Source organism: Triticum urartu, chromosome 7 (assembly GCF_003073215.2).
Source record: "Triticum urartu cultivar G1812 chromosome 7, Tu2.1, whole genome shotgun sequence".
In the NCBI taxonomy this organism is placed as follows: domain Eukaryota; kingdom Viridiplantae; phylum Streptophyta; class Magnoliopsida; order Poales; family Poaceae; genus Triticum; species Triticum urartu.
In genome coordinates this window covers 670,810,924-670,882,487 of record NC_053028.1, presented here as the reverse complement: position 1 = coordinate 670,882,487, position 71,564 = coordinate 670,810,924, and the positions used below count along the sequence as shown (strand labels likewise).

The following is a 71,564-nucleotide window of genomic DNA, read 5'->3' as shown; positions in this document are numbered from 1 at the left end:
TTGCGTCCTTCGACGCCTTTGATTTCACTTTTTGTAAACGTTCCTGTAATAGGGTTGCCCATAGCTTGGCTGCTTTCGGATTCAGGGTGGGCGTGTCTAACTCCTGGTGGATGGAGCAGGTCCCGGACTGTGTTGTTGACTTGGTTGCCAGCGACAACGCTGCGCGTGGTTAAGTAATTTGGAACGTGTGTTCCCAGCTCAAAAAAAACTATGTGGGCGATATGGTGGGCCCGAAGGAAGGCCATCCACGATAATGAATTCCAGAGCCCGCTGTCAACGATGTGTTTTATCAAGAGGTATTTGGAGGAGCTGGAGATTGCTGCTGTTCGTTCGCCACAGCAACAACCAGGGCCAGTTCAGCGACCAAAGGTCAGGGCATGGCTACCACCGTCAGGAAATGCAGCCAAGATGAACTGCGATGGAGGTATATCTACTTTGGGAGAGAAAGGAGTTGCTGTGGTTGTATGCAGAGATGAGTCTGGCAACTATTTGGGAGCCTCGGCAGTTGTATATAAAGGTTTGATCAATCCAGCAAGTCTGGAGGCTTTAGCATGTAGTGAAGCGCTATCCCTCGTGCGGGACCTGAATTTGAATGACCTGGAGATAGCTTCTGATTGCCAAGAAGTGATCGCAAACATCAATAACGGAGGTTCGCCGGCTTTTGCACCAATTCTGAGGGAGATTCTTTTCAGTAGGAACCTTTTTGCTTCTGTTTCTTTCCGTTTCAAGTTTAGAGAAAATAATTTTGAGGCCCACTCGCTAGCTAAAGGAGCTGCGTCTCTTACGGTGGGTCGCCATGTGTGGCTAGGGGTTTTGCCCGAAATTGCTTGTATTCCCCAACTCATAAACTTTGAATAAAGCCCCTAGTTACCTTCAAAAAAAAAGGTTGTGTGATATACCGATTAAAAAAATGTAACTGGTATACTAGTTTGTTTTTATCTCCAGAATATATTTATTTCACTAATTAAATATAATCAGTTTAATAATAATGATGTTCGTGTATATAAAAAATCAACGTATATCAAAATAAAATTTCATTCCACACGCGAAAAATGTTCATGAATTTTTTAAATAATCTAGTATCTGGAGAGAAATATTCATGTGTTTCAAGGAAAAATGTCCGCGTACAACAAAACAATGTTCATAATTATTTAGAAATGCTTTATGTAAATAAAATTTAATTATATCTCGAATGGGCATTCGTTTTATGAAAATATGAATGTATTTTACCCAAACACAAGAAAAATTTGTGAGCTTACAAAAACTCTTAAGCCACTACCTACTTGAATGGATCCAGTCTTCGCATCTGAATCAATGAAGTCATCGTGGTCGTTGTCCTTCGTTCATGGAATAAAATTCCATTCTCAAATACACCCATTTTATCTCTGGTCCGTGGGTATGTAGATCGTTTCAATTCCAAAAGAAAAAAAATGTTTTCAAGCCTTCGTTTGCACCATTTTGTCACCATTCGCTAGGCCCTTGGTTACTAGGCTTGGAGGTACAACTTAACAATAAAATACCTTGACCATCTCTAAACAATCTCCTAGCAAAGATGACGATTGACGAGGCATGGCATGTAATGTTATCCTTTAGAAAATGATAATGTGTGTATTGCCGGTACATGTTATAGAGGAAATATGATTGCAAACATTGTGCAAACGCAACAACTCAACCATACATTCCGACTCAAAAGAAAAAAAAGGGGGAGCTCATGTACGTGCAACATACATTTTTTTAGGCGGATGTGCAACATACATGATACATGTACACGCCCACATCTGATAATGCTGCTGGCTGATCGTCAAAGTTACTTTTTTAGTCTTGATCGTCAAAGATTTAACAACGTGAATGGCGACTAATTTACTCTTTTAGAAGGTTTTTTTAGGGGTGGTGACTAATTTACTCAAAAGAAAAATGAATTCTGTGATGTAGGGATTTGAGCCAGCTTAGCTCTGAAGGCCCAATACCCAAACATCGAAGGCCCAATACGCACCCTAGGAAGAAACAAGACCCAAATCGTTGCGCATCAGTGTGGCTTAGACTAGCCACAGTGGAGAGTAACATATACTAGTAACATACACATATCCCTAGACTATATTACTACCTTTCTAGTGGGTAGTAACATAAGTATGTTGTCATGCAAAGCTTCATTTATTAGGTTATAGACTCATATTGCATTGGGACCTGTGATGTTACAGTAACTAACTAAGATACTCAAACTACCTCTCTCCTCATTGACTCATTGCCACATAAGCAAATTTGTTGAGTTGGACTCGATGTTACTGCTGAAGTTACTCCGACTGTGGCTAGTCTTATGGTTTCTTCGACCAAATTCGCTCGACCCCGGCCGAAACCCTAGCCGCCGGAGCGCCCGTGCATCATGGCGGTGGCAAGCAGCGGAGGCAGAGGCCACACACACATCACCATACAGACAACGAAGCGTCCGCTCTTCCTGCACCGGTGGCGTGTGGGGAGCATGAGATGGGAGGCACCGGCAGGTGACGGGCACTCGGATAAGGGCAACTGAACTACAACTGAAGTTCGTTTACCCCCGTAGTGCCCAGCAACGGAGAATTCGAGTTCGTAATACTGTTAGAGAATGTAAAGTTGATATATAATTATAATAATGTCTCTCTCCTTCTCCTGTGATACTTTTTTATTTATTTACTTGCTCACAATATTTCAAGTAAAAAAATCCACAGTTTATATGTTTGTGGAGAAATTGCCATATCGGTTTAGCAAGCATCTGATCTCTTCGTGACGACGATCAAAATTCTTGAACACAACAATCTCTTGACCTGTTTATGGCTCAATTTTGTATTGCCAGAATAGTTGTCGCATCTTTAGACATATCTAGCCAGTCAAATCATAGTTCACGAAACTATCTCTAAACGTTAGACGGTACTCATGGAATAGCTTTCTACCATTTTTTTACCAATTTTTGAACACCCGTTTCTTTCATGGAACACTTTTCTATAATCATTAGCATATTGCACATCCTCTTTTGATTTATAGACCATCTAGCTGCACACTTTTGTATTTAAAATGATTTGTATGGTCATGGGGGGAGGATGACCAAATTCCAATTTTCTTGGTCTGTTTATGGTTCAATTTTGTATGCTGCAGCTTTGCACATATCTATCTAGTCAAAACATAGTTCAAAACATTATCGCTGTAATGTATAGATGCTACTTATAGCTTCCTGCCTTTTTTAACAGCCGTTACTTTCAGAGGACGCTTTCATATCCTCCTAAGTTACACAGTGTGGGTTTATTTAATACTCGCTCCGTCCCAAATTACTTGTTGGCGAAATGGATAGAAATAGATGTATCTAGAACTAAAAATACGTCTAGATACATCCATTTCTGCGACAAGTAATTTGGGACGGACTGATATGATTTATACCTGCTGATAGTTTTGTTGTCTCACGTATGCAGACTAGAAACTACAATGCTTTATGTGAGTATGCTGATGGAAAAGACTTGACAAAGTATGATTCTGAGGCTGATGGAAAAGAAGCTTGCCTATATAGGCATCATGCTATTGAAGACAAGCATGCAAAGGTGTCAGAGTAATTACTTTATCTTACTCTGTTTCATTTAACTTTTGAGATTAAGCAAGTCTGTCGAATTTAAGGGTGAACCTTCTAAATATGGTGATATCCAGTGCCCATATTACTCTTGTAAAAACTAATACTAATATTTCATTTTGTTTTATGGGAACTGACTGAGCAGCCCATGATACTTGATATAGCGATTCCTAGAGTACCAGCCTCTGTTTTTTGTAGCTACTACTTCTGTTGTGGTCTTTGGTCAATAATGTTAGACCTAATCCTTGTGATGTTTGTGCTTGGCCATCTTTTTATGATTTCTAGCAAGTGATAGTGGTACATTAGCCAACTCAGCATGCAAAGGTTAGTTTATGACTTCGACATGCATATGCTGATGTTATAACAGAGGAAGTCATGATTATTTTCATATGAACTTACACACTGCGGAGTAGTCCAACATACCTGCCGACTGCCGTTAAGTATGGAAATAGTCTTTTGAGTTCTAACCATATAATTAGATTGCATCAGGGCAACCAGACCGTGCAAATTTATGTTTGATCAGAATTTAACATTTCCACGCAGGTACATCGAGCACTGACCATATTTAAATAGTCACCATATGGCAAAAATATTTTTATTTATTTGTCTTCGTCTGAGGGAGGGTGATCTTGTATCAAGGTGCTGGAAAAATTGTCAAGAAAGTATTCCTGATCTGTAAATTAGGTGGCAATTGAATGGCAGTAGGTAGTGTATTTTAGGTGGACCCCAGAACAATAGTACTCCCTCTATGAAGAAATATAAAGCCTTTAGATTACTAAAGCAGTGATCTAGTGATCTAAATGCTCTTATATTCCTTTACAGAGGGAGTAAGATACACCTGCGGTGATTCAGCAGCAGTTTTTGTTTCATTGCACGTTTTTTTGTAGAGATTTAGATCTTAACCGAAAACTTGGTTATAACAAATGGTAAGTAAATATGAGGTCTCGAAAGTTCTGCGATATGTATTTTCAGAGCACTGGAATTAGATAAACACTACCCAGCCACCATTTCTTTGGAAAGCTCTCCAGTTTCTTTTTTATTGCTACTCTTTGGACTTATTATTCCTGCAGTCATTAATTTTTGAGAACAGTATACCTTTTGTCCCTCAACTCTTGGTGAAGTCTAAATTTGGTCCCTCAACTTCAAAATCGGACAACTTGCACCCTCAACTACCGAAAACGGACAAGGTTCGTCCCCGGACTCGGTTTTGACCGGTTTTGGTGTTGACTCACCCCGGTTTCGACCCATGCTCACTCATATTCCTGTAATTTTTTATATCCGTGAACTTTTTGAAATCCACATACACTTTTCAACTCCGCATAGTTTTTTCAAGGTTGCGTATTTTTTTCAAAAATAAACATACTTTTTTCAAATCAGCGAACTATTCTGAAATTCGCGTACTTTTTTCAAATCCGTGATTTTTTAACATTATGTACCTTTTCCAAATCCCCGTATTTTCCCCAAGTTTGTGCAATTTTATCAAATCCAAGTATTTTTCAAAGCCATGAACTGTTTTTGAAATTCGCATACTTATTTCAAATCCACATACTTTTCAAAGTCCGCATTTTTTTTCAAATCCATGCTCCATTTATAATCCATGAACTTTGTTTGAAATTCACATACTTGTTTCAAGATGAAATAATTTTTGAAATCCACATATTTTTGCGTAAAAGAAGTCCATATCCGCGTACTTTTTCCAAGTTCGCATAAAATTTCAAATTCATGAACTCTTTCAATAAAATCTACTCGAATTTGAAAGGGTACATCAATTTTTAAAAACCAAATGAACTTTAAAAAATACCTATATTTGAAAAAGTACATGAACTTGTAAAAAGTACGCAGATTTAAAAAAATTACACAATTTTTAAAAAGGTTCACGTATTTGAAAAAAATAACCGAATTTGAAAACATCATGTGGACTTGGAAAAGGTAGGCAAATTTGAGTCGGAACGGTCAAAACCGGGGTGGGACAGCACCAAAACCGGTCAAAACCGTGACCAGGGATGAATCTTGTCCGGTTTCAGAAGTTAAGGGTGCGAGTTGTCCGGTTTAGGAGTTGAGGGACCAAATTTAGACTCCGCCAAGAATTGAGGGACGAAAAGTATATTTTTCTCTTAATTTTTACATTAAATGTTTCTGTTAATGTCGTGTTTCACCCACTTTGGTGTTTTTTCAGGGTTTGGAAAAAATTCTGGACCACCGCATGGTCAAAGTTTGGAGTGATATGTATAGTTTGACAGATGAATACACTGACGTTGGCCTTCTTCAGATTTCAGGTACTGATTCTTTTACGATTGAGAAAATGTCAATATTGAAACATTGATACTTTTGATATTTTTGTTTGTGATTGATGGAAAAAAGGTTGTGCCATCCGTTGGAGTTATAAGTAGAGCATTACAACTTTGTGCAATGCAAAAAATTATGTAGTCCACAATAATACTAATATCAAACCAAGATGCTGCTGAAATTTCTACTTTCAGTCAATGGAAAAAAGGAGGGTGCTTTCAGTTTCTTGGTGAATGAGATGTGTGCCATGATCAAAGCTATACTTGTTTACAACCAAGAGGATACACATAACTAATAATATGTCATCAATGAAAGCTAGATTTCTTTTTCTATACATACCCTTGCTTTAAGATGTGGGATAATAAGTTCAAGTTATTTTATCCTCTGATAGCATACTTGTTAACCTTAATGATTTTTTTCTTTACTAAAAATTGTTAGTCTACTCTAAACACTGAATCACATCCTCAATCTAAGCTTACTATATATTGATCTGGTTCCGAAGGTTGCTGAATTATGTAGACTTATTGTATGCTTGAATCTACCTGCAAAAACAAATAGAGCATGCCACGGGGACAGAAGTATTAAATTTAGATCTTCAAGTCAACATCTACCATTGGTTTGTTATGCTTTTTTTGTCAAAGGTTTTGTATGCTTGAGCACTCAATACCATTGCCCTGTTATGCAGCTCATAAGTTGTTGGAAGAAGCACTGGGTAAATCAACAGCTGAGACCTGCTGGCAAACCTTCAAGCATCAGTTACTGCAGGATCCCTGGTTCCAAGTATTGACATATGTTTGCTCTTTCGCCTGGACGACGTGGTCTCATCTGATGATGGTGCGTACAGTCTTTAATGCCACAGTAGTGGTTTGATTGCTTCATTTGTGTTGCATATTGCAAGCAGTGAAGTGAAGCTGTTATAAAAACGAGTCCTGCTTCGGTACATCCCCAAACGTATAAAAGGTAATACGAACCTTTGCCAAATCACTGTATACGTATACGCAGCTCCCCGCTACGGCCTGGGCGTGGCCCCTGTGGAAACCGCGCACACCTCTCCTCCTCGGCCTGGGATTGGCCCATTCACATATTTCATTTGTTTGCCTCATAAAAAATTTCATTTGTTTCTGCAAACTTCAAGAAATGGATGTGTGCAGGATTCGATACTTCAACCTCACGTTATACGTCCTATCACAACAACCAACTAGGCCACCACACCTTACATGCCTAAAAACTGTTTTTTCCTCCTTTTTTGTGTGCGTCAACTATGTAACACTAAAACGAAGGCTCTGATTTTTTTTTGAGGAGTAAAGCATTTATTCAAAAAAAAGCAAACAAGGTCCACAGCCGAAATCTCATCTGTCTTAAACTGCAGGCAGAAGCTTAAAAAAACGAAATAAAAACGAAGAACGCCGAATCTGCACTACATGCAGACTTTAGACCACACCCGGAATCTCTTTCGCAACAACCTGTAGGATGCAATCTGGTGGCCCGTGAAGCCACACTTTATTCAGTTCCATGCTAACCCCCTCTTTAGCTAATATATGTGCTGCACCATTTGTTGTTCTTCTCACACAGCTGACCTTGAACTCCTGTCGCGTACGCAACATAGCTTTCACTTCATCAACAAGTGGCCCAACTGCAGATAGATTCTTGCTGTTGTCGTTGAGCATGGCCACCACCTCTCTGCTATCAAGCTCCAAGTGAACCTTCGGAAATCCCTGCTGAATCACGAGTTGCATTGCCTGTCGACTCGCCTTTAACTCCAGCAGCTGAGGGTCGGAGGTGCTTGGGAGGAACGCACACGCCCCTCCTCTGAACGCACCAACATGATCCCGTATGATCACTCCTCCTCCTCCTTTTGTCCGCAGCTTCGTCGAAGCACCATCAGCATTCGCTTTTACCCAGCCCATTTCAGGTGGCTTCCACGCCTCCACTAGCTTTGTACTTGGCACAGTGGGTCCTTTGGGATGCACCTCTCTCTACTCTTTAATATGGGCACACACCCTCCCAGCCACCGCTCGCGCATCAGCTATCCGTTTGCCATCTCTCGCCTCATTCCTTGCTAACCACATGCCGTAAAGAGCTTGGATCATCGTCTCACGTTCTGCATCAGTCGCGTCGGCTAACCACTCCTGCAGCCATGACGAGATAGAGCTAAAGGATCCATCCAACTCCGGCGGTGTAACAACAGGAACCTCCATCTCCTCTCTCAGAGCTCGCCAGAATAGTTGGGAGTGCGGGTAGGCCCAAAAACGATGGTAGATAGACTCCTCCCTGCCACACGCTACACAGAATACTCCGCCCTTGATCCTTCGTCGGTGCAACTCTGCCCCTACAGCCAATCCATTCCGCATGAGCCTCCAGGTATGTATCTTAGCTTTGTTCGGTGCATCTGTACTCCATAGCGCCAGCCACGTTTTGTGCTTTTTGAGCGAAGACGAGGAGCTCGGCTGTCCGGTCCCCGCTCCCTTGATTCTCATTTTCAAATGATATGCAGATTTTACAGTGAACTGGCCATTCTTTGTAAAATTCCATGCTAGGTAATCCCTTACACCCGGTCCACCAACTACAATCTGTTTAATATCACATGCATCATCAGGTGTGAACATTTCATCAATCTTTTCAACATCCCATGTATCTCCCTGTATGTTGAGCAAGTCAGCCACCTTGGTAACTCCATGCATATAGATCTGGCCCAATGGTTTGAGACTTCCCTGTCTTGGGATCCAATTATCATGATGCACATTGACAGAGCTGCCATCACCAATCCTCCATACTAATCCTTCCTGTAAAAGGTCCCGTCCATGCAAAATGCTCCGGAACGTGAATGAGGCTCCACTCGGGCACGTGGCCGTCATAATTGATCCCTCCTTGAAGTACCGTGCCTTGAGCACCCTAGCACAAAGGGAGGAGGGGTTTTGTAAAATCCTCCAAGCTTGCTTCGCTAGCAACGCTTGGTTAAAAGCCTCCGGGTCCCTGAAACCCATACCGCCCTCTCTCTTCGAGTGGCACATCTTATCCCAAGATATCCAGTGTACTTTCCTTTCACCATTCGCTGCACCCCACCAGAATTTCGAGGAGATCGATTTCAGGTTCCGGCACATCTTCTTTGTGAGTTGAAAACAACTCATGGTGTAAGTAGGCGTAGACTGAAGTCCTGTTTTAATGAGAATCTCTCTCGCTGCCTTAGATAGCCCTTGTCTCTTCCAACCAGAGACTTTGCTTGTCGAACTTTCCCTCACATACTTGAACGTGCCCTCTTTCGATCTACCAACCAGTGTTGGTAAACCAAGGTACCGTTCACACAATGCCTCAGAGTTGATACCTATAGCTTGCTTGAGCATCACCTTGTCTTCGGACTTGCATCCTTTCCCAAAGAAAATGGATGATTTTTGGAGGTTTACCTTTTGACCCAAGGCCACTTCATAGTCAGCCAGGATATTCTTCAACGTTTGCATTGTTTCCTTGGTGCCCTCCAAAAACACTATACTGTTGTCAGCAAAAAGCAGGTGTGTGATATGGGGGCCAGTGCTCCCAAACGACACCCCTTTGATTGTATTTTCACTTTGGGCATGCTTTATCAATGCTGAAAAGCCTTCCACACAAAACAGGAAAAGATATGGGGAGAGCGGATCTCCTTGTCGAAGGCCCCTAGATGGCACAAATCTGCGAGAGAGCCCCCCATTTAGTTTGACAGAAAAACGTGCAGAAGTGACACACCTCATAACCATCGCAATCCAGCTCTCCGCAAAACCAAGCTTTCTCAACATTTGTTCAAGAAAAATCCATTCCACCCTGTCATACGCCTTCATCATATCAAGCTTAACCGCACAGAGGATTCTTCCGTTTTCTTGTCCTGATCGCGTGCACACACTCATAGGCAACTAGAACATTATCCGTGATTAACCATCCGGGAACAAATGCACTCTGCTCTTCCGATATTAGCAGTGGCAAAATCACCTTTAGTCTATTGGCAAGGACTTTAGTGGCGATCTTATACAGAACATTACATAGGCTGATGGGTCGAAATTGTGATAATAGCTCCGGTGATTTAACCTTCGGTATCATGACTTTAACAGTGTCATTGAACGAATTTGGTGCAGCGACACCTGCAAGAAAATCCCAAACCGCAGTACACACATCGCCACGTACCATCGGCCAATGCCTTTGATAAAACAACGCCGGGAAGCCGTCCGGCCCGGGCGCTTTCGTCGGTCCCATTTGGAATAGAGCAGTCTCTATTTCCAAGTCTAATATTGCAGCCGTGAGTTTTCCATTCATGTTTTCAGAGATCACACTTTCAAAGTGTTGTAGCAGGCGGTCAGCCTGAGCAGACCCTTCTGAAGTAAATAGATTGTGATAGAAAGAGGCAGCCATCTCCCTCATCTCATCATCAGCCGTGCATCTCGTGCCATCCTCTCGCTTCAATGCTCTAATTGTATTTTTCCTTTTCCGGTGTGACGCTCGATTCTGAAAATATTGGGTGTTCTGAAAATATTGGGCTCTGATTATATATTTTGTTTCTTCTCGAATATCCAATTCTGAGCCCGGGCTCATCTGCACCCGGTCGAGAAACAATTCATAAAAAATTCAAACAAATTAAAAAAATCCAAATTTTTATGAAAGATAGATAATTTGGTGCGTGAGGTGCGCTTCAAATTTCAGAGCATTTGAACTTTTGAGTAGCTCTCAGCAAAAAAGACAATTTGGGTCTGTGATCCAAATTGTCTTTTTTGCCGAGAGCTACTCAGATGTCCAAATAATTTGAAATTTGGGGTGGACATCACACACCAGATTATCTACCATGCCAAAAAATTGGATTATTTTTGAATTTTTCTAGTATTTGTTTTGATTTTTTTTAGTCAGCGCAGGTGCAGATGATCTTGGGAGCAAAACGCCTCACTCGTTTCTTCTTTACTTTTTACTTTTTGCTTTATTTTTTATTTTACCATTTTCTATTTTTTTGTTAAAAGCGTGAACTTTTTTCAACTTGCACGAATTTTTTTCAAATCCATGAACTTTTATTCAGTTTTTTTGCTAACCATCTAGTGAATTTTTTCAAATACGTATTTTTTTCAGTTTTTTGGAACTTTTTTAGTGAACCTTTTTTTAATTCGTAAGTTTTTTAGGAATCTATGAACTTTTCTCAAACCCGTGATTTTTTTCTTCGAAATTGATGAACTTTTTCCAAATCCATTTTTTTGTTCAAAATCTGCAATCTTTTTCAAATCCATGAATATTTTTCCAAGATTGATGAAATTTTTTCAAATCCATCAACTTATTGGTGAAAATCAATGAACATATTTCAAACCCGAGAACCTTTTTACAAAATCCGTGAAGTTTTTTTTTTCAAATCGGATGATTTTTTTATAACCCGTTTGGTGCCAAATTTCAATGAATTTTGACACTGTATGCATTTTCTTGCTTTTTCCAGGAGAAAAAAAAATCCAAAATAGTGGTCGGACATGACGCAACATGCGCTTGGTCTCCAAATTCATTCAAATTTTGCGTCGAGTGATCCAATAGGCATGCCCACTAGCTGGCAGAAGTTGGGTAAATTTTATGAATATACACCGATACTTGCTGTAGAACGAAGGGATTTTGGTTAGGACGGAAGGGTTCGTTTGGTACAACTTCTTTTCTCACATCCACCGAACAGACTCAAATTTTTTCCACACGCTACAATCACCTTGGCAAGCATCGGTGCCAAGTTTCAATGATTTTTTACACTGTATGCATTTTCTATGGTTTTCTCGGCAAAAAGCCGCTAAAATAGTGGCCGGACGTGATGCAACATGTGTTCAGTCTCCAAATTCGTTCAATTTTTGCATGGAGTGATCCAATGGGTATGCCCACTAGCTGGCAAAAGTTGGGTAAATTTTATGAATGTACACCGGTACTTGCTGTAGAATGGAGGGTTTCAGTTACGACAGAAGGGTTCGTCTGGTACAACTTTTTTTCTCACATGAATCGAATGGGCTCAAATTTTTTTCACACGCTATAATCACCGTGGTAGGCATTGGTGCCAAGTTCAATGTTTTTTTACATTGTATGCATTTTTAGGGTTTTCTCGGCGAAAAACACCTAAAATAATGGCCGAACATGACGCAACGTGTGTTCGGTCTTCAAATTCGTTCCATTTTTGCATGAAGTGTTCCAATGGGCATGCCCACTAGCTGGCAAAATTTGGGTAAATTTTATGAATGTACACCAGTACTTGCTGTAGAACGGAGGGTTTCAGTTAGACAGAAGTGTTTGTCTGGTACAACTTTTTTTCGCACATCCGCTGAATGGGCTCAAATTTTTTCCACACGCTACAATCAGCATGGCAAGGATCGGTGCCAAGCTTCAATGATTTTTGACACTGTATGCATTTTTTAGGGTTTTTTCAGTGAAAAAATCCTAAAATAGTGGCCGGACGTGACGCAACTTGCGTCCCGTCTCCAAATTTGTTCAATTTTTGCATGGAGTGGTCCAATGGGCATGCCCATTAGCTGGCAAAAGTTGTGAACCTTATTTTTAAATTTTTATAATTCACGTCCGCTAAGCCAGCCCTTTGGCGTCGTTGGACTTTTTTTAAAAAAAAACCCCTTGTTTGTGAAATATATATAACTTTTTTAATAAATAAATTGTAAAGTGAAAACCTAATCTAAATATTTTGCAATTATTTTTGCATCTAAATTGCATTCAAACATAACAAAAATTAATGAAACATTACGGAATTTCATTCAAACATATTTTTACAAAATTTCGATGATCTTGCCCGCACCGCTGTCGCCGTCGTCGCTGCTCTGGGTGGCGGCGGCCCAGTTGATGTTGTCGTCCTCCTCCTCCTTCTCCGTCGCTGCCGCCTCTGCCTCTACTGCGCCTGCCGCCTCCAACGTCGCCGCTATCTGCGGCGCCTCCCTCGCAGCCGCCGCCGCCTCTGCCTGCGACGCTCGTAAGGCAACGAGGTAGCCGGGGGTGTCGTCGAGGTCGCCGTCTTCCCGGAGCATGACTTGCTCCGGCGGGGGAGGGGTTGCTAGAGCGCGGCGTTCGGCGCACCTCGCCGATCGACGCGAGGCCGACCCCGTAGCCACCCGCCGGAGCTCGCCCACGATGGCCCCGTGGTTCTTGCCGTCCCAAAAATGATGGCGGCCGACATTGTTCCACTGGCCGCCTATGTGGCGGCGACGCTCCTCCGGTGTTGCACCAGGGCCCCTCGTTGGCTATCCTTCAGCAGTGATTTTGAACTCCTTCCGGAGACGGCAAACCGGCGGCACCGTGAGGCCGAAATGGATGAGCTCCTCCGTCTCAGGCGTGCCCAGGATCGACGCCCAGGCGCTGCCCACCGGAGGACCACTGCTGCCGGAGCTGCTACCCGTGCCATTGGAGGATATCGTCGCCGAAAGGGAGAGAGAAGAGAGCGGCGACAGGGTGAAGGAGAAGCAGTCGGTGGCGGGGGAAAGAAGAAGTAGGCGTCGGGTGCGTGGACAGCTCGCGGGGAGGCGGCATTTATAACTGGAATGGCCCCATTTTCGAACAACTTTTTCATAATTCGAACATCATTGGAATGGCCCCATTTTTTTCATAACCTTGTATTCAAGAATATCTAAAAAAAAATACCATATTGCACATAGGATGTGTCATGTCTTGGTGCTTCAGCCTCCTGATTGTATTCTCAGTATTGTAGCTTCAGAGAACCCTGAACCTTTTGAATAATAAATTGCATGGACGTGGTTGACGTGAAAAAGAGCAACGATGACCTTGGGATCTACAGAGAATAAGTAATAGAATATTTCGTGCTTTATATATCACCAGTAGCGGTGCAGCCTGTTGGGCTGGCCCAGTCATACCGCTGGTTCGGCCGAGGTCCCATCCCAGGTGATGTATTTTCAGAAATGACCATCGTACCTTTTATTACCAAAGGGGTGTAGGCTAATCTTAGCCATTGATGTCTTTAGGGGGATGTGTTGAAGCAAAAGTGTGTAAAAATATACTGATCACTTGCTTCCGTCCCGCAGTTTATAGCTCGTGGGGAGTGACGAATGAAGCTGCAATGGACCAAGGCGTGGTAGTATGACGTGCCAAATGTCGGTGATGCTATTTTTGCTCTCGAGTCATCTGGTTTTAATCATGTCTGGGTATGACCTACGCAGGCAGCAATGGCCATTTGGTTTGGGTCACAATAAAACTACCAAAGAAACATTAAACCATGATGACCGGGGCAGACAAACAGTACCAACGGCACAGAACAAGACTGAAATCAGTTAAGCACACTGCAAAAGAAGAAAACATGAACTACACAGCAGGAGGCTAAGACCCAGTTGCCCTTTTGCTGCATCCAAATTTTAGAGCAGAATTCTGTTACCCTCAGTTCCTGGATGATAAGAAGCAACTGGCGTCACAAAACCCCTATCAACTTGAGGCATTGAGGAGTTTTTTTTTTTGCGGGGAGAGGCATTGAGGAGTTGAGACATCCAATAGGTGCCTGACCACCTTTTGGAGCTGTGAATGAAAATACGCCACCAACAACTACAATGACGAGACCTTGCTAACAGGCAACCCGGAAGATTTTGCCAAAAATGCCCGGTAGAATTTTTTGATTCTCGGATACGAAGATATCAAATGGGATACATCAAACTCGCTTGTCCCGGTAGTTTTTAGCTAGGAAAATTCTAGATGACCATTCTCGCAAAAAAAAAATCTAGATGACGGAGCAAATGAGGCGAAGATGCAATTCAGACTTTCAGATACAGTAAATCAAGTATACCAACAGAAATGCAGTATATACAACCGCACACCATGCATCGCTCTCAAAACAGAAAACTAACAACACGCCAACGTAATTAAGCAGAGAGCAAAGCAGAGTACGTATTTTATTTGTATGTAAGTATGGTACCATGGTCTGGTCTACCTTTACTGGTGTTGCTTGAGAGAGAGGAGCGTCTTGAAGATGCCGGCTAGAACACCAACCACAGAGAAGACCGTGACCATTGTTTTGAAGTTGTTGTAGATGAATCTGTGCAGCTTAATCCACATCCACCTATTGACCTTGTAACTCTCGATGTGTCTCAAGATACGGCGGTAGGACCGGCCGACAGATAGGTGCTTGGTAAGGCTCTTGAAGAACCGGAGCATCTCCTTGTTTGTGAGTTCTCCTTGCACAAGATGCTTCACTCGTAGCTCGTGCACATCCTCCTCCCGGTCCATAAGCATCGAAAGGAGGGCGATGTACGAGCATATGGCCATCTCTTGGTCATCATGTTGATCCCCTGAGGTTGTGCATACTTCGAAAGCCGCCATGTTTACAAGCCAGCATGCCGTTACACTGCTTAGCACCAGTGGTGTCAGGAAAAGCTCGGCAAAGAGGGGTCCTTTCCTTAGGCCAATTTCTGTGAAACTTCCTGTCTGGATGGCTTTGAGCTTGATGCCGATTTCCGCAAGCTCGATGGCACTTGAAGATATTGAAGTTGAGCCGAGTCTTTTCCTGGACTTGTTTGGTATATGTCTTTCTAGATGAGAGAGGTCAGGCTCGGCAGCTGTTCGGGCTTTCGAACGGTCCAATTTATTAATGCTGACTATATTGGTGGATATGTTGGGCTTGTTGCTGGCAGTCTTGCATCTTGTCTTGTAGAATCGGAGGAGACCAAGGAGATGAGGCGGGCTGTACTCTTCGTCCAAGTCCGAAAGGACTTGTTCTGCTTCGGTTGGATGCATATGGTTGAGACCTTCTCCCATCCTAGAAATTTTCTTCTTCAGTGGCACGGACCTGAAGTTGAGGAGGGTTTCCACAACCAGCCAGGGGAGCTGGTTCTCCAACATCATTACATCATTGTTGATATGCAGCTTGTTGGATCGAAAAACACCGAGCAACTCTGGACATGGGGGCTGCTTCTTGTTGAAAATAAGCATGAACTCGAGCAAGAAACAAGCATCATAGAACATGATAGCCTCGAAGTCAGCATGGCTGATACCTGCCACCGCGTCATCGGCATAGAGTCGGCGGGCCTTGTGCGCAACCTTGACGACAGCGCCGTAGATCTCCTCAAGCGAGTGGCTTGACCCGCTGACGAAGTGGTAGGCGGCCGCGTGCTTCACCTTCTCCATCTGCCGGAGGTGGGGTGAGCCGTGGTGGTAAGGGCCGATGGCCACGACCCTTGGCACCGTGTACTGGCTGCCCAGACCCTGCAGGCTTGCAGGGAACCTATGCATCTTCTCTTTTCTCTTGTCGAAATCAACCTTGAGCTCCTGAGCCGCTTTCATCAAGTACTCCTTCTCAACCATAGCTGGTACGTCTTCTGCAAAATCCACGCTCTTGTCAACTTGCTCGCGGCTGCAGCCAGGAATGTCACGCGCATCTGTGATCTCGGAGGAGAAACTAGCCTTGCAATCTTGAGCTGTTTCCTTCAAGTAGGAGTAGTCCTCGACCGGGGCAGTTATTGCTTCTGCAGAATCCATGGTCTCCGCCGTCGAATCAACTTGCCGGAGGCTAAGGCGGGGAGCGGAGCTCCGCCGCTTTAATCGACTTCAAGTACCGCTGAACCGGAGCCTCTACTTCTTCCACGGCTTCAACTACCAGATTCAGAGATCTGCCATCTAGCTCTGCTGATTCTCTCTGTTTGCTACTGGATACTGACCTCTAGTTAGGAAGTCAGAGTTGGGTCACGGATACCGATGAAAAAAGAATCTGTAGGACAGGATAACCACTACCCTTCTAAGAGAGAGAAAGAAAGATGCCGACATGTTTTTTGTTTTCTTTTGACTGGATTAAGGGGTGTTTGTTTTCAGGGACTTTTTTGTGTAGGGATTAGAAAAAGTCTCTCTTAGAGACTTTTTTACCAAACGGAAGAGACTTTTTAAGGACTAAATTAGGCATTTGGGACTAAATTAAGAAGACTCTTAAGGAGAGTCTTTTTGAAACTTTTTGAGACTTTTCCAACAATGCTCCTCCATACACCCATTGGCCCGCCACCTCATGGTGTTGTTTGATTGTTATTTTTGTATATACTAAAGGCAACATGATCATTTAATAACCTCTAGGAAGGGACTAGGAACTTTTTAGTCTCTGGAAACAAACAGGGAGTGGCTTTTTAGGGACTAGGACTTTTTAGTTGGGACTAGAAAAAGTCTTATAACTAGAAAACCAAACACCACTTAACTTTCAACTAGCTAGTCCGTTTTTTTATCTTCCTAGCTAATCACCCATCTAATTCTTCTCTTCCTGCTTGCTGGCTAATCGTGTCTACGGCGATGAAAGCGCATGCAGCCTGGGTTTGGGTTTGCAAACTAAGAGAGAAAACATATGATGTCAGCAATTCTTTTTTCTATTTCAAAATTTAAAATGTTTTGTATCTTAAACCATCGCTCAAATTCAAATTCCGTTTTCACGTAAAAAATTTGTCTTGATGAGATCTTCAAAACTAGATCTCATGTTAGTGTGCTTTGATGATATTTTATTCATGTCAAAAATCATCACACCTACGATACATAAATTATCGTGGTGTTTACGCTGAAGTTACCAGGGTGTGTTTCAACTACTCTTTTTGTCTAGGTCAATATTTACCATGATATTTATAGTAAATTATCAGATCTGCAATATCATTGTCAACCATCGGTCGTCTCTGGACCGTGTGGTGAGGTCTACATGCCGACACGACATGGCCCGTTTATAAAACGAAACTTCACGAGTCAATACCCATTTAGGCGTGTGTCGGGCTATGTAGTGCCCAGGCCAGCCCGCCGGCCACCTATGATCAGGTCTATTATGTGTAATGTATCATATGCTATTTGTGCAGAAGTTAATGAGGGTGTTTTTTTTACTTCTCTTTCCCTGATCAAAGTTACCAAAGTGTTTGTATGTAGCTAATCATGAATGCGGTCAAATATTACCATGTTTTTTACACAAAAATTATCGGGGTTATGTGTTTTTTATATCCCTTAGTAAAACTTATCACAGTGTTCATTCGTGAGTTATCAACTTTGTTGTGTGTATATTACCATGCTATATACACGGAAGTTCCCGGGATATGTTTTCAACAAGTTTTATCTCGGGGTCCAAAAGGTTACCTCGGGCGTTTGTACGTGAGTTATCAGCTATGTTATGTGTATATTTCCATACTATTCACAAAAGTTAGCGGGATTAATTTTCACTCCCTCACCATATTACTAAGGTGGAGACATACCCGTCACTTCATTCGACGACCATCACTATGCATCATTTTTGTTATTAATGAGTGTCTTGTTGGCGAGTGAAATAATTTCGTGGACGTTCTGACCTATTTGGTCGCCCATGCTATATTTTTTGCCTTGTGGTCCAATAAATTCGGACGGTAGGGGTATGTTTTCAACAATAAAATTTTCATGGTCAAAATTATCATGATGTTTGTACGCAATTTATCAGGTTTGTGGTGCGTATATTATCATGTCATTAATACAGAAGTTATCGGTGCTATGTTTTCAGCAACTTTTCGTGTGTTAAAAATTACCATATTGTTTGTACATTAGATATCAGATCTGAGGTGGGTAAAATTACCGTGTTATTTACACAGAAGTTATCAGGAGGGTGTCTTTAACTAAAAAATTCCACTGGCCACCGTGGTGTTTGTACATACTTCCTCCGTCCACGAATAAGTGTACATATAAATTTTTTAGGACATATTATAGAGTGAAGTAAAAATGCATTGAAAAGGTGCAAGCCACCATCTCTCTCCTCTCTAATTTCTCCACCCACAACGATCTAAATGCATGCAGGAAGTTAGGAGACCATGTGTTGAATATTATTGGTCTTAATTATCATGTGATCAGAGAGAAATATTTTTTTCTACTTTAAAATGCATTAGGAAGATAGAGATATACTCTTTTGTGGACAAATTTAAAGTCAAATGTATACTTATTCATGGATGAAGGGAGTAAGTTATCATCTCTGAGATGCGTATATTAGCGTGCTATTTGCACAGAAGTTACAAGATAGGCTTTTCAATAACTTTTATCCCGGAGCAAAAAGTTACCGCAGTGTGTATGTAAAGTTATTATCTTTGGTGTGTGTATGTTACCATGATATTTAAACATAAGTTATCGGAGGTATGTTTAAAAACAACTTTTTTCCCAGGTCAAAAAGTTACCATAGTATTTGGATGTAAATTATCACGCGATTCACATCTATGATACCTAAATTACCATTCTATTTACATAGAAGTTACCAGGGGATTTTTTAACAACTTTCTTCTACTCGTCAAAAAGTTACAGTGGTATTTGTACATAGCTTATCATGTCTGCGGTGCATAAGTTATCATGCTATTGATAAACAAGTTACCGTGGTTTATTTCAACAACTTTTTCCCTTGGTCAAAAGTTACCATGATGTTTGTAACTAAGTTATGAGGTCTGTGATGAGATGATTATTATGCCATTCACACACAAGTTATCATAATGCGACCATTGAGCGAGACAACACATCGCATCCTCTCTTCCATGATTCTGGCGCAGAAGAGGGCGAAAGATTGGAAATCCTGATTCACTCAACTTTCTCATACGTTTTGGAGCGTTGAGAGGTCAATCTTTTTCCCTAAAAGTTCTGATCGGGTTTGTTGTTTGTCTGTTTGGCAAATTCATATAGTTCAAACCAACATATTAAGTATGAGATGTCTTCAACATAGGAAACAAACGTACGGTGTGTTGATTGGTTGGCTAGCTAAACCCTAAATGAACAACCAGAGTTTGAATCCCGAACCATGTATACTTTTTGCGCCGAAATCATGACTTTCCTAAATATTCTAGCCGAAATCATGGTTTAATGCGCATACATAAAATTAGGAGGCACGGTTAAGGGGGGTACGAGATAATTAAGGCGATGCATTAATTATCTCATGGCCATTTGATCCTAGTCCAACGCTAGGCGATCGTTCGGATTTGTTACTAAATTTTGATGATTTGAAATTTAGTAATTTCGTTGAATAAAATAAAAGGACGTAGATACCTAGAAAGCTTGCGGATGTGTTGATGGGCTGGGCCTCTCCGTAGGTTGGCGACCAGGAGGAACTAGAGAGCTGAAATTTGGTAAAGGTCCCCCTCAAAATATATTTTTTGGCAAAGGTTGTGTACATATATTGCCTCATCCGTAATGTCTTTACGACATTGCCTTGTTCCAGAGGCTGTGTGTAATTGATACCTTCGTGATATTAATATATTTCCCTGGTTGAATGTACATATGTTGCCTATTGTAAGATACTTAATGGTGCCCGTTGTTGTGAATATGTTTTGCGATATATTTTAGCAGGATTTGGTTGTGTGGAACATAAATATTTTGATAATAATATGATAACTAAAACTAAAAGTTACAAATAATTTATTATGTTTGATTATTGTGTAGTTGTAAAATTTTATAAATATAAATATAATAGAATGTATTTTCATGTTGAGATGAGCTTTTTCCTTATGCATGGTTCATCTTAAGGCATCTCCAACGGCATGCATCAAAACGAACATGCAAAACGTCCGCTAACAGTAGATAAGGGGATGGCCGTCAAACCCTATGCACCAAATGACCACCCACATTTAAAAAAAAATAGAAAATGGATGATGTTGATGGAAACTGTCGATATTCATGGAAACAGATTTTTAGAAACTTGGTTAAGAAATTGTAAGTAAATACGAGGTCTCAAAAGTTCGGTCCAAGGTACCTTCAGAGCATTGGAATTGGACAAGCACTTCCAAGCCATCATTATTTTTGAAAAGCTCTTGTGTTTCCTTTTATTGCTTCGATTGGAACTTATTTTACCTGCAGTCATTAATTTCTACACCTAATATTCCTGTTTCTTTCATGTTTGAGCCAGTAGGCTCAGACGCTTTGGTGTTTCTACAGGGTTTGGGAAAAATCTGGACCACCGCATGATTAAAGTTTGGAGTAATTTGTGTAGCTTGACTGGAGAATACGCGATGGTTGGCTTTCGCCAGGTATTCTGATTCTTCTATTGTCGAGAAAATATCAATATTGAAAGACAATACTATTGAATTTTTGTTTCTGATTGGATGAAAAAAGGATGTGGGCATCCCTTGGAGCCATAAGTGTTCGCTTCCAAAAATATGCTAGAGCCTTAAACATTATGCAATGCAAATTATGCAGTCCACAAGCATTCAATTTTTTTATGCACTCCACAATAGTATGAATATCAAATCAAAGATGTTGCTGAAATTTCTAACAGTGAGTGGGAAAAAGGTGGGTGCTTTCATTTGTTGGTGAATTAGACGTGTGCCATGATCAAAGCTGTATATGTTTACAACCAAGAGGATACACATAATAAGCTGTATGCGTTTAGATAAACTCATGGGAGGCAGTCTGAGCGTTATGAGGGCGCTCGTTTCGACTAGTTGGATGGGCATGCTTGAACTAAGCAGTATGTTGCGTATTTGCTACAACGTTCTGTGGTTCCTGAGGTTCTTCTTATACACTGTGAAATATGTTTATGCAATTGTCTTGTTAATAACAACAGTACAGTGGTACCCTTGCTGGGCAGCGATGGCCTGCAGATTTGCTCTCATAATTTCTACTATAATTATTAGTATTGAATCAGGTGGTTTGGTTGGAGAGTGGTCGGTGACTTGCTCTGGGTAATATTGAACTATTTGTTTTCTCAGCAATCAGGATTTAATCATGTCCCCCCTTCTATCAATGAAATGATGCGCTACTAAGCGTATTCACCAAAAAGAAAAAAGGATTAGTCATGTTTGGGCATGGCTTGAGATTTAGGTTCTCGAATGCAGCTATGTATATGTACGCTAATGATGCATGCCAATATTTTTTTGCGTCCTGTGAAAGAGTTGGAACGAGATTTTCCTTTTCCTTTTGCAGTGAGTATAGGGGGAGTGGAAGAATGTGTGTGCAGGGGGAGCTCCTATTCAACGCACTAGTAGAACGCCCGTGCGTTGCCACGGGCTCTTAATATTTTTTATTGCACCTATGAATATAATGCATATTAAATTTTGCATGTATAGATTTTATCTGATTGCGCATATAATGTATATTATATTTTGGATGTAGAGAAAAGATAGCCTGCAACAATTAAAAAATAATTGAAATCCATCTCATCTGCAATGTAACTCGGAGATATATACATAGAGAACAATGATCCAAATAATTATATGTTACAAACTAAGATACTTGATGTGATTAAGATATTACCTTACAACGTCACGTATGTTGTCTTAAGCTTCATTTCCACGGTATTTTAGCATTTGTAATAAAAATTATTTCTCAACTTATAACCATCCTGCACAAGCAATATACATTATATGTCAAAAATAAAGCTTTGGAAGGATAAAGTACATCAAATGACATGTTTTAATGAAACATAGCCAACCTTTTTGTACCACAAAATCAATCTTCTTCCTTGAACCATTATTTTTGAAGTGCTTTCTGTTGACTTCTCTCTTCTATATGCACAAAAAACAATGGATCCAAAGAACAGAAGGATCCAGAGATGTTCATACCTAGAGGCAATAAGCAATTCGTTAGTCCACAACGACGACAAGTGCCAAGGCTCATAAATTTTAAGTCCATAATCCCAACCTACACCACAACCCAACAAACGTCGACATCTTCTTGCTCCACTAAGAAACATCTACAGCCGGACTTGGCAAATCTGACCCCTCAAATGTCTGCAAACGCGCCCGGGCGTGTCCGTGGACAGTGACCGGTCACCCCTCAGAAAATGCATTCCACATCTGGATATCTTAAATTAAAAACCTCAAATCCATAATATTACATGCAACGCGGCGATCTTTGACCGGGGCTTCGTCCGGTTTCGCTCCCGCCCGCCGGCTCCGCCTAGGCCATGTCCGACAGCCGGCTGCGCTCCCCAGAGTGTTGGCCCGGTCGCCGACAAAGTAGAGTAGGGCATGGGACACTCGCAGGCTCACGAGACTGAAGGCGTCGTTGTCTCCCATGCCCTACTCTTCCTCGTCGGAGCCCGGATCCTGCTGCGTGCCGACGGACGTCAGATCGATGATGGATCCATCCAGGGACGAGCCGCCGCCGACCACCATGATGTGGGTTGCGGCGCCCGGATTGATGCTCCATATGGGTCGTCGGAGAATGCGACTCCGCCTCACGGACGTCCACCTCCGTGAGGGCTGCCGCCGCCTCCCGCGCCCGATGCCTTGCACGGCGGGCATGCCGTGCCATGGCCTCGTCGGACGAGGCCCATGGCGCGTCCCGATGCTCGGTGCACCAACTAAGGGGTTGTGCATCCGCCAGTGCGTTTGGACGCCAGACGGACCGCACGACCTCCGGCGAGGTAGCTATGGATGGCCTAGGGACGGATCCATGCACCATTTGGGCGGACGCAATGGATTCCCGATGGATGGAGTCCGAGCAGAGCCGTGCACGGGCATCCTCCCGGGCGTGGCGGAGCGCAAGTCGAATGGTCATCTCCTCCTCGGGGCCGCATGGGATGAGCTCGGGGTCGACGGATCTACATGTGTAATAATTTGGAAATATCTAATTAATTACATTCGCCTTCGTGCTTTTATTTTGTTCTCATATCCCTCCTGGCACCCGCTCCCCATAATTCCCTTCCCTTCTAATCTCATATATCTCATCTACTTGTTCGATTAGCCCTAGGGAATCACACATGCACTATTAATAAGCATTCAAATGTGACCAATAAAATATCTGTATTGTAAGCATTCAAGCATTGCAAAATAGTACAGCTGGGTACATGTAACATATCAGTGAACACTTTCATGCCCTGGCTATCTGATACTCGTACTTCTATTTCCGCTACAGTTTTACTGTGATTCAAATAGGATCTGAATGCATTAGGTATTACAAAAAAATAGAGAACTGATATAATTTACAACAGGCTTTTGGTTTCTGGAACTATTTCATGCCCAAGAAGGATCTGAAAGCATTAGTCATTACAAGAAAATGAACAGAGCTGCTATAATAACATGCTTATGGTTTTCAGAAACTCAACATTCTCGGTTTGTGAGCTTCTATACAAGTAACATTGCGATTTGTCACTGTGGTGAATCAATTATTTGGCACACTTCTCTTCCGTGCAAATTGTAGAAATGAAAAAGGGCGTATGAGGTAGAAATGCGAAAAAGGAGTAGCTAACAAAGCGAAAGGGGAAGGGAAAGTGAGAGGAAGGTACACACATGCATAATACAGTTACAGAAAACTTCAGAATTGTGTGTTCCCTCCGTCTTCTTAGTTAGACATACAAAATGTAAAGATTAACACCATTCATGTTTCAGTTAATGTCTAGTCCTCAGCAAGGAGTATCATTTTGAGCATATAAAAATTTCATGGATACGTGTCCTTACAAGCTAAAGAATTGTTTTTGATACATGGAAGTGGCATTCGACCATGTACCCAGAGTGCTGCCCCAGTAGACAGGAGCTCTTTGTATACTTATTAAGGGCAGGCTTTCTTTAGCAGCAACACCTGAAAGCTCTGTAACAAAAGAGTGTAGCTTGTAACTTGAGAGCACTACTCTATGGTTAGATACTTGGAGGCTTTCTTTATTAGAAATTGGAAATGCTTAACTACCACAAGATTAAAAAATAGAGGCAGCCTGGTGCATATAGCTCCCACTTGCGCAGGCTCCAGGGGTTAACTGGTCTAAATAGTGTTACAGAATTTATACACAATTTCATGAATGGAGAGTGTAGTTAATATGTGCACAAATATGATGCACCACATAATTTAGCCAGGCTTAAATATGAACACGAAAAGGTTGGAAAGGACTTACTAAAAATTATTACACTGCAAAATTCATGGCTGGCAGAACCATGCTTCGGTTTATATAGAGAAATTTAATAGACCAAACATATTTTTTCTCCAAGTTGTTTCTACTTTAAAAAAGTGATAGACACTAACATAGCTCATGTTTATCTTATGTAGAAGGAAGCAGATAAACGCTATGGGCCAATGGCAGCAAAAATTACCAGCACCTAAAAATGTTGAAGCTACATACCACACATTGTACACTATCATACACTCATGGATTATGAGTCCAAGGACGATTAGTCTATGAGTCTCAACCTCAGAACGACTCGTCGACTCGTAAACCTTGCATACACTTGAGAGCTATCACCCTCCATGTGACCCGTGGATATGAAATATGAAAGAGACGAAGGAGATCTTCCTAGGAGACTTAATGAATATGTCTGACTTTGGCTACAACCATTTCTCTGATTTCTTTGCTTTTACCTCATTCACACATGTCATGGCGGCACAACCAGTAATAATCTTCCCAGATATAAAAACCGATACAGGAAAGAGCTTTATCCTTCTCATGCATGATTCTTCCTGACAAAATAGAAACAAAAGGCAAATCCGTATCTAGTGACAGATAATGCCACATTACAATTAATTATTCTTTAAATGCCAGATGATACATGGTACTACCAACATGTTTACAACATAACAGAAGGTATTGTAAAAAGTCATGTGAAGATTTCCTTTCCCCAATGGTATATGTCAATAGAAAATTGCATAAATGGTCGTTGTGAGGAAATAAAGCCTATGGTACATCTGATCTGGTTACCTTGATCTTCCATCGGACAAGATATCTTCACCATCTCCACCACCTCTCTCACAGCCTTCTCATGCTTTGGTGCAACTGGCCATGCCCAGCTTCTCATCATCCTTCCACCAGAATCCTTTCCATCCTTTCCAAGGTGCCTGGCTAAGGAGGCTAAAAATTGCACTCTTAAGCACAAAACATACAACAATATAATTGAACCTAAGAAGCATGATGTCTGCATAACTTACTCTCACCATGTTTGTCAAAACTACCATAATACTACTGTGTAGCCAATCAGAAACCTTGGTTACCTCTTTCCATGATCGGTGAGAAGGTCAATATGTACTCAGATTATTTTTTTCATCGCTGCATCATTATGAACCCTTTGTTCTTTGCATGAAGAAAGCTATTGGCTTAAAGAACACTACAATCTGGTGTTGTGCTGTTCAGTCGAAATTGGAAAGTGTTGTGTTTCAGCTCTGTTCATGCATCATTGAATCCAACAAATAACATCAAAGAATCCAAAAATCCGAGCAACGTTCATGCATCATTGAATAACATTGAAAATAGGAACCTAGAGGATGGTAGAGGAAGAACAGACCTTACAGTTGCAGGGGCCAGAGTTACTTTGGTAAAATTCAGCCTCCGTGCAGTGCATCTCAGGTTCATAGTCTGCAGTTGTGTAACTTCAGTGTCCAAACTAATGTTATATAATATGTTAATACGGAGAAATTATAGAAAAGCTCGAAATTTCAGGCGGAGGTAAACGAATAAATGGATCTTCAATAGCTATACTAGTTGGTGTGATTCAAACTGATCATAATTGCATATAAAATTGGATTAGGCATTCATTTCAAATCAGTTATAATTCATAAGAACCATGGATGATTGCCAAAGTGATGAATGCCAATCCATGAATGGGCAGACACTAACAACCCAGATCAGAGATTGGTGCAGCCTTCCTTGCTAATTGTATGGTACAGAATTACTGCTTGCTTCAACCAATTCGCGTAGTACAGCTTTGTAAGACATAACCGAAGAACGAAGAATCAGTTTAGGTACGGAAGGTGGATGATTTGCTTCTCCTAATTAGCGTAATACAGATTTCCATATCTTACCCGAAGAAGGAAGAACAGGCTATTTAATCAGGTCCGACCGCATTGAGAATGAAAGGGAAACTTTGAACAGATTCAGAAACCACTTTACTAACTCAAATGAAAGGGAAAAAATGCATGATGGGGATGAGGTTCTTGAGCAGAATGGCACATGACAAATACACCACATTGTTTTTATGCATCAAACCTGACACTCACAAGTCACAAAATACCACTGCAGTCATAATTCGTCCGTGGCGATTTGCCGAACAGGGCCAGAATATCATGATTGCCATGAGATCCGATAATGAAAGGTCAATTATCATAATCTTTTCATATATATGTACTAAGTGGTACTCAAGGTATGGTGTCACTGTGATAGCTCACATAAAATAATTTGATTAAATAGTTGCAAGCTAAAGAAGTTTAGACCATATTAAATAATTCAGTTAAACATTTACATACAAAAGAGTTTCAACCGTTACCACTTAATCTTGTTTTATCGGCAGAGTTGGAACTCCACTCCTAAGTAAACAGAGACAACCGAGTTAAACATCACAAAAATATATCACATCTTATCAATCTTGTGGATCTGAAGTTTTGAAACCAACTTTGGGACACTAAAACTTGCGTGCTGTAAAATCTACAGAAGAAAGTTGAAACAAAGCAACAATAAATGATAGAAGAAAGAGAGGCATATACCAGAATCGAAGCAGATGGCACGTATTTAATTTTTGGTAGTCCCTGACCAGAAATATTTTGTCCTCGCTTTATAGGTTATCTTCCCTTCGTTTCTGAAAGTTTTTGTAATAAGGAGAAGCTGTGGCTGCCCTGCTCCTGCTATAACCGTCGCCACTCCATGCTCTTCTTTGTAACAAGATGATACGAAAGATATATCACTTAGATTATTTTTGCTCAAAGCAGTTCCCATAATATATCAATGGCGTCAACACTGCTACAGACATGAAGGTCTTAAACTACTACTTTCAGATCTACTGGAGCAAGGAAATCTTGAATAAGATACTTTATTCAGCTTCAGCGGATTTGAGGAGCAAAAATGGTCAATGAACAAAAGCTACAACAGGTGTTTCCCTCCTTTTAAGGGTTACCAGATAACATCAGGCAAATGTCACTGTCCTATACAAAGCAAGCATGCCTATTTTTTCTGATGAAACTGATATGTATATATCTCTTAAGAAACTGCAGCAGCAGGTACAGATATGAAACATTGGATACCTCAAGAAAAGATGATGTTTCATGGAAGCCATCCGGTGAATCCCAAAACTATAACGGTCAATGAACAAAAGCTACAACAGGTGTTTCCCTCCTTTTAAGGGTTACCAGATAACATCAGGCAAATGTCACTGTCCTTTACAAAGCAAGCATGCCTATTTTTTCTGATGAAACTGATATGTATATATCTCTTAAGAAACTGCAGCAGCAGGTACAGATATGAAACATTGGATACCTCAAGAAAAGATGATGTTTCATGGAAGCCATCCGGTGAATCCCAAAACTATAAAGCTTTTAGCCTTCGGTAGAAGTTTTTCATCTTCGCAATAATGTTGACATCTTGCACAACTCCTTCTGAAGCAAAAATAAAAAAAATATGTGCCAAGCACCATAGCTAAGTCTTTATACAAGATATTTTTTTTACAATTCTATGCAGATTCTGCTACCAACAAGCCTATAAACATGTTGATGAATATTGCATCTCTCAACTAATGTCTAGATTAACAGTTGGAACTGGATTAATCCATAAAAAATCCCCCAAAGAATAACGAATGTTAAAATAGAACCTGACAAAGGGAAGAGTAACAGCTAAGGTAAGGGATTAACATAGCAATGTAATATGGAGAACCATCACCTCAAAATCAGATACCGGGATTCAGAAGTAAGCAAGAAAACGATCACCTCAAATTCAGATACCTGGTTTCAAAAGTAAGCAAGTATTAACAATAATGACAATTGTGATAAATCATCACATTTACGGTTCAAATCAACAAAAATTCCAAATCACTTGATATTGGCTACCAACTCTCAGTTAACATGGCAGCAGCAGCAAACTATGGCAGAGGAGAAATAATGGCCTCCAACATGTTCAGATCATGAAGAGAAAAGACATTTTTTGCGGGAAGAGAAGAGAAAAGACTGTCTGAGCATGGCCCGAATAGAGAGAGGGAAGGGAAGGGCCTTCCATAGCGAGCCATGGCCTGCACGCCCGCCATGGTGCTCCTCCGTCACACCCGCAGCCTGCAGAAACCAACCGCATGGATCAAATCAAAAAATCCAGAAGAAGAAGATGAGCTGAGGGGAGGGGAGGCGAGGGGAGGAGCATGGAGGGCGTCAGTACCTTTGATGTCTACGTGCTGCAACCCTTCACCGACGTCGATGTCCACCACATCAGCAAGCACCGAGAGAAGGCCGCTGCCTCCGCCGTCGTCGCCCCATCCCCATCCATCCATGGGTAGGTGTTGGTCTAGAGTTTCATCCCCATCCATCCATTGGTTGGGCCGGACTATTTTTCGTTCACACGGATGATATCTTAAATAAAACTTCCTAGACTATTACCTCAAATACAAGCTCCTTTCGTTCATATTGGTGGAGCACTTCTCAAAAGATACCAAAATCTGAAAGTAACTAAATCACAGTATTTAACCTATTTTATCTTCTTGGCAAATGAAAGTATAGCTATAGCTTTGTATCAAAAGTGACAGAAGAATTCAACAGCAGTACATTAACTGAGACCTCGGGTATGGGAGTGTTTCTGTCCAAGTACACACACACACAGAGAGAGAGAGAGAGAGAGAGAGAGAGAGAGATCTTGGGAGAATATTGCCTTGAGGCAAGCAGATAACAAATTATAATTTTGACAAGCATGTTGGTTGACATTTAAACAGGGTAATAAATAAACCAAGATGTGAGACTATTCTATGGTGTACCTAATCAAAAATAAAATCCTTTGTGATTCAGTTGTATATATGTAACTGTAGAAAAAATATTGATATCCGCAAGAGATTAAAAAAAGCACCATGTCATACCTACACATTAGTACAAGAGATGAAAAGGAAACCTATAAACTAAGAAGATTTCCACAATAAACAGAAGAAGCTACTACTGTGCATTATATCCCACAATTAATTTATGATGCTAGCGAAGCTGTACAGGAGCCCAAAAGGAAACCTATAGTATTAAGGGCATCTCCAGCTGTTGGCCCCCCAGGAGGGGCAAAAAATCGCCCCCTGGGGACGCACCGGCGCTAAACCGCGCACTCGGGGCGTGATGCCCCCCAGTCGCGGCCCCCCACGGGTTTTTAAAATGTTTAAATTCGGCGCAAACACAACGCAAACACGTTCGAATTCGTTCAAATTTAAACATATTTTACAAAAAAGGAAAAACTACCGCGGGCTACCCCACCGTCTCCCTCGCCGCCTGCCTCGCCGCCCGCCCACGCGGTTCTACATGCCGAGGAGGCTGTAGAACCGCGTGTAGTCACCGCCGCCGTCGTCGTCGTCGCCCCCGCCGACGCCTCCGCCGTCCCTGCTGCATCCCTCCCCCGGTTGGCGCGGCGGGTTGGACGGTCCGAGGGCGTCGTCGTCGTCGTCGCTGTCGAGGACCACGACGCCGTGCTCGTCCTCGCGCCCACGCTTGCGGGCGGCGATCTCCTCCAGGGCCCGGCGCTGCCGGACCATCTCGTCGCGGAGGTAGTCGTCCCGCGCCCACCGCAGGGCGTCCTCGTCGGAGAAGCCACGCCGGGCTATCTCCTCGTACTCCGCGGGAAGGCCGGGCTCCGGCTTGGGCTCGACAAGGACGAAGCGGCCGGTGGGGGAGGCGTTGTCGCCGATGCGGACGCCGGAGCGGCGGGTGCGCGCGCTGACAGGCGTGCCCTGGGGCTCCGGCTTGACGGGGCGGAGGTGGAGGCAGGGGGAGCCGCCGGACGAGGAGGAGGACCCCCCCGGTCTCCATGCGCCTCGGTGTCCAGGAGCTTCCCCGGCGGAGTGGAAAGGACGGGGGAGCGGGGTACTCGAGGCGCGGCGTGTTGCCGCCCTCGATGTACTCGAGGACGGCATCCAACATGCGCCCGACCACGCCCCACCATCGACGTCGGCCGACGGCGTTGAGCCTGCCGGAGGGCTCGACGCCGTTGGTGGCCTCGAGCTGCTCGGCGTGACGGCGGCAGAAATAAGGCTCCCAGAGCGGGCTGTCGGGGACGTACTGTGGCCCCTCCCTCGCCGCACGCAGCAGGGACGAGCGGATGCGTGCGATCTCCGCACGCCGCGCCGCGCCGGTGGGTACCGGGGGCACCGGCAGGCCGCCGGCGCTGATCCTCCACGCCCCGGGCACCCGCATGTCCGGCGGGACCGGGTACTCGGCCTCGAAAAGGAGGCGAGCCTCGTTCTCGTGTAGATGGCGGCGGCCGAAGCCGTTCGCCGCCGCGCCGTCGCCTGGGAAGCGCTCGGCCATGGGTGTGATGAACTGGAGACGGCGAGAGAGAGGAGAGGGAGGAACGACGACGGCGAGAGAGTGCGAGTCGCCGAGTGCGCTGGGGCGCGTCTTATATAGGCCGAGGCGCCGCCCGTGCGCTAGCCGCCGTGAATACGCGTGGCGAGCGAGGGAGGGCGAGGGACGCGCGTCATCCGGTCTTCACTGCGCCGTCCGTGAGGCATCAATGGCGCAGGCTGACCGGCGCGGCAGCGCGGTAGCTTTGGCATTGATTCGCCGCGGGAAACGAGGCGATGAGGATGACGAAGGGGCGAGAAGAGAGCCGTGTCGCTGACGCGGCGGGCCCGCGGCTGTTTCGCGTCAAAACAGTTCGCCCGGGCGCCCTCGGGCGCCCCCCAGCGCGCCGGGTTCGGCCTGAGTCCGCCGACGCTGTTTTCGGCCCAAGCCGGCGAAAATCGGGCTCCTGGGGGTGCGACTGGGCCGATTTTTCGGCGCCGGCGCAAAAAAAAACGCCTGGGTGCCCTAAGTGCAGACTTCATCTGAATAGCCTTGCTTGTTCGCTGTTCCTAGTTATTGTGCAGACTTTAATCCTAATTTAACCGACCTCATCCAGGTCTCGAATCAAATGTAGCACAGCTCAAAGAGCCGCAAATCTAAAAATATACTAAAGAGTCGCAGCTTTCTTTGCTTCAGCCTTCCGCCCTAAAATATCAAGCGCCCATTGCCCTGAACATTAGTACAAGAGACGACTTTGAATATATCTTCCACCCTAAAGATATATTCAGTGTTCTGCTTGCTTCAAGCTCTAAAAACAACACGGACGCCACAACACATGATAGTGATTAGTGAGGATTTACTGAACCACACGTGCAGCATTTAAAAGGTGTGCATTACCACATCATCATTTATCTAAAATATGATGGCCACATATAGTTTAGTAGTACATCATAGAGAAAAGCATACATGTATTTTAGAGCTGGAAGGAATCACAGAAGCATGAGCATTGCTCGTAGACTATAAATCCAAAGCCACAAAAAATCTCAAGAACTAAATGAAGTTGGTCTGACATAGCTTCTAGCTGAGTAGCCAAGGTCTAGAATCTGAACCTCGGGCTGGTGACAACGGCAGAATCCAAGTCATTCCAATGGCACAATGGATCTGAATCAATGAACGACGCTGACGATGGATCCCTACATCACAATGAACAGATGCAGATGTTTCAGTCGGGACTGGGGGTGCATCAAGAACTTAGGAATTTGAGCAAATGTGGGTTGATGGAGATGTGTGAGGAAGCATGTATAACTGGTTACTACCTTGTAGAACTTGTGCTAGGATCTAGACAACACCGGCTTCTGAAGGTCTTCAGGGTGCTGAGCTGCCGGCCAGGATTTTCAGCCTCTCTGTGTAGGGCACGTTGTTGTCCCCCGGGAACCCCTTGACCTTCTTCGTTTCCTCATTCATCACACTCTGCATAACCATGAACTCATCAGAAATTTGTTCAGGTGTACTCAAAATGGGTTATATTATGATGCCATGGAAATGCAATTAATTTGGCTTACCTTGATGCTGTCCTTGAGCCGAGGAGAAATCTCCTTGTCGAAGCTGTTGAATATCTTCAAATACAGGACCGGGCTTACACCGTCGCTGTCGTTCTCACCGAACATGGTAGTGGGATAGGTAGGCAACTGTACAGATCATTTAATAACCTCTTAAGCTCAGAGTAACAAATCATTTTTCTCAAAAAAATGTATTAAGCAATCAACACTACTTGGTTAAGTAGGTGAAGAAACATGAGAAAATTATCTGAACGCTCACAATGAGAAGCGAATGGAAGGAGTCATGGGGATTCGGCGACGGGAGCGCAATGTGGCACACCTTCCTTGCGCGGGCAAACATGTCTGCTTCAATCGGGGTGTAGGGGGAGTAGTTTGGGGCTAGGGATTTCCTGTTGTCTCTGCAATCAATTTCGAAAGATTCAGTCAGGCATCCTGATAGAAGAAATACACAGTGGATGAATGAATATCAGGAGTCTTAGTAACATTGCTTCTTACTTGAAGAAGCCTTCCCCCCTCTGACTCTGAACACCGACGGCTCAAGGACCGACCAGCAGCCTTCCGACGGTTTCTCGTCGGTCGAATACGGCAGCCTCAGGCCCGCTCTCGGCGGGTACAGGTACTTCGCCGAGCCAGCTGAATTTATCGTCAGTTTTGTCAGCAAAGCATAAACGAAATGCTGATGAACAATTTAAATGGTACTGCTGGATAAGTAGATGAAAGTGCTTTTGTTGACTCACTCATTTCGGTCATTTCATCGCCCTCGTACGATCTCCTCCGGAAGGAGAGCCTGACGATGACCGATTTCTTCCTCGGGTGGTGCGGGAACCTAGTGACCGACATCCTCTGGACCTTGTAGCTCGGGACCAAGCCCGGGAAAGGCCGAGGCGAGCACGACGCCGCGGTCTGCCATTCTTTCAGGCTACCAACAACAACAGGAGCAGCAGCATCCGGATCTTCGCTTTTCACCGGGGGTCGGAGGAGTCACCCTGGCACGCCTCTGCGTCCACCAAGCACACCGCGTCCTTGCACGGCAACGCGTTTGTACCGCCAGCGACGTCTTCCGGGAGATGGGGAGAGGATCTGGATTTACACGGATGGGGAGCATCTGATGCTGAGTACACTGCGAGCCCGAAACTGCACTGCAGGGCATGAGAAACCGGGCGAGCAGAATACCTCCACTGACGCTGGAGTAATCGTTGTCGTCCTTGGAGCCGGCCGAGTCTCCCAACATGCTGAAGGAGTCGTACCACGCCTCATCGTAGATCACTGCAAAAACAAAATAAAAATCAGGGGTCTAGTCGAGCAGGTCGGCGCCGGCCGGAGAAAATGAGGCAAACAAACAGCAGCGGCATCTCCAGCTAAATCAAAGGAGAAATCTGTACTACCTGGTGGCTGGTGCTTGATGGATGCAAAACTGGGTGGATGGATCTCGCAGCTGGCGGACGGCCATCCTTCAACCTGGCTCGGCTTGTGAGGATGGCGGCGACGATTGTCAGCCCGCGTGGCCTAGGCTAGGGGGTGAAAACAGTGTCACGACGCACGAGGACAGTGAGGCACGGGCGCTCTGGTTGGGGCTCGACAGTGTTGAGCAGCCTGGATCTGAGAGAGATGGTGCCACAGAGAGGAGATGAGTGATAACGGCGCCCAACCATGGCCTGGGGCAAGGCCTTGACCGGCGTGCGTGGGCTGGCGGCGGCGCATGCAAAGCAGGCGCGCGGCACCTGGAGGGCTGCTGCTGTCGCGTAGGAGCAGCTGTAGGCGATGACCGGAGGAGGTGGGGAATGCGGTGCGGAGAGGCCGGCGGCGGACACGTCTCGGCGCAGCGTGCATCCTGCTGTCCCTCGTCTCTTCCCTTGTGCGGCGGCTAGGGTTTGCAGAGGGAGAGCAGCCTTGTTTGTGCGAGGGGGCTTCACTCCCTGGTTCGTGCGATGGGTTGTCGGTCGTTTTTTTCCTTAGGTGCGAGGGGACCGAAAAAAATCTACAACAGTTAAACTACGAAAAAAACCGGACGAAAGTGGTGGGACAAAAATTGACCGGCGGAGACTACCAACTACTCCATTAGGAATAAAGATTAGGCACCGAATTGTCCCTGATAAGCACAGGAGCGAACCAGGCCGGCCCATTAAGCCGTTTCGTGTTTTCCTTCATACCCCATGTGGATTCTCAAAAAAAAAAAGGTGAACCCCATGCAACACGGCGACCCCTATTCGCCATTTCAGGCGCCTGTTTCTATTATTTTCGCAAACGGGCGCTCACACACGTGTCACTTTGGGCCGGCCTAGTTTGCCTTCCTTTTTTCTGTTAAAGTTTCAAAAAATGGGTCCAAACACACAACCTCTTCCTTCGAAGAGACTGCAGTAACCACTAGACCATCGCAATCCTTTTTAATTCGTTCTTCTTTTCTTCCTTTTTATTCTCTTTGTTTCTATAAGCCCCAGTTTCGGGAAGCTTCCCAAACCGAGTTTTTCCGGTTCACTACTCAGGTTTCGAACTGTTTTATTTGGTTTTTCCTTTTTCTTAAATGCGTGGATTTTTTTTCAAATTTGATGAACTTCTTCAAATTTTGATAAACTTTTTTCAAATTTGAATAAAAAAATTCAAAATTGATGAACTTTTTTCGAAATCGATGGACTCTTTTAAAAATCAATGAAAATTTTCCAATTTTGTGAACTATTTTCAAATTGATTAAAAAATTATATCTAGTTTCAAAAAGTCAACGGTCAAGTGGTTTGACTAATCAACAACTGACTTGGCTATACTGACCGAGCGAAGGAACATGGGTTGCGATCGGGCGAAAGCAACGAATGAACGAACACGTTTGTTGGGTCGGCCCAAGAGGGGTTTTGCATGAGCGTCGGCGTGTTCCGCGGCGCCGCCAACGTTGTGTAGGAGCTCCCATGCAACACTATGGGCAATCTGCCACTCTGGCCGCAAAGCTCTTTACGAACAGAGTTTTCAAAGCCCCCATGCAACACACAGTTTTGTGTGGAGTTACATCAGAGAGCTTGCTGATTGTAAACCTACTAGAGTGCAGACGGCCTCAACCACTAGACAGCCACCCCAAAGATGGATCCCTCCAGCGGCCGGCGTTGCTAAAAATAGAGTTGATGGTGTAGTCTCGAGGAGTTCAAACGAAGGCTCTTTCTGTTTGCATAGACTCAACGGATATGTTTCTTGGTCCTCCAGTTATTTAAAACACAGGCATCACAGATGCGACCACCCTACAGGCACTTGCATGTGGGGAGGCTTTAGATATAGCACAACACTTACTATTATCACATGTGGAGGTGGCCTCAGATTGCCAGGGAGTGATTCATGATATTGGGAGAGACATTGTAGGAACATATGCAAGCATCATTAAGGAAACCAGATCTACTGCCGTTGAGTCTTAGAATTGTACCTTCATCTTTGAAGGACGTACTACAAATGTCAAGGCACATAGCCTTACTAAATATACTTTTGGTTTTGATCTTGGACGCTATTTGTATCCATATGAACATTGTTGAATGAATAAATCGAGTTTAGGTGCAAAAAAAAAAGGTGAACCATGTAGTGATGGAAAACACCGTAGTGCACAGAAATAATGTAGCACGCGATTTTTTCGTCCACTTTTGGAAAAATAATGTAAAATTCTAAACACTATTTGAAAACATAGAAAATCAAAAAAATTGAACATTCCATGAAATCATGAACATTTTTTTTCAAAAATACAGGCATTTTTAAAAAAAATTGTGAACAAATTTTCAAAACATTAACATTTTTTGAAATTCTGAGAAAATCTTGAAAACATGAACATACATTCAAAACAACTTCTGGAAATGCGAACATTTTTTAAAAGCATACAAGTTTTAAAACGTGATCATTTTTTTGGGTAACTGAATATTTTTCGAAAACAAGTACATTTTTTGGGAAACGTGGCCAACTTATGAAAACATGAACATTTTTTAAAAATAAAATAAGTTTTGAATTCTGAACAGTTTTTTTAAGATATTGAAATTTATAGATTTTTTACTAGAAAAATAAAAAACGAGAAGAAAGCCAAAAAATATAAAAACAACAATGAAATAAAAACAGGCTGGAACACTCTGGAACGCTCCCAGAAGTGGAAGCTCTTCCTGGCGCTAAATGGCCGGCCCACGTACTAGTTTGGTGGCTCCCTTTGTGTGAATCAACGACAATTCGCCGCAGCGAGCAGCAAATAGGAATTTTATGAGCATGGGCGACAAAAAGGATTGGTCATATCGGTACGCCTGAGCAGCCTAAGCCCAAAGTCTTGAAAATTATATTTTAAAAATTGGGAAATGTTGTTGTTTGTATTTTTTAGCTATACTCGGGCTTCGAGTTCAAAGTGCCTAGGTAACATGTTGATGATAAAGGAGAGGTGACCGGTGGACAAGGATATGGGGCACTTGTGACGGACAAATGAAGTGGGGCCCTCGAAGAAGGGATGCTTGCGTCTGCTACAATAGAGATGATGCGGCAAGATAACATGGTAGATGAGGCGATGTCGGTGATGAGTAGAGGAGGAAGCGGCATGGTCGACAAATTGGAGTAATGGGCCTGTGTGGTTGAAGTAGTGTGGTCAAGACCAAGTGAGGAAAACACAATGGGGAGATTACATGTGATTCAGGGGTGCAGATTTCCATATTGGGTTGAGGTGATCCTAGTTGTTCGCAGAAACGGGCCTATAACTGATTTTCCCAATTTGGTTGTCATCCAAACTGTTGGAACTTGTTCGACTTGATTCCAATCATCAACAGAACATTCAATCATTGTGTAATAAAAGAACAAACTAGAAATAACAATGAATACACATTATGAACCTCATCAAAAGGCAGGTATGTGCAATGCCATTGAGAAAGAGAGTTGACCTAGTTAATAAGAAAACTAGACCCAACAAGTGTGCAAAACACGCATCATACGCGCGCGCACACATACACTTTTTTAGAAAAGTATAGGTTGAAACCCACAACCCCCCCCCCCCCCCCCCCCCCCCCCACACACACACACACACTACCCATTGAGCTATGTCATTGGGGGCGGGGACAATATCGTCTCTAACAGTTCTGATCTCCCTAGCCTTGGAAATACTCTTGCAACAAGACATGCGTGGTGGTCGGTCTTCCAAGAAAATTTGCAATCTATCATTGATCTCCCAACTAAGCATCACTAATTCAACATTGGTGAGCCCACGTGAGGCACACCTACGCCTTTGGAGTCAATGCTTAGCAAGGCACAATTACTTTGAAATATACGGAAGGCTCATAATTATCTTCTCTTCATTAAAAAAAGGTTTGGTCTCCCTTGCAGGTTCACTATGTTATGAAAGATCTCCTAGATTGTAGGTCTTTTATCATTTGTGGATGCAGCTTACAAGTTACAACTCTCTAACATTTGATATGTGCCTTCTATTTTGCAAGCTAAAGCTACAGGATTACATGTTGCGACTCTAGCTGTGAATGCTCTAGATGAAAGAACGTATCCCACATACTGTAAACCTTTGGCCAATGTTGCAAAAGCAAGGAATCTCCTTGCAACATTGGAACGTGAGGCTCTTTCGGGCGAATTTCTTCAATGCATCTTCTACTACGCGTAATTACAAATTAGCCCACATTCATAAAAAGTAAAACATTGTATCTCGTCCTCTTGCTATGAATGCTTTTTGAAAATCAGTCGTTTTCCTGGTTGTGACTGCCTTTGCAACAAACATGCTTCAAACTATAAGCCAGAGTTGACTCTTGAGGCTGTCATATGTACTTTGTATGGGATATTAGCCTAACAAAGTATACCTCTTTTAGACGACTTCAGTTTTTCAATTTATTTTTCCTCGACCACCTTCAACGCGAGGGGCTTCTTGTATATTTGTAGATATGAATCCAGCCTCTCCCTCGCATCCGCGAGGACTTTCCATTTATTATTTGTCGACTACTCCCTAGAAGCACCCAACAACCCATGCTCAGCGCCCTTGGTCGCTGGGATGTTGCGTTCTTTGTTGTTCTTATCGAAACAACTGACACACCTCTTAGCGTGATATGTAGTGGCCTCTTCCACGTGCGAGGCCGACTCTATCTAGAGCAAAGAGTCGTCCTCGTTGTGCAAATAAACTTATCGATAAACTCCACTGGACCCTATGACATGGCTCCGTAGCACTATCGTACACCCTTATCATCTTTACCCTCCTTACCATTGGTGCAAGGCACACCAATTTTTTCAACAATGCATGTGACGTCAAAGCACCACTCTCCTCGAAAGCGAAGATGGCCTCAAGCAAGTATGCTCGATTGTGATAGACGAAACATGCACTACAAACAACCCTCATAGCTCAAGCATGATCTGCACCTCCAGAGTCTCAACCATAATGTTGGCCCTACATAGGGCAATGTGGGAAGCGACGACGAACTAGTATGAGCACACGGATATTATGAGTGTCAAAAAACTCTTCGCTAAGACTCGGATCATGATTGTTGTTTCTTAGTCTTGTTGACAAGTTTTTTTTATAAGGAGGTAATATTAAAAAACATCCAAATTACTAGTTTTTTTATAAGGAGGTAATATTAAAAAACATCCAAATTACTTCCAACCTCAACAGTTGTTGGTCACTGATGTCTCTGTTCTTTTGTCTCCCCACTTTCTCTCTACGAGACTCCGATGTCAAAATCCCACATAGTCGTGCTTCGCTGACAAATTTTTCTTTGGTGGTGGGAACACTGACGAGTGATGTCAACGTGCTCCGTGCGACGCCACGCCATCCCAGGCGCAAACCGCCACGACGGCCGACGGCCCGCCCACCGCCGGCGACGACTTTACGCCACCGTACGTCGCCGCCAACGGCGGCGTTACTGGTCAGGTTAAAAGTCAAAGCGAGGTCAGATCAGCGTTGCTTTACGCTACCAACCCGTTCGCTCACCGGAGACGCTACCCGCTCCCACCGCCAGGCGGGCCCCGCGCGTCATCCTCCCCACCCACCTTCTCCCCCGCCGCGCCGGTATATTTAACCTCCGCTCCCAAATTCCTCCCCTCCCCAGGAGCCGGAGCAGAGCACGCACGCCCACGGGATCCCGGCCCCCCCATTTCTCGCCCCACGCCGATTTCTTCCGCCGGGAGACAGGCCGACCCGAGCCGGCGCCGGCGGCGAGATCCATGGGCTCCGTGGCGGCGGACGCGCCGGCGGCGACGGAGACGGTGTTCCGGTCCAGGCTGCCGGACATCGAGATCCCGGCGCACCTCACGCTCCAGGACTACTGCTTCGAGCGGCTGCCGGAGGTGGCCGCCCGGCCCTGCCTCATCGACGGGCAGACGGGCGCCGTGCACACCTACGCGGAGGTGTCAGAGCTCTCCCGCCGCTGCGCGGCGGGGCTGCGGCGGCTCGGCGTGGGGAAGGGCGACGTGGTCATGAACCTGCTCCGCAACTGCCCGGAGTTCGCCTTCGTGTTCCTCGGCGCGGCCCGGCTGGGCGCCGCCACCACCACCGCCAACCCGTTCTGCACGCCGCACGAGATCCACCGCCAGGCGAGCGCGGCCGGGGCGCGGCTGATCGTCACCGAGGCCTGCGCCGTCGACAAGGTGCGCGCCTTCGCCGCCGAGCGCGGGATCCCCGTGGTCACCGTCGACGGGCCGGCCTCCGACGACGGCGGCTGCCTCGCGTTCGACGAGGCCCTGCTGCCCGCGGAGCCGCTCGCCGCCGACGAGCAGGTCGACCCCGACGACGTGGTGGCCCTCCCCTACTCGTCCGGCACCACGGGGCTGCCCAAGGGCGTCATGCTCACCCACCGCAGCCTCGTCACCAGCGTCGCGCAGCAGGTCAGCTCAGCTCACTCCCCGCTACGCTTCCACCTCCATTGCCACTGGCTGGACCGAGCCGCGGATCCTTCGGGGGCCAGGCGAGCTTCCCATTTACGTTTCTCGTGGCCTCGCTTTACGCTTTCCAGCCCGGGACGTTCCTTTTCCCCATCACGCGCCTCTCCGTCGGCGCCGGAGCCCAGCGACCGACCAATTACTCCCCTGCTTAAAATAACGCCGCGCCATTTATTACCCGGATCGGATCGGATCGGATTCGACGGGCCGACGTGACCCACGCAGGGCCCGCCAACCAGCGCCAAGATTCGCGCCCACGCACGATCACATTTCCCAATTCAAACTTCGCCGACCCAAAAATGTTTCAAATTTGCTGAACATCTCGTTTCTGAATTTCAAATTTTTTGACTGTGTGTGCGTGCAGGTGGACGGGGAGAACCCGAACTTGTATTTCGGCCCGAATGACGTGCTGCTGTGCGTGCTGCCGCTGTTCCACATCTACTCGCTCAACTCGGTGCTGCTGGCGGGGCTGCGCGCCGGGTGCGCGATCGTGATCATGCGCAAGTTCGACCACGGCGCGCTGGTGCGCCTGGTGCGCGCGCACGCGGTCACCGTGGCGCCCTTCGTGCCGCCCATCGTCGTCGAGATCGCCAAGAGCGACCGGGTGACGGCCGCCGACCTCGCGTCCATCCGCATGGTCATGTCCGGCGCGGCCCCCATGGGCAAGGACCTCCAGGACGCCTTCATGGCCAAGATCCCCAACGCCGTGCTCGGGCAGGTTCGTCGCGCACCGGCCCCGCTCTCGCACTTCCAATCCATATCCAATGATTGCTTGCGCGATTATCTTAGTGGCAAGCACGTCAGCTACAGTAGGTGAGTGTATGGAGCGTTTGGAAGGCGAGTGAACCTCGAAAGATCATCAATGGTTGTTGGGGCATCGGGGAGGCGATTGGGATGGGCTGGCTAGTGGCCCGGCGCGCGAGCCAAGGTCGCAGTTTGGTGGGTGGGTGGCATGGTGGCGTCGTGCTTTTGGGTGCGGGATATGGCGACATCCCAACCTTTACGCTCCATGACGGCTTCACCTTCATCCCAACTGAAGCGAACGCACGCCACCCCCATGATCCCGGCGGGCGGGTTGCCGTCGCGGCAAGCCAGCGTTTCCTTTCTATAGTGCCAACCGCCAACCGTCAGACTTTCCGGTCGACAAGTCGCTCTCAGCAGGATTGATCTTGCATGTCTGAATCTTCTTTACTTAAAACTGAACATATATCACTCGGGTTGAAATTACAGCGTGTTGATCGTCAGCAGAACGTGGTGACCGGGGGGCTGATGATCTCTCTGTTTTGCAATGCGTGTGCAGGGGTACGGGATGACGGAGGCCGGGCCGGTGCTGTCCATGTGCCTGGCGTTCGCCAAGGAGCCGTTCGGGGTCAAGTCGGGGTCGTGCGGCACGGTGGTGCGGAACGCGGAGCTCAAGATCGTGGACCCCGACACCGGCGCCTCCCTCGGCCGCAACCTGCCGGGGGAGATCTGCATCCGCGGCAACCAGATCATGAAAGGTACTGTACGTGCGTGCGCGCACATTCAGACACAAGCTTATTCATTTTTCGAACAAAATGTCCAACCAAAAATGGTACAGTGCCGCCGTGTCTGGTCACCGCTCAGGAGTGGCAACGACGTGGACGGCACGACGACGTGATCCACTGTTCCATGACTAGCTAGCTGATTAGGTGAGCGAGTGGTTCGCGACTAGTCGCAGGGTAGCTCACGAGTAGATGCTGTAGTAGGAGTACCACTGCTGGTTAGGTGATCGGTTCGGACTGCTCCGTCTCCAGCTCCGGAGCCCAAATTATTGGCCGCAGCTGCAGCAACTTCACCCGTTTCTGACGGCACTTTCGGGCAGATAGATAAGCAGGCGTGGCACGTATCGAACATGCTGCATTTCCAGCAGTTCAGTCGCCTGCACGCATGTGTGCTCGTGTTCTGTCTCCGTCTGCTACGTTTGGCCACTAGCCAGCCAGCGAACGGACGGGCGGCTAGACTAATCTGAGTGATCGGTAGCTGCACGGACCAGAGCTTCTTCCACCTTCTGCTCACCTGACCAGATGCTCGGTGCACCGATCGGTCGGCCCGTCGGTCGGTCTCCAGTTAGGTACTAGTCGCTGGTGACCGGTGAGTCCGCTCGATCCAACCTAACACCCACGTAGTACTAGTAGGAGATGATTCCCTTCTGAAGCACGCCTCCTTGGCCCTCGGCAACTGTTGGCAAATCATCGTCGGCTAGCCCATCGACGGCGACGGCGTGCGTCAGTCGATGAGCCGGCGGCACCCTTTTGGCTTTAGCAGCAGTATGCGCGTCCTGACTGCTCTCGCCGTGCTAGCAATCGTCGCACTGGCGCCTCACACGTCAATAATGGAGCACCCTGAACTGAAGGTCTGAGGCCATACGCATCTCTCAGATTCAGATGTACTTGCACCGCTTGGGCAATGGCGACAAGGAAAAAGGCCGGCAGATTGCGCAAGCGTCTCCAAGGCCTGGCCTTGGCATGTTGCCGCGCGCATGTGTCGTGCACAGCGTCAGCCACCGTCTTCACCGAGTTTTCGGACGAATTGTCACTCTTTTTCCTATCTGCATTCAGGCGAAGCAGATAACTACTGTTTTTCCTTCTTTTTTTTTTTTGGTTCGGTACTACAGTAGTTTTAGTTATCGGCCTTTTGACATGGACCCCACCGCGACAAGGTTTATCTGGTCAATTTTACTGGACTAGAAGACCTTGGTTACAAATAAGATTGTATTTTTCAGAAAGAAAGGGGATATTTTTAAGGTGCTGCCAATCTGACTGAACTGTACGTTTCGCGGTCGAGCATTTTGGTTTTGGCTAAGGCCGCACAATCATCCCCCGAAACGTCGAAGGTTCCGAATTAAGTTGTAGGTCACGGTCCAGTTATGTGCTACATGTACATGGGGTTCCAGCAGTGCAACCAAGCCTCTGAGTAGTACTCCAAAGAATCCACAACAAACTCCCACACATGACTACATAGCTTGCATTCGTTGATGCAGCATGCTGGCCATGTGAAAGCATTTTCCCAAGTACTCCAAGAATCCACAACAAACTCCCACACATGACTACTTATCTTTGCTTAAAAGTCTATGCTTATATTTTTGTGGGAAATGGCCAAGCTTAGGTCTATCATTAGCATAAGAAAACAAAGCCTGCCTTTCTGCTTGTTTTTAACAGTTACAAGTAGAACTAAGTTGTTTGACCTAGCACATGTGGTGAGGTGGAGATGTTTAGCTCCTTCTGACTTGCGTATGGATACGATTTTTTTTTTTTTTTGCGTATGGATACCTTGTACTATGAATGATTGGATACATTGTGGCAACAGGCTGTCCTGTGGGCTGTAGCCACCCATGATTACATACAACCACACATGATGGCAACTGGATGGGAATGTTGACGATTCCTAATTTTGTCCATTTCCCATGTATGCCCCTTCATGCTCTGAAACTAATGCCAGAAGAAGCGCTCCCTCACTTTACTAATACATGAGAGTTTGCAAACTTCAACCCAGCAAAACTTTCTTTTTTTTCGAAAGGAGGAGAAAAACTTTTTTTTTGCTTCATGCTCCCTTCCATATTTATGTAAGCCTTTATTACATGGAGTGTGGATTCTTCTTTCTGTTTGAAAACTATCTAAATACATATAGAATTCGGATATGATCAGTATGTCGCTTTCGCAGACAGCTGGATGCGTGTTCAGTGACTACGAAATTGAAGAATTATTCAAGATTTTATTTTTCACAACAATATATGTACTCCCAAAAGATACATGTACTGTTTACTCTAGACTGCAACTTAAATGGATACGAACTATTACCAGGTAGACAAGTTTCAGACCTTAAGATGAGATTCATTCCACTCAGTAGCGTTTTTACCGGAAATTCTAGCTGTTCACTTGGACTATTTCTGTAATTTCTCCAACTAACTACACCAGCCACACATGCTTAGCCATTGATATGAACTTTTTAGGGAAACAACAAAAAATCTTAATATGCATCATGATGATCAAAGATAACAACTCATGTATAAATGACCAAGCCTATGATTGCAGGTTACCTAAATGACCCAGAGTCCACAAAGAACACCATTGACAAGGACGGTTGGCTGCATACTGGAGACATTGGCTATGTCGATGATGACGACGAGATCTTCATTGTCGACAGGCTCAAGGAGATAATCAAATACAAGGGATTCCAAGTACCTCCTGCGGAACTCGAAGCCCTTCTCATCACACACGCCGAAATCAAAGATGCTGCTGTCGTATCGTAAGTTGATAGACTGTTCTAAGGGATTTAGGATCCATTTGGTCCATGTCAAGAGTAGGTGATTAAATTTAGCTGGTCTTCATTTTTTGCAGGATGCAAGATGAACTTACTGGTGAAGTTCCAGTTGCATTCATTGTGCGGATTGAAGGCTCTGAGATCAGCGAGAGCGAGATCAAGCAGTTCGTTGCAAAAGAGGTAATAACTAGTCGTCCACTTTCCATACATTCAAGTATGACGCACAAATAGAGAAACAGGCAAAGTTGCCACAAACAGTACAATTTTTAACAAAATTCTGAAGAGGGCATAATTTACAACATGTGATTTGTGAACTGTGAGGCATACCGGCCATCCAGCATGTTATTTTACAAGACTGAAGAGAGCATCAAATGTTTGCATTGGTTCATGTATCTTCACCAATTCAGTGCAGATGTGAGACTTCAAAAACCTAACAAATTGTGCAATATTATTGCAGGTCGTTTTCTACAAGAGGATCCACAAAGTTTTCTTCGCTGACTCGGTTCCGAAGAGTCCTGCTGGCAAGATCCTCAGGAAGGACCTGAGAGCAAAGCTTGCTGCAGGCATCCCAGGCAGTGAAAGCACACAGTCCAAAAGCTGAGTCCCATCTTACACACACACACACACACACACACACACACACACACACACACACACCTCTGTCCAAAATCATGTAATGTTCTCAATGAAATGGCATTATTATTATTATTATTATTATTATTATTATTATTATTATTATTATTATTATTATTATTATTATTATTATTATTATTACATATAGAAGGGCTGGCTGGCACATGGTCGTCGATTTTTTCAATTAGATGGCTAAGTTATATGATTTGTTTGTTCGTTCGATGATGTGTATCCTGTCATGTATAGATACCAACTCTTTTTTTTGACAACAAAGGCTGATTATAATGTATACTGCTTATGATTTATACCACAAGTTGAATTAAACTCATTTGTTCTAGTGACCTAAAAAAAATCATTTGTTCTAGTGGATCGTCCGTTTCGGGGTTTGAGTGCTTGCTGCTCTTATTAATATTTCTCCCTGTCTAATAGAATTATAGATGGACTTTACTTCCGGATCAGGTTTTCTCCTTTCTTGGATAAATTGATGTTCTGTCAGGAAGAACATATTTTTGCTCAATTTGCACACAGCACGGTGGTGTTCAACTATAAGCAGTATTGGACTCTTGGATGATACCTGATCAAAATCAGGCCAGACGAAGTGAATGAATATCACTGGAATCAGTATGTTTATTGCGCGAACAAGACAATTTTGCAGTGAATATTTTTCCACTGCAATCAGTTCGTCTATTCTGTGTTCCAAACAGGGCCTGCACATTTTTGCAGGGCAACAATTTCTCTCTGAAAACACATTTCATTCATGTGGCTGCTGCTCGTAGTATCAACATAGAAGAGGTTACATGGTCTTTTTTTTTGCGAGTAGAACACTTGTATTACTCAATCACCAACATGATTACAATCAGCTAAATATAGCTCAACGGCATAATTAGCTAAACAATTGCTTGACATTATTCTGGGATCCAGTGATATGAGTAATACTGGTTTCATGAACGCTCAAGGTGCTGGAGGAGGTTACACGGTCTATGAACAATACACGGAGAATACATACATACAAACACACTAATACATATTTTTTGGGGGGCAAATACGCTACTGCAGTACACTCACACTAGTTTTTTTTTGGAGCAGCCTTCTCACACTAGTAGTAACATATCGAACAGAGAAATTTTTTTTAGTCTACATATCGAACAGAAGAGAAGCCCAAGAAGGAGCTAACTTGGGTGTAATCGGGCCGAGCGTTTTCAGCCCAACAACACTAGCTAGCGCTCGGGGAGCCCACCCTGTATGACGATGGGCCGGGCCGCCTACTTTGTGGAGGAGGAGCGGTGCGGGTGCGGGTGCGGGTGCGGGTGGGAGAGCGAGGGGTAGAGGCGGAAGAGGTTGCGGGCGGAGAGCGCGGAGAGGACGGCGGTGCCGGCGGCGGCGAGCCCGCCGCAGACGAGGCTCCCGGCGACCTGCTGGCAGAAGCGGGTGAAGATGTTGCAGACCTTGTTCCACTGCAGCGCCTGCGCGCCGTCCAGCGCGATCAGGCACGCCTGCGCCGCCGCCACCGTCGCCGCGAACGTCACGTACGCGCACCCCTGCACCGCGCATGCCATCAGGCACATACAGTTAACTTTACGTGTTTTTCAGCTTATAATGCCATTAGATTAACTCGATGAATGCCTTTTGACGCTGTAAAATCAGCAGTAGTAAGGTCTTTTTTTCCTTCTAGAAGACAGTAGCAAATTAACCGGCTGAAATATATCCTGAAATAATCACAGCTAACTCTGAAATTTGTACCAAAAATGGTCAATGTGGCAAGCCATATCTCAGAAACCAAATGAACTATGTGTGCTAGCTCTCTTAAATTTGTGAGCTAGCCCACCCACCCGTATCCGTATGACTATGTGTGCTGCGGATTGAGTGGATGCAGTCTGCCTCATTTATTATTTGCGTTCTAGTACTGTGCATGCCTAGGTTGCTTTCGGTATTTCCCCCCCACAAAAATTACTAATAATTGTGTGTTTGTGACTACTCTTGTCGTGAAAGATCACAAGAGTTCTAGGGCTACAAGCAATTTGAGTGTTGCCGTGTTACGAATGCAGGGTAACATCCTACAAAGCTGTGAATTTCATGGGAAACAATTGAGCGCGTCAATAAGAAATTTTTCTACAGCCCCATAAAATTTGGAAATCCAAATTAGTTTTAAATTGAGAGAAACAAAAAAAGGCAATTCTAGGTATGCACAATATCAAAAAGACAAGCACGGATAAACTAAACAGTTTTGCTAAGTCTCAGTCGACTTAGACTTCGTTATGTCTCAATCGATGTTGTATTTCATTGATCTTGCATTGAGATTCGTACAAAAAATTCTTTTCAGTTTTTTCCTTTTTCTTCCCATGTACACTATCACTTGACTAAGATTTGGTTAAATCTCAGTCGACTAAGACCTAGACACACCCTAAACTAAAATGTTGGACACTATTGATAACTGAAGTTGTATGGCTGGTTGCTCCGTCTTGACACAGACAACAAATATGCTATCTACAAGCAGTGTTCTAGAAAGAGACAATAAATAGTTAGTTTATCCAAAACGCGCATGGTTCTAGACTAGCCAACAGTGTTCTAGAAAGAGACAATAAACGCGCGGAGTACTTTATATAAAAGAAAATAGAGAGCTTGTAAAGTCTGATCAAATTTATAAATAAAAAAGATTATCAACATGCATGGCACATGAAACTTCGATTTATCTAAATCAGCTGCACATAATTGGATGGACATGCATGCATGTGCAGCACCAGGCACTTGGAAACTTGAATGCGCCGATCTTTTCCGATGGGGAACCCAAAATGATTTGGGCTGGCCCTCGACGCATTGATGGAAACATGAATGAAAAACAGCGGCGCAGCTGCAACATCTAACGCCGCAGCGCAGTGCACTGTCCTGGTCTGATTTGCCAGTCCGGGAGACCTGCCGTGAGGAGCCGTTGGTAGATGGCAACGGTGACGGCGAGAAAGGAAGATGCTGGCTACCATTTGCAGTAGAATCGTTGTTATCATGACGGGGACCGATCGATCAGACGATAGCTCAGTGCTAACTGTTCCCTGTTCATAGCCTCTGAAAACTGTTTCCTATTCCTGTCGCGGAATTGAAGCGCGGTTGCTCCGGTCGCCGCCAGGTCGCCGTCGGGCGATCAATGAGCTGCCAGTTAGTGCCTATCTTGTTTAATTCGCCGGTGCTGATCAGAATTCATGCATGCTCTATAGTGCTCGTGTTGATTAATTAGGCGCCGGGCACAGAACGGTGTCTAGTGTGTCGAGCGGAAATGAGTACAGGGTAACAGTGATATGGCTTTCACTTTCAGTAAGATGTCGATGAAATTCACCCAATTTCAATGATTTCAGCACGCGCTAAAATATACTGTACTATATATTTACCTTCCAGTCAAAATATTTCAGCGGTCTCATTAGTACTGAGGGATTCAAATATTTTTCGTGTTTACTATTTTGTTGTTGTTGAATTTCAAGTGAATGTTTTGGCCACAAACTGAAAACCACTGAAATTCGGTGGTTCCGGTTGTGGCTGAAACCCAAAGTGACAGAGGGACTGGCCGACCATGGGATACCGAACTGGAGACTGTGCAGAAGAAACATTCAGGGCCGGAGGCGTCAGGAGAGTGATCGGAATAGTGCAGTATGTACCTTGTCGAGGAGGAGGAAAGCCCACGCCAGGGCCTTGCTGTTGCGGCAGGGGTTGTGGGTGAAGCGGCCGAGGTAGAGGCACCGGAGCAGGTGCAGCAGGTGGTACCCCGCCGCCGCGCCGGCCGCCGCCGTCAGCACCCTGCACGCACGCACGTTTCACGCTCAGTCAGACGATCACACGTGCACAAATCACGGCCGCACAGGGTACTTGTTTGCTAGCTAGTTAGCTCACCAGAGAGCGTGGACGTCCTTGACGGTGGCCTTCTTCCTGATGAGCAGCACGGTCTCCGTCTGCGTGTCCAGCCCCATCAGCAGCGCCGACGCCAGCGCCAGCACCGCGCACGCGCCCCGCATCAGGCCCTCGGCCCTCACCTCCGACGGCCTCCTCCTCCCCGCCTGCGCCGCCGCGTCCATCGCGCTCAAGGTCAAGCCCGGTCGATCTCTACTTGTGAGTTGTGATCTTGGAACGGAGGGAGTAGCTAGCTAGTGTTTGCCTCGTGTCTAGCGCACGAACGCCGTAGCTAGGTCGGGGGGTCACGGGAGTTTTATAGGCGCCGTGCGCGGCGAGAGGGCGAGTGGGAAGCGTCTGCTCTAGGGAGTGCGGCGATGGCCGAGAGCATGTGCGCACGGGTACGTACGGCGGCGGGGCGACGTGGTCGATCGTGGCGGTGCGCAAGCGGTGCCCTGTGCGGGGGTTTAATGCACTGCGGTTAACAGGCAAGACGGCAGACAATGCTCGGATGGGCGGTTAACTGAAATTGGACACTCATGGTGCTACATCCTGTCAACGAATTAGATCGTGCAATTGCTTTTAGGACAAGGCTGGGATTGGTCGTTACGGGCATGCACAATGGTGCTATCTTATCAGTGCCAAGTAGAATAAATGCTGAAATGGAGGAGAAAGAAATCATAAGAAAATGTTTGTCTTCTCTTATTTAAGAGATGATCTATTAACATAATATGTCTCAACACACTTTTGGGAAATTGCTAGTTATTGAGATAAGTTTAAGAAATGACCCATTATAGACATGTTTCTTTTATCATCTCTAAATTACATGCAAGGTTTAAGATAAAATTATTTTATTAACCATTGTACATGCCCTAAGTGAATTGTGGAGGGAGTGCATCCTGTCAAGGAATTAGATTGTGCAATTGCTTTAATAAAAGGGTCTGTGTCCTGTTTTATATATAAAGCAACAATCATCGTACGACTCAACACCATAGCATACATCCAGGACAAGATACAATGGTGCCTAAAAATAAAAAGAGTTACACAACCCCGTTACCACTCCAAGCAAACTACATGTAGGAAGAAAGGGCATTGCTTGAAGTCGTCGGGGCCCTCAACCGTGAGCGAGTTGATGAAGTCGTGCATGACAACCCGGATGCTCCAAGGCGGCACAAGCATGCTCCTTGGTGAGGCGCTCCGCTTTTGCCGCGTTGGCCGCCTCCTCCTTGGTGAGCCGCTCGGACTCCTCAAGGCTGAGTCGCATGGCATGGCATTTCTGGAGCGGCAGTTGCAAGCATTCGTCTGCGTCGTGGTCAAGGAACGGCGGATGACGCCACGGACCAGGTCGTCCTTTGAGTCTGAGGGCAGGGCAACGGGTGTAGATCTACATGATCCTCAGACGGACCGGCTAGATCCTGCCCGGGGCACCTGCCTTGCACGGTAAGCTGCCCCGCCTCCGACTCAAGGAGCACGGCCACGGGCTCGACAATGCCAGCACCAGCACTAGCACCGCCGAGAGGAGCGGGCCAGAGGTGACGGCCCAGGGCTTCAAGAGCCGAACGTAGACTGCCATGAATCGATGCCGTCGTGTGTAGAGGAGGAGCCCCACCAGGTCATCGGGAAGTGCACGGAGGAGGAGGAGCCCCAGATGGAGCCACGGGAGTGAACAAAGGAGGAGGAGCCGCCTTTATCAACTCGCGACTGAAGAAGGGCAACTCGGATGGCGAGCTTCTCGTTTGGCTCTGCCACAAGGGCATCCTAATCATCGGGTTTGGCTTTGGGCGAGGTGCCACTGTTGGATCCGGTCATGGTCCGGCTAGGGAAGGTCATCAGACGAGAAGAGTGGGGGGGAGGGGGGGGGGGGGGGGGGAGGGGTTGTGCGATCAAGATGAGCCAGCATGGTCCGGATCCTGTATGGTTGCCGTGTCCAAACGCTCCTATGTCTGCCCAACATATGGACAGGATAATAAGCGATGCCGGACAACCCTCATTTGACCTGGATTTAAGGGGCTCGGTTGAGTAGCAAATTTTTGTCCGTGCAGTATCTCACTTGTTCGTACGGACATTAAGGGAGAAAGCAGAGGAGATGCTCTACGGATCACACGCACAGTATCACGAGCTAGAACAAACTACATGGCTCGTGGCAGTAGAGCGTGCGTAGACGGCAACAACATGTCACATGCTACAACTGCTCAAATTTACTACTGCACATCCATTAACGCCCATTGCACATGACCCTTCACTTTCAGAGAATTTATCTATCCCTTTCCGATCTTTGGTAGTACTACCCAACAAATACAGGCCCATGGTTTATCACCACTACATGTGGGTTAACCGTGTAAGTAACTACTAGGTATTAGTACAAGTTTGTAAATTGTTGAGCCGATTAACTGACAAGTGAGAAACTTTCTTTTTAAGGAGGGTTTTCCCTGACATCTACATGAAGGATGCACAGAGCCACAAGTAAAACTAAGCACTTCTCAAGTCTTCTAAATGAAAGCACTGGTCAAGTCACATCGCAGATTAATGGTTCAGAAAACACTAATCCAAAAAATGTGACTAGTTGAAATAAATCCACCACACCAGAGACCACTCAAATCTTTTGAGGGCTGCCGCTCTAGCGTCTTCTCCTCCACTTCCAGGCTTTATTACTGTGCCCTGAAACCTATCGATCAGCATGTATTCCTTGCAATCAGTGTACGTCAAGGAGCACACGCACAGTACAACGAGCTAGAACGAACTGCAATGCTCGTAGCAGTGGAGCGTGCGTAGACGGCAACAGCAGAACAGTTACAGTACTGTTCGAATTTGCTAGAACTGCTACATCCATTACTGCCTGCCTAGCTTTGCCCTCTGTCGTGGTTTCAAGTCTGACAGTAGTGTAGGGGGGTAAGTATTAAGAGGCAAGACCTTAACTGTGGAGAAGTTGTAAGAACGCAATGTTTACGAGTTCAAGCCCTTCTCGGAGGAAGTAATAGCCCTACGTCTCGGAGCCCGGAGGCGGTCGACTGGATTATGAGAGTATGAATTACAGGGGTGCGAACCCTTGTCTCGGAGGAGGGGGGTGGCTTATATAGAGTGCGCCAGGACCCCGGCCAGCCCACGTTACAAAGGGTTCAATGTATATTAAGGCAGGGCGTTACTGGTAACGCTAGTAATAAAGTGCTATGATGACCATAAAAACTACTTAATGACCGACCGTTAGCGTGCAGAGTGACTTTAGGTCTCCTGGCCGTCGAGTGGTCGGATCTTGGTCGAGTGATTGCTTCTCGGTCGAATGTCTTCGAGTCTGTCGAGTGGAACACCTCCAAGTCGATTGAAAGGTGATTTCTTCTAGAGATGTCCTTGGGTAGGGCAGTTAGGACAGGTCCATGACCCTACCCTAGGTACATAGCTTCATCATTAGCCCCCGAATGGATCGAGGTTTGAGTGGGGAAGGAGTTGAGAACTTCTCCGACTCGTTTTTCATGCCGTGAGCGTATCTTGTTTCGGATCAACGGACCTGAGTGACGACAGCAACTTCCTTTTCAGTCGCCTTGATCCATTCTTAATTCTTCGTCGAGTGAGTTTCTTTACTTGTAAGGCTCCGAGTGACGGTGCGGAGGAGATCTTTGGTCTGACAAGTTGTTTGCTGCCCGCAAATTTTGTGGGATCCAAATTTTGGGAAGCGCGCGGGACGGGGGAGGCCGCAGTAATTGGATGGGATAGAGCGGAGCCGCCTCGATCCCCGTGTCACCTTTTTCGCCACGTATCGCGCGCGCGATCGTTACAGGATTTGACAGAGCCACCTGGGCCTACCCGTCAGCCACTCGGAAGCGGCCTCATATAAGGCGTTGGACCGGAGTCTCCCGAACAGCGCGTTCCCATTACCTTTTCTCCTCTTTACGCCCCTCCGCTGCGCTCGCTCTCGCCCCAGCGTCACCGCTCCGTACGCGTCTCGCCGACGACAATGGGGAAGGAGAAGACGGCGGCTCTGGAGCGGGCAAAGAAGGCGACAGCGAGGTCGAAGGGGAAGGCGACCAGCCGGGGCGGATCTTCCTCGCGGACCGGCCTGCCGAAGGGCTGGATCCAGGGCGACTGGATCCACTCGAGGATCGCCCAAGAAGACCTCGACGATCTGGCCGAAGGGGGGCTGATCCCCTATGACTCGGTGCGGCTTCCGGGGAAGGAATCTGAGCCACAACCTCGGGAGGGCGAGCGTGTTCTTCTTGCCACCCACGTCGACCGTGGATTTTCCTTGCCTCCTCACCCTTTCTTCAAGGGTTTCTGAACTTCTTTGGGGCACAACTCCACCATTTTACCCCCAACTCAATCATTTATCTCGCCGCTTTCATTTCTTTGTGTGATAATTTTCTGGGTTGCCGGCCTCACTGGGGTCTTTTCAAGCATATTTTCACTTGTCGCTCCCAGACAATGAAAAAGGCTAATCCGAATGGCGAGAGGACCCAAGTGATCCAGATGTGTGGGGGTCTTGGCATTCAGACGAGAGGGAAAAGCTCCTTTCCGGCCATGATTCTTCCTGACTCAGTTCGCGGATGGCAGTCGACCTGGTTTTACTGTAAAGACCAGTCGACGCCAGGGCAATCGACTGGCCTCCCTCCCTTTACCATGGACCGAGTGAGGAAACCCTCCCCTTTGAAGGTGCTCCCGGAGGAGAAGGCGCACGTGAAGGTGTTGGTCAATCGAGTGGTCCAGCTTATTCGTGACGGGGTCACTGGTATGGATCTCTTGGAGGTCTTCCTTCAGCGGCGCGTCCAGCCTCTTCAAGCTCGAGACTATCCGATGTGGATGTATTCGGGTCTTGAAGACTCCACTCGGATCCACCCGGAGGAGGTCGACGACGACACACTGGAGAAGTGGCTGTCGGGCATTACCGGGAACAAGGACAATCCCAGGGGAGCCAGGAGAGTTCCCCCATTTGACCAGTCTCGTGCACCAGAGCAGGTCTGATTCTGAGTTTTTGCTTGTAATCTGAATTCACTCGCGCAGCTGCCTATATTGCGTCGACTGGCTTTGTTCTCCCTGCTTTCTTTCAGGCCATCATTGAAATGTATTCAATGCCCAACGGGGAGCAAGAGCAAGCTCTGGAAGGCGAGGCGAGTGGCGGCGACAGTGGCGAGTGGACTTCCGATGGTGAAGGGGATGAAGGAAGCGACGACTCAAGTGATGGAGAAGAAGTCGAGTCGCCCCCTCGTAGGGAGAGGCGATCCAAGCTTGACCAAGAACGGCCGAGTGCCCACGACAAGGCAACTGCTCAGGCTGATCAGTCTTTGAAGCGCTCAGATCTCTTCACCAACCCCGACTGAGAAGGCGCCCAAGCACCCCAAAGTTGCAGAGCCGAGGACTCGGAAGGCGTTGCCGAAGATCAAGATTGATATCCCCATCGCCTCCGCGTGAGTGTCTCTCTTTGTATTCACTCGACGCTCCGTGCTGTTTGTTTTTCTTGTTTTAACTGGACGAACTTTGGAATTGTCAGCGCTGCCACTTCCGGGACCTCAGCTTACAGGGACGATGATGAGGTGATGGAGGATGCGGTCACTTCTAATCCGGGTACGATTTCTGCCATACTATCTTTATTCAGTCGATTCAATTGTAATGTGCATCATTGGGTGACGTGATTTTGGCAATTGAACTTTGCGCAGCTCCCAACATTATTGACCTCCCTGATGATGATGAAGAGCCCGAGAGGTCTTTGACGAGGAAGAATAGGCGAGCTCCTGTAAGTGAGGCGCTACAGTCGACGTCGAGGGCGGAACCAGTCGTTCAGGACACTGGCGACGTCAATCGGGGTTCTGTTACCTTCGTCGTGCCACTGTCGAGTGCCTTGCCTTCTTCGTCGACTGCTCAGGCCCCTGTCGACCCGCCTTCAGTTTTTGCGACCCATCATGTCCCAGAGGACGAGGTGAATGCTGCTAGGGAAGCCATACGCCAGGCGGGCATTATGATGGAGAAGATGAAGACGGTGCAGGACGCCAGCCAAGCCGCCTATGATGCTAGCTCGGCTCTCCAGAGCAACGTTCAGGTTAGTTGGTCGCCGCTTGTTCTGTTAGGATATGCTATCTGAAGATTCTTTCCGAAAATCTTTGCATCTGTACACCTACTGGGTGCGTCGATTGAATTTTTGGACTAGTGGAGGCACGCTGAGTGCACCCACTGGGTGTAGTCCCTGAGACTACGGTGGACTGCTGGCAGTCGACTGTAGTCTTTGTATTTTGCCGAATGTATAAACCAAACTGGTAGTTTGTCTCTTCCACTCAGTCTGGTTGAGTGGGATCAGAACCGGTGGGGGCACGCAAAGTGCACCCACTGGGTGTAGCCCCCGAGATTACGGTGGACTGCTGGCAGTCGACTGTAGTCTGAGTTCTACTTTCTCTCTTTCTGCCCTTTTTTTTGGACTCGACTTCGGCGGGCCGGTCGAGTGGGATCAGAACCGGTGGGGGCACGCAAAGTGCACCCACTGGGTGTAGTCCCCGAGACTATGGTGGACTGCGGGCAGTCGACCGTAGTCTTAGTATTTATTGCCTTTGTTGTTTTTTGCTGTAAAAATAACTTCTCCCCTTTGATTTCAGAGATTTTGTGATCTTGAAGCTCGCTTTGCTGACTTGGAGAAGCAGCAGATTCAACTGAACCTTGACTTGGAGCTGGCCAGGACAGAGCTGCAAAAGGTCAGAGACGGCGCCACTGGTAAGACGAGTTTGTCGACTGGTCAGTTTTAGGCTTGAGTACCCTTCTGCTATTTCTGAATCAATCGTCATTTCTTTGCAGAAAAACTGAGAGAAGCTCTGACGAAGAAGGATCAGGATTTGGCTGCTGCTCGTAAGGAGGCTGACGACAGGACCGCTCTGGCCGAATAGAAGCTGGCTTCGGTCGGCCAGTTGGAAGAAGAGAATAATAGGCTGAAGACCGCTCTGAATGACTCCAAAAAGGAGTGCTCGCACTGGAAGAAGGTGAATCTCGTCCAGGGCGAGAAAATGGAAGGCATTGCTCGCAGGAGGGATGATCTAGAGAGCTATCTGAGAAGTCTTACCAAGAAGTTGTTCATCAAGCTTGAAGGTGCACATTCTGTTCCGACTGATTTTTTTTGTGTCGACTCAGTGTACGAAAATTGACTTATTCTTGGATCGTGAATGCAGAGTTTTGCCAGAATTTTGAAGAGGAGACTGGGCGGATCGAACCAGGTTTGGATTCAATCAACTCTCCCGTGAAAGATGAAACTGCCATGAATCTGCTCCGTCTGGAATCTCGCATCGACAGTGTCGTGGACTACTTGGCTCGACTGAAGGTCGCCATGTCGCGGATTGACCCGGCACTTTGGCCAGAGGCTGTGCTCCAAAATGATCTTGAGTCCCTGATGACTCGACTAAATGAAATCCCAGACCGAGTGCAGGAGTGGAAGAAGTCTGCTGCTCGGTGTGGCGCTGACGTGGCTCTGTCTTTGGTTCGTGTCCGCTGCAAGGAGGTGCGACAAGACAAACTGGCAGCAATCAAGGTCGCCAACACCCAGAAACTTGACTTCCGAACCTTTATGGAGACTTTCATCGCTGCAGCCACTCGGATAGCCGACGGCGTCGACCTGGATGAGTTCGTCGAGCCTGCCAGCCCTCCTCCCGCGGAGTGAACAAACTCTTATGTCCCACCTTAAATTTGCCTCGGAATGCAGAGTGGTTTTTATATCCGTTAAACTTTTTCGGGCTACATGCCCGAGTACTTCGATCTGTGATCCGAAACCTTTAGAATTTACCTGAACTTGGTTTACCGTTGAATATCTTTATGAATCTCCTGTTGAGTGAACCCATTCTTCATTCGAGACAACTTTTGTATTCGCAGCGCAGCTCCGAAGGAGAGGGAAGCAGTCGACCCATGTCTTGTCGCCCTTGCGGGTCGGCGACGGAGTGCGCATCATATTTATGGCGAAGTCTCCAGGGGAAGGCGGTGGTCGACCCACACCTTGTTACTGCAGAGCGGGACGGAGCGCACATTGTATTTGTGGCGAAGCTCTCCGGGAGGAGGTGGCAGTCGACCCGCACTTCGTTACTGTAGAGCGGGATGAATCGCGCATTGTATTTGTGGCGAAGCTCCCCAGGAGAAGGTGGCAGTCGATCTGCCCCTCGTCGTCCTTGAGGATTGAGATGTGTTTTGTACTTAGGCGAGTTCTGGACTGCAGCTAAGCCCCCGAGTGGGAGGATTGCTCTCCACTCGGTAGGATTTTTTCAAACTTAGGCGGGTGCCGGACTGCAGCTAAGTCTCCAAGTGAGAGAATTTAGGCGAGTACTGGACTGCAGCTAAGCCTCCGAGTGAGAGGATTGCTCTCCACTCGGTAGGATTTTTTCAAACTTAGGCGAGTGCGGGACTGCAGCTAAGTCTCCAAGTGAGAGAACTTAGGCGAGTACTGGACTGCAGCTAAGCCCCCGAGTGGGAGGATTGCTCTCCACTCGATGGGATTTTTTCAAACTTATGCGAGTGACGGATTGCAGCTAAGTCTCCAAGTGAGAGAACTTAGGCAAGTACTGGACTGCAGCTAAGCCCCCGAGTGGGAGGATTGCTCTCCACTCGGTAGGATTTTTTTTCCAAACTTAGGCGAGTGCCGGACTGCAGCTAAGTCTCCAAGTGGGAGAACTTAGGCGAGTACTGGACTGCAGCTAAGCCCCCAAGTGAGAGGATTGCTCTCCACTCGGTAGGATTTTTTCAAATTTAGGCGAGTGCCGGACTGCAGATAAGTCTCCAGTGAGAGAACTTAGGCGAGTACTGGACTGCAGCTAAGCCCCCGAGTGGGAGGATTGCTCTCCACTCGGTAGGATTTTTTCAAACTTAGGCGAGTGCCGGACTGCAGCTATGTCTCCAAGTGAGAGAACTTAGGCGAGTACTGGACTGCAGCTAAGCCCCCGAGTGGGAGGATTTCTCTCCACTCGGTAGGATTTTTTCAAACTTAGGCGAGTGCCGGACTGCAGCTAAGTCTCCAAGTGAGAGAATTTAGGCGAGTACTGGACTGCAGCTAAGCCCCCGAGTGGGAGGATTGCTCTCCGCTCGGTAGGATTTTTTCAAACTTAGGCGAGTGCCGGACTGCAGCTAAGTCTCCAAGTGAGAGAACTTAGGCGAGTACTGGACTGCAGCTAAGCCCCCGAGTGGGAGGATTGCTCTTCGCTCGGTAGGATTTTTTCAAACTTAGGCGAGTGCCAGACTGCAGCTAAGTCTCCAAGTGGGAGAACTTAGGCGAGTACTGGACTGCAGCTAAGCCCCCGAGTGGGAGGATTTTTTAAATACTTAGGCGAAACGGATTCACAGCTAAGCCCCCGAGTGGGAGGCTGGCTCGCCACTCGGTAGGAAACTGTTTTTTCAAACTTAGGCGAAGCGGATTCGCAGCTAAGCCACCCACTGGGGGATTTCTTACGCAAAAAAAAACAATAATAATCACTGGGAAAATTATAACGCTCTTGTCTTTGATAAATAAACTATAGGAGTTTTTCTTATTACATCTCATCCGAGTGAGAATTCAAGTATAAAAGGGGCGGAGTAGCTCCGCATTCCAGGTTCGTGGCTCATCAATCTGGCGATCAACATTGTAGAGGTGGTATGCTCCTTTGTGGAGGACTCTGGTGACTATGAAGGGGCCATCCCAAGTAGGAGAGAGCTTGTGTGGTTTCTGCTGATCCACTCGGAGGACTAAGTCTCCTTTTTGGAAGGCTCGACTCTTCACGTTTCTGGCATGGAATCGATGCAAGTCTTGCTGATAGATGGTCGATCGAATTAAGGCCATTTCTCTTTCTTCTTCTAGGAGGTCGACTGCGTCCTGCCGGGCTTGTTCTGCTTCATCTTCAGAGTAGAGCTCGACTCGGGGAGCGTTGTGAAGCAGGTCACTCGGTAAGACTGCCTCGGCTCCGTAGACCAGAAAGAATGGGGTTTTTCCGGTCGATCGATTCGGGGTTGTTCTCAATCCCCAAAGGACTGATGGAAGCTCGTTGACCCATGCACCTGCTGCGTGCTTGAGATCGCGCATCAATCAGGGTTTCAGTCCTTTGAGAATTAGGGCGTTTGCCCTTTCAGCTTGCCCATTCGACTGGGGGTGAGCGACCGAAGCATAGTCGACCCGAGTGCCCTGAGAGGCGCAAAAGGCCCTGAATTTGTCGGAATCGAAGTTTGACCCATTGTCCGTGATGATGCTGTGCGAAACTCCATATCTGAATATCAACTCTAATGAAATTGATAGCGGTGCAAGCATCGAGATTCTTGATAGGCTTGGCTTCAATCCATTTGGTGAACTTGTCGACTGCTACCAGCACATGAGTGAAGCCGCTCTTACCTGTTCTCAGTGGTCCAACCATGTCCAGCCCGCAAACAGCGAAGGGCCAGACGAGTGGAATGGTTTTCAGGGCTGACGCGGGCTTGTGCAGCATATTGGAGTAATACCGACATCCTTCACATTTGTCGACTATCTCTTTTGCCATCTCATTGGCTCTTGGCCAGTAGAACCCCGCTCGGTATGCTTTAGCCACAATGGTCCGAGAGGACGCATGATGACCACAGGTCCCCGAGTGGATATCGTTAAGGATCATCTGACCTTCTTCTGGTGTAATACACTTCTGGCCGACCCCAGTCGCGCTTTCTTTATATAACTATCCCTTTATGACTGTAAAGGCCTTGGATCAACGGACGATCTGTCGAGCCTCTTCTTCGTCTTCTGGGAGTTCTTTCCTTAGGATGTACGCGATGTACGGTTCTGTCCAGACGGGAGTGATAACCAAGACTTCCATGATCAGGTCGACCACAGCTGGAACTTCAACATCAGTCGGATCCGTGGCGCTTTTTGGCTGCGGGGCCTCTTCAGTGAAGGGATCCTCCTGGACCGATGGTGTGTGGATGTGTTCCAAAAACACATAGCTAGGAATGGCTTCTCTTTTGGAATCTATTTTTGCCAGATCATCAGCTGCTTGATTTTTCAGTCGGGGTATGTGATGAAGCTCTAACCCCTCGAATTTCTTCTCCAGCTTTCTCACTGCATTGCAATAACCAGTCATGGCTGGACTTCTGACGTCCCGTTCCTTCATCACTTGATTAACCACCAAATCTGAGTCGTCATAGACCATGAGGCGACGGACGCCGAGTGAAATGGCCATGCGCAACCCATATAAAAGTGCTTCGTATTCTGCCTCGTTGTTAGAGGAATCAAAGTGGATTCGAAGAACATATCTGAGTTTATCTCCTTTGGGGGACACCAATACCACTCCGGCGCCGGAACCATTTAGCATATTGGATCCGTCGAAGAACATGGTCCAATGCTCCGAGTGAACCTGAGTCGGCAGTTGCTGTTCAATCCACTCAGCGACGAAATCCGCGATTGCCTGGGGCTTGATAGCTTTCTTTGTCTCAAACTTGATATCTAGAGGAAGGAGTTCAATCGCCCATTTTGCCACTCGACCAGTTGCGTCTCTATTATGCAAGATCTCTGACAACGGAGCGTCGCTGACGACTGTAATGGAATGATCAGAGAAGTAATGGGCAACTTTCTTTGTGGTCATATAAATCCCATATACGAGCTTCTCATAATGAGGATATCTTTGCTTCGATAGGGTCAAGACTTCAGAAATATAATACACTGGGCGCTGAACTTTGAAGGTTTTCCCTTCTTCTTCCCGCTCGACCGTAAGTACCGTACTGACGACTTGTTCTGTTGCTGCAATGTAAAGCAGCAAAGGCTCCTTGCTAATTGTGGCAGCAAGCACCGGCTGGGTGGAGAGCAGAGCGTTGAGCTTTGCGAACGCTGCGTCAGCTTCAGGAGTCCACTCGAACTTGTCAGACTTCTTCATCAATCGGTAAAGAGGCAATGCCTTTTCACCGAGACGAGATATGAATCGACTTAGGGCGGCCAAGCAACCAGTAAGCTTCTGAACATCGTGCACTCGCACAGGACTTTTCATTCGGAGTATAGTACCGACTTTTTTCTGGATTGGCGTCAATTCCCCGCTCGGAAACGAGAAAACCGAGTAACTTTCCGCCAGGAACCCCAAATGTGCATTTTGATGGGTTAAGCTTGATATCAAACCTTCTGAGGTTGGCAAAGGTTTCAGCAAGGTCAGTCAGCAGGTCAGAACCCTTCCATGACTTGACCAAAATATCATCCATGTACGCCTCCATATTCCTACTGATTTGGGTGAGCAAACACTTCTGAATCATCCTCATGAATGTGGCTCTGGCATTCTTGAGGCCGAATGGCATGGTAACATAACAGAAGCACCCGAATGGAGTGATGAAAGCTGTTTTGATTTTGTCAGGCCCATACAGACGGATCTGATGGTACCCGGAATAGGCGTCTAAAAAAGACAGTCGCTCACATCCCGCAGTCGAGTCGACTATCTGGTCGATGCGGGGAAGAGGAAAATGATCTTTCGGGCAGGCCCGATTGATATGTTTAAAGTCAATGCACATGCGAAGTGACTTGTCCTTCTTGGGGACCATGACAACATTGGTGAGCCACTCGGAGTGGTAGATTTCTCGGATGAACTCCGCCGCTAAGAGCCGAGCCACCTCTCCGCCGATGGCCTTTCTCTTCTGGACGGCGGACCGTCGGAGATGTTCCTTGACAGGTTTTACTTTTGAGTCGACTCTTAGGCAGTGCTCAGCCAGCTCTCTGGGAACACCCGGCATGTCAGAGGGCTTCCATGCGAAAATGTCCCAGTTCTCACGGAGGAACTGCATGAGCGCTTCTTTCTATTTGGAGTTGAGTGTTGTCGAGATATGAGTTGGAGCAGCGCTGGGGTCGGTCGGGTGGATGTGAGCTGTCTTCGTATCGCCAGTCGACTGAAAAGATGACTCTGTAACGGGCTTCTTGGCTCTCAACAAATCACTCGGGTCTGCAGTCTTCTGGTATTCCTGCAACTCCACTACTGCCATCTGAGCATCAGCGATCTTCGAACCTTTCTGAAAACATTCTTCCGCTTTCTTCCGATTACCTGTAATAGTGATCACACCTTTGGGGCCAGGCATCTTTAATTTAAGGTACACGTAACATGGTCGGGCCATGAAGCGTGCATAAACCGGCCAGCGTGGTAGGCACTCTGGAAGTCTACAACTTCAAATGTCAATTTTTCTTTGCGATAATTTTTGGAATCACCGAAAACCACATCAAGAGCAATTTGGCCGAGTGATTCAGCCTTCTTCCCAGGAATGACTACATGGAAACTCATGTTGCTGGCACTGAGTCTGGACATCGGAATGCCCATCCCTTTCAACGTCTCAGCATACAATATGTTCAAACCGCTGCCACCATCCATCAGGATTTTGGTCAGTCGAGTGCCTTCAACAGCTGGGTCGACCACCAAAGCTTGCCTCTCAGGGGTGGCGATGTGCGGTGGGTGGTCGGACTGGTCGAATGTTATGGCAGTCTGAGACCATTTCAGGTAACTAGGTGTCGCCGGAGCGACCATATTCACCTCTCGATTAATAACTTTCAGTCGACTTTTGCTTTCAACATCGGCAAAAATCATCAGAGTGGAATTGACCTGAGGGTATCTGTCGTCACTGTCTTCTTTGTCCTCGGCCTTGTCTGACTCCTTTTCCTTACCTTTGGGCTGCTTGCCCTGGAACTGCTGGATCAAGAGTCGACACTGTCGAGTGGTATGTTTCGGGTAAATGAAATTACCCTCTTCATCTTTCTTTGTGTGGACGAGACATGGCAAGTCCAACACATCATTTCCGTCCTGGTCTTTAACCTTTTTGGGGTTCCAAGGCCATTTAGGTTTCCCTTTAAACCTTCCTTGGGTTAAAACCAAGGCTTTCCCGGGAGCCACTGGCTCGGCTTTTCGCTTCTGTTTCCGATTGGAATTTCCTCTAGTTTCTTGGGCGACTGACTTGAGCTTGCCACTCCTGAGTTGATCCTCATCTTCACCGTTAGCGTACTTGGTGGCAATTTCCATCATCCGATTCAGGGACATATCCCCGGTTTGACCGAATTTCAAATTCAGTTCTCTCTACTTGACGCCTTCCTTGAAGGCACAAACCGCTTGGTGGTCAGGCACATTCTCCATGAAGTGATGTAACGTGATCCACCTCTGGATGTAATCCCTCAAAGTTTCATTCGGCTTCTGCACGCAAGACCGCAGTTCTGTCAGCCCTGCCGGTCGCTTGCATGTGCCTTCAAATGTGGTGACGAACACTCGAGAGAGATCTTCCCAAGTGTAAATGCTGATAGGTGCTAACTGGTTCAGCCACGCTCTGGTCGAGCCCTCCAACATGAGAGGCAGGTGCTTCATGGCCACTTCATCATTGCCGGCGCCAATCTGGACGGCCACTCGGTAGTCCTCAAGCCAAGTATCGGGCTTGGACTCGCCAGTGAACTTACTGACTCCAGTCGCCAACCTGAAGTTGGGAGGAATCACAGCGGCCCTGATGGCTCTACTAAAGCACTCTGGCCCTGAAACATGTACTCTGCTGTTGGTAGGTGCATCTCTGTCGTGACCTTCTCGGTGAGCCCTGTTCCTGTCGACCAAACCTTGGACGAGAATGGATCTCGCGTCAAAGCCTGGCCCTCTGGGGTCGACTGGAATCCTTCGCCCACCACTATGAGGGCGTCTGTCATCCTGCTGGCGAGGCACATATGACCCGCTCCTCGGGGGAGGCGTGGGCACTCGACGTCGACCGTCACGGTCGACTCGGTGATCATACTGCTCATGGTTCCCATACTGGTCACGCCGGTCTCCACGTCCCTCACGCCTCGGGGCGATCTCGGGCTGTGAGCCGACTGGACTGTGTCCGCGGCAACGGATCTACTGTGAATCCTGTTCCGCGACTGAGAAACAGCGGAATTCTAATCTCCTGCTGCCCAGAGTAACGCTCTGATCTGCAGCAAGCCTCTGCCAGCCTCCGACTGGGAAGGCTGAATCGACTCCGCTATACGGGCCGCAGCTGCTAAATTCTGAATCGGAGTTCGATATACCTGCGGGGGCGGGAAGAGCTGTCGTCGACTGGATTCGAGAACCCGTTGTCGCGCACGCTCGTCGAGTGCTCGCTGGAGGTTCTTCAGTCGAGTGCGCTCGGCCAAGTTTGCCAGGCGCGCGTCCTCCAAGGCGCGAGCCTCGGGGGTTTCTCCAACGATAGGAGTGTGCAGTGCATCCACGTTCCGGCGGCGAAGTTCTTCTCTCTGCAGCGACGTGAGAGGCTCGGGAAGATACTCCTCATGGAGACGCGACGGGTCGCCTCCACCCGCGCCTCCCTCGGTGCGGGGAAAACCGGGAGGACTGGGCGGTCCATCGACCATCAGAACCTCCGCCGCCGGATCGCTGCTGTCGCACTCGGATGCGGTCTCTGCGGAGCTAGTCGAACAGGCCGTAGAGGGATTCGTCGAGCTCGATCGCCGTGACTTGAGGGGTGGCCTACTGACCCGAATCACCGGCCCCACGGTGGGCGCCAACTGTCGTGGTTCCAAGTCTGACAGTAGTGTAGGGGGATAAGTATGGAGAGGCAAGATCTTAGCTGTGGAGAAGTTGTAAGAACGCAAGGTTTACGAGTTCAGGCCCTTTTCGGAAGAAGTAATAGCCCTATGTCTCAAAGCCCGGAGGCGGTCGACTGGATTATGAGAGTATGAATTACAGGGGTGCGAACCCTTGTCTCAGAGGAGGGGGGTGGCTTATATAGAGTGCGCCAGGACCCCGGCCAACCCACGTTACAAAGGGTTCAATGTATATTAAGGCAGGGCGTTACTGGTAACGCTAGTAATAAAGTGCTATGATGACCATAAAAGTTACTTAATGACCAACCGTTAGCGTGCGGAGTGACTTTAGGTCTCCTGGCCGTCGAGTGGTTGGATCTTAGTCGAGTGATTGCTTCTCGGTCGAATGTCTTCGAGTCTGTCGAGTGGAACACCTCTAAGTCGATTGAAAGGTGATTTCTTTTAGAGATGTCTTTGGGTAGAGCAGTTAGGACAGATCCATGATCCTATCCTAGATACATAGCTTCATCACCCTCTGCGCAGGGCACTTCGCTTTCAGATAGCAACCAGAGAATTCATTCGTTCATCCATCCTTCCCGATCTCTGGCACCCAAACAAATTCAGCCGCATGGATTATTAATAGCGCTCCAGCCCTCCATACACGTCTACTGTTACCGTGTAGGCAGTACAGGTAAGTAATTTTTTGAGCTGATGAACTTACATGATTCAGGGGTCCTGATAAGCCACCAGAACAACTTTCAGACTGAAATGAATCTGGCACCTGATTGATCTTGTAGTACTATTTTCATTACCTTCAGAGAGTGCTGACATTTCTCCATAGCTTGGGCGATCTGGCGTATCTTGAGAATTGATGGAGCCTGGAAGTTAGGTGTATTTTTGTCTGTGTGGTGCGTCCAGACACTGTTATTATCTAATTGATGCCGGAAACAGTGCTCAATTAGTGTGTCCTTTCGTACCATCAATGGCAGCTACAGTCGGTGTACGTGTTGATCAAGGGCTACGTTTCACCATCGGCCGTTGAGTTGGGGCAAGCTTAAGGGTGGTACAATTGTTATTACTACAACATCATATCGCTCTTGAAGAGAAGAAGAACAGAGAACGTCAGGCGACTGGTTCCTGGCCATGGAGAAGGTGGGTACGAACAATTGTTTTTGCTTTGTTATTAAACTGTTAGCAATTCAAACTACAGCCTTGGTTTTGCCGAAGATCTATGGTTTCCTGTTGCAGAACTGGCAGCGCCTTCATTCATCCATCCCCAAAGATGACAACCTTTTCTTTTCCGGAAAGAAGCAAAACGCTGCCATTGCGCTGAAGGAAAACAAAAAAACTCACAACAGCGGGCAAATTCAGAAGGCAAGCTTACTGTAGCTAGACTTAGTGGCAAACAATCATGCTGCATGCATGTGAGCCATGTATTATTGTTACTTCGTATTTGAGAGTTAATTAAGGGCCCCTCCATTCATGGGGGAACGACTAGTACAGAGATGCATGCGTGTGTATACACTTGACTTCGCTTAACTCCTACAGTCCTGCTTGTGCGAGCGGTCCCGTTACGGATGCAGGAACTCTGTACACCATACATACACAGTAGAATAATCGAGATTGGGAAATTCTTTTGGAGTCTACTTTAAAGTTTAAACCCTATGTTTCTCCAAGAGTACGTGCTCAGTTTTAGCAGTGTTCTATACTACTAGTACTACTATTTTGGTTTTGCGGGAACAAATTGGTAGGAGTACTACTACTATACCGTTTGCAATCTTTTGGTCATGTTATTTCCCAGCCATGTCTTTGACACAAAACCTACATATATACTACACTTTAATTGGTGATCCATCAATTCCGTATGTAGCTAGGCACGATGGCGATGGAGCCGAACAGGGGTATCCCTCTCTGACAGCTGAAGCAGCTAGCGAGTTCCGGCGGGAACAAAATTGGTTGGCGAGCGGAGCTTAATTAAGTGCCACTTACTCCGGCCATCCTGACGCGCGAGGCCGGTCGAAGCATCAGGCATTTAGGCGTCGAGGGACCGATCCAATCTGCAACCTCTGGAATCAATTTCTTTTTAAAATAGCTACTACTACTACTACTAGCTAGCTAGCTCTGAAAGCGATGCGCCGATCGACCGGTAATCATCGGCGAGCGCGCGTTAATGTCGCGGCGGCCGGCGGTTGGTCGACGGACGGTTCGGCACGGCTCGCGCATCGCGTGGTCGACCGAGGGCTACGTGGGCCGCGGTCCTGCGCCTGTGGCCGGAGGTTGGCTACGTCGCGTAGTATGTGTACAAGCTCGGTCGAGGCAGGTGGCCACCGCTGGCGCTGGGCGCCGCATGGGAGACGAGTGCGCGCGCGCGCGTGCGTGCGTGCTGCTGGCATGTCGATTATTTTTGCGCGTGGAACATGTCCGTAATGAATGTGCGAACTACGGTAGCAGATTGCGTGGGCGCACGGCAACCGCGAGATGGACGGATCAGCGTGCGCGCGTGCGTGCATGCATGCATGCCGTGTGGATCATCCCATGTGGTACTCGTAGTACAAAGCATGCGCGGGCGAGATGGATGGATCAGTGGGTGAGACAAGTAACCTGGACTTTGGAACGTCGCCGGCGAGTTTGCACTAGGTAGGTACACGTGTTGCATGGGGATGGGAGGAGGAGGAGTCCATGCGTATATATATACGCGCGAATAAAGTACGCAAGCAGCATTGCCAACATGTAACAAATAATACTCGTGGGCAAGCTAAGCCACAGCCTGTGTAGAGGGGCGATCAGGCTCAGAGAGTTCTGGCCTTCTGCTGGGACCTTCAGTGTCATCAGTGCGGCCACGTTAAGGCTAGTCATAGTGGGGTAACTTAGATAGTAACTTAATATATCCCAAGACAATTTTACTTATGTGACAAGTATTTAATAAGGAAAAAGGTGTTTATGATAACATAATATGTTGGGTGAATTCCGTATATGCCACTCAAAACTTACCTGTACCCCCATCTGTCATTGGCAATTTCCCTGTCAAATATACCACCGAAAATTTGCACCGCGTACAGATATGCCACTATGGCCAGTTTGACCGTTAGTTGACCGTCAAGTGGAAGGTGAAAAGACAATTTTGCCCCTGACCTACACTGTAACAACAGAGTGACATTGCAGCGTCTGATGCACTGTAGCGCCCACTTTTTAGAAAAATGTGAATATCTATACCGCCCACTTTTTTCAAATTTTGTTCACTTTAAAAAAAATTGTTCGCAATATGGGATGGAGCCTGCTGTAGCAACAATTACTGTAGCACATGATTTTTTAAAAACCGTGCCACCCACTTTTTCCAAATTCTGTTCACTTAAAAAAAATTGTTGGCAACACAAGCTCCGTCGCAGTAATTGTTCACTTTAAAAAAAATATATTATTAAAAATTGTTCGCAATATAGAAGGACACATTTTTTAAAAAATCATGTGCTACAGTAATTGTTACTACAGTGCGTCGCCCGCATCACTAGTTGCTCCAGTACTGGACGCGAAACTAGTCTGCGCAGTGCATCGAACGCTACAGTACTGGATCGATAAAGTTGGTGCTGCAGTGCACAAGAACGCCCAGGGGCAAAATCGTCTTTTCACCTTCCACTTGACAGTCAACTAACGGTCAAACTGGCCATAGTGGCATATCTGTACGCGGTGCAAATTTTTGGTGGTATATTTGACAGGGAAATTGCCAATGACAGATGGGGATACGGGCAAGTTTTGAGTGGCATATACGGAATTCACCCTAATATGTTACTGTAACATAGCGCTTCCCGAGGCAAAATGAGTCTATGAGCTAATAAATGAAGCAATCTATGACACTACTACTATGTTACTTTACACTATGAAGATAGTAACTTAGAGTAGTGTCATATGCATGACACTAGTATAAGTTACTCCCCACTATGACCAGCCTAAGCAAGCAAGTTATGAAGTTAGCTAGTTACTACTCCCTCATTTCCGGTTTATAGGACTTATCTCAAAATTTTAGTTTTTCCATTTTATAAGGCTCAATTTGGTTGTTCCCCATCACATGTTCAGACTTCAAGGTGCATTAAATCATTGCATGCAAGTATTAAGAGAAAACTGACCAATGCATGCACTTTATGCATGCATGCATTGCAATTAATGCATTCGTAAATATAATTTTTTGAGAAAAACAAGAGTATTAATTGGGTGCTTTTGTAAACTATAAAAAATATTTCATCCTTCATCATCTACCTTAATTGATGAGATTTTTGAATTGAGCTTTATAAACCGGAAAGGAAGGAGTAGCTCCCAGCTGCCAACGCCATGATGCCCATACCTAGCTTGCTACTTGCCCTGGTTCCCAAATACGTACAGCAGTACTCCCTTCATCTCATCATAATATAAGCTGGTTTACAAGGTTATGAGATGGAGGGAGTACTACCAATACAAGTCGTTTCGGGATCTCCGCCTTAGCCTGGTTGCCTCGCAGCCGCACGAAGCAACCAACACGAGGAGGAGGGCGGAAACAGGGGAAGGGAGCACGGTCAGTGGCAGGGGCAAAAGTGTTTTTAGCCCCAAAAGACGTAGTAAAGGATCCTATCCTATTTCTTGTGCCTGAGAGCGCCTGCCTCTCCCCCTCTCTCTCGTCAGGGTTCGGAGGACCAAAAAGAAACAGAGCACAGAGGTGTCGGATTGACACGGCCGGCTACCTCTAAGGGTGTTCATGTCAACCGCGCCCTCAAGAGAAACTCCCAAGCTTGGTCGGTTTATATACGCAAGGTTTATGGGTCAACAGGTTCAAGGCCAGCAAAGCAGATTGTATCTCCAGGTCCAGGGTAACAACAAAAGCCGGTCCAAAACTGTGTGACATTCGGCAGTCAGGGAATTGCTTTGTTCACAGCAGATAAGAGCGCAAGCAACATGCATTTAGTGTGTACATACATATGTAGTCAGTAAAGCATCGTAACTGGAACCAGTACAGAGTACAGAACAAAGCAATGCAAAAATCTCATGCATGCTATCACTGTGCAGTATATACAGATGAATAGATTTTTCACATGCTCTACAGTATGTACAGTACATACCCGTGGCAAAAATGTACCGCCACTGTGTTATGTGCACAGGATGAGGTTCATTAATACGGCGCACAGCATAGTTAGAAAAGAGAACAGTTCTGCCCTGGCTCGACGTTCCTACGGCCGAACGGAATATGCCCATCGCCCTGCTCTGGAGCACCTGCGCCACGCGGCGCACGCCGCCGACGCATTCTGCCAGGTCCTCGGGGCGGCTGAAGTAGTTGAAGCGCGAGCAATGCTATACCTACGATGAAGTTACGTTAAGTTTTACGTAATTACCTACTCCCTCCGTTCCGAATTACTTGTCTTAGATTTGTCTAGATACGAAGGTATCTAGCAATAAAATGAGTCTAGATACATCCGTATCTAGACAAATTCAAGACAAATAATTCGGAACGGAGGGAGTAGTTGGCAAATTGTGATTGGAGTAGGGGGGAGAGGGGCTAGTCTTGTTTCTCAAATGGATGTATTTAACATTAAATTAGTGCTAGATAAATCCATTTGAAAGACATGTTTGGAATAAGTTTTTTTAGACGGAGGGAGTAGCTATTTACTAAAACTTAACGTAAGTCTTCTTATAGGGGTAGCATGATTCGGGTCTCCATAGGATTGGGTGATGATAACCAGAGTGAGCCTTCAGATAATGGGTGAGGAACATTCTACTACATTAACCGAAAGTTTTGTTTGCAGTGTTTTAGTTCTATGTTATTTATTTTGTACTCTCGTTACTTTGTTACTATCCCTGATTACTTCTTCTCCGACACCATACTAATCCCGGCAGATACCAAAATAGTTAATTCACATAAGAGTAGTGACAACTTGTGTGCGTCAGAAACACACACATTAACACTCCTTTCTGCTCCTCGTTTGGGGCCGATGCTATTTGGAATTCTTACACAAATGCTACACAATCCTGTGTGTCTTGCAAGTTATCAAGCAATTTTCTGAAGTTGTTGTCGGGGAGCGTGTTAGTTCTGTAACTGATTTGCAGGTATAACTATTGTAGATGCTTGCTCTAGCAGACAGAGGTTCTACCCACTCGGAAAAAATGTATCTACCATACTATATTGGAAAGAAGAATTCATGAAAAGATTACAAAAATCTCAAACTACCGACATTAGCTCTTTATTTGCAAAGATCAACTCCAAAAATCAAAAAAGACACTAAGGGAGTATGGTGTACCATCTAGATTGGTCGCTAAATCTCCTATTCATTATGCTACCAATTATGCTGCATTTTTCTTTATAAACACCGAACTTCTCTGTGTAGTACAAAATTACACTTTTTGAGGAAAAGAAGATGAAGACCCTCAAGCACACCTACCAAATTTTTATGCCCTGTGTGATACTTTTAAACTAAATGATGTGCCTAGAGTAAACCCGATCATCGGTCGGGCCGGGAGGTGTTTCGGGCTAGTCTTGCATGATGAGTGCAAATCATGTGAAGTTTTTACGCTTTATTTTGTGTCTACACAGCCGGCTTTGTGAATTTTTATCGTGTTTGCATACTAACTTTTGTCGGTTTTTCCCAGGATACGTCTTTTGGAACAAATAGAGCACTATGAAAGAAATCCCATAAAATTATGATGGAATCACGTCAATCAGTGTGACTATTACCTACCATAATAAAAATATAAACAATTTGATGCAGTTGGAGCCAGTGCGGCTCATCTAGAGCGCAAGATGGCCAACCATATGAGCATGTGCACTCGTATGAGCTGCCGTCGCCGCCTCCTGGTCGACTACTTCACCCTCATGGAGTTGGATCGGGGATCTGACGCGCAACACCTACAGAGGCACATTCAGAACACATAACCCTAGCCTCTGGGAGGCATCCGGAGGGGTAACCGATCCAAGGACTTCGTCGCCGCAACGCTGCATCAAGAGGGCTTCACCATCATCATCGTCACCATTACCATCTCATTACTATCCACAGTAGTTGGAGTGGATTCAATCGTGCGT

At 46.3% G+C, this 71,564-nt stretch overlaps 3 protein-coding genes, 1 long non-coding RNA gene and 1 pseudogene across 4 annotated transcripts; 1 reads left to right on the top strand and 4 right to left on the bottom strand.

The window, feature by feature from the left end:
* Positions 1-14,770: 14,770 nt before the first annotated feature.
* Positions 14,771-16,312, bottom strand: LOC125519354 (UPF0481 protein At3g47200-like). The gene has a single exon (XM_048684191.1). The coding sequence runs from the start codon at positions 16,310-16,312 to the stop codon at positions 14,771-14,773; it is 1,542 nt and encodes a 513-aa protein (XP_048540148.1).
* A 10,944-nt stretch (positions 16,313-27,256) lies between these two features.
* Positions 27,257-28,411, bottom strand: LOC125518582. The gene is made up of 3 exons (XR_007288031.1): positions 28,344-28,411; positions 27,945-28,063; positions 27,257-27,340 (listed from the first exon to the last, which is right to left on the bottom strand). It is a non-coding gene; the product is annotated as an uncharacterized LOC125518582 (long non-coding RNA).
* A 3,836-nt stretch (positions 28,412-32,247) lies between these two features.
* LOC125519352 lies at positions 32,248-39,617 on the bottom strand (annotated as a pseudogene).
* On the top strand, positions 39,484-45,360 carry LOC125525016 (4-coumarate--CoA ligase 4-like). The gene is made up of 6 exons (XM_048690044.1): positions 39,484-40,275; positions 40,694-41,047; positions 41,630-41,828; positions 44,382-44,595; positions 44,688-44,790; positions 45,068-45,360. The coding sequence occupies exons 1-6, from the start codon at positions 39,616-39,618 to the stop codon at positions 45,209-45,211; spliced, it is 1,674 nt and encodes a 557-aa protein (XP_048546001.1). The 5' UTR covers positions 39,484-39,615; the 3' UTR covers positions 45,212-45,360.
* Positions 45,361-46,073: 713 nt separating this feature from the next.
* On the bottom strand, positions 46,074-49,534 carry LOC125525017 (CASP-like protein 2C3). Its single transcript, XM_048690045.1, has 3 exons — positions 49,117-49,534; positions 48,885-49,023; positions 46,074-46,781 (listed from the first exon to the last, which is right to left on the bottom strand). Exons 1-3 carry the CDS (start codon positions 49,296-49,298, stop codon positions 46,506-46,508), a joined length of 597 nt encoding a protein of 198 aa, XP_048546002.1. The 5' UTR covers positions 49,299-49,534; the 3' UTR covers positions 46,074-46,505.
* Positions 49,535-71,564: the final 22,030 nt, after the last annotated feature.

Excerpts from the sequence above, each read along its gene's own strand:
- LOC125525017 (XM_048690045.1), bottom strand. The coding sequence starts at position 49,298 with ATGGACGCGGCGGCGCAGGCGGGGAGGAGGAGGCCGTCGGAGGTGAGG. Across the intron at positions 49,024-49,116 it reads AAGGACGTCCACGCTCTCTG|GGTGCTGACGGCGGCGGCCG; the intron begins GTGAGCTAACTA and ends GCGTGCGTGCAG. Across the intron at positions 46,782-48,884 it reads CTTTCCTCCTCCTCGACAAG|GGGTGCGCGTACGTGACGTT; the intron begins GTACATACTGCA and ends TGCGCGGTGCAG.
- LOC125519354 (XM_048684191.1), bottom strand. The coding sequence starts at position 16,312 with ATGGATTCTGCAGAAGCAATAACTGCCCCGGTCGAGGACTACTCCTAC.
- LOC125525016 (XM_048690044.1), top strand. The coding sequence starts at position 39,616 with ATGGGCTCCGTGGCGGCGGACGCGCCGGCGGCGACGGAGACGGTGTTC. Across the intron at positions 40,276-40,693 it reads TCACCAGCGTCGCGCAGCAG|GTGGACGGGGAGAACCCGAA; the intron begins GTCAGCTCAGCT and ends GTGTGCGTGCAG. Across the intron at positions 41,048-41,629 it reads CCAACGCCGTGCTCGGGCAG|GGGTACGGGATGACGGAGGC; the intron begins GTTCGTCGCGCA and ends ATGCGTGTGCAG.